Below are 60948 nucleotides of genomic sequence, written 5' to 3' on the forward strand. Positions count from 1 at the left end.
CCTGGCAGGAGATGTGCGGTGTTCCACGTGCGAATCGCTCCGATGGCTTTGGTGGCTGCCTCCCGAGAATAGTATTTCCTGTGTCCTGGAAGCACAGCATGTAGCCCTCCCGTTCATTCTGTAGCACATCGAAGAACAGGGAGCTTGCATATCCATTGAAGAAATGAATGGGTAATTTGAGTGCCTCTCTGTGTTTCTTTCTTGGACATTTTCCTAACTACTTTTGGACATTATTTTACTCAATTTAATTTTAATTGCTTTGTCAAGATCTTCTTCCAAGGGCTAATGGAGTATTTTTATGGGCATTGCAGTAAACTAATAGGATGACTTCAGGAGAATTGGACACCAAGAATATAATCATTTGCTCTGTACATCTTTCCTGGGCACTGGGAAGCCACATCAAGTCGTGGGTGTCTGCTATTTCTCTTGCTCTCTAGAAACGAGCCTCATCTTCATTGAAAAGACTGGGCTCTTAGGGTCTCAGCCGGGTGCCCTCCTGCTGGTATCAGCAGTTGGGAGCACTTGGCTTTGGAGCCCAGCGGATCCTGGCATGAATCCACTCCATATGGGTGTGACCTTGAGAAATTGCCTCGTCACTGTGAGTCCTGGTCTCTGATGTACCCGTGTGCTGCACAGCCTTCCTGACTGTGATCTTACAGGTAATGCTTTTCCGGGGCTGCCTGCTATGGTAGAATTAATGCAGCAATGTCTTGCATTAGGGTTACTTCTTGATATTACAGACATAAATACTTTATAACTGTAAGCAGTGCACTACCACCTGATTCTCCCCCTCTGTCTCCATTCCTTGGTGGCCAGGAGACTACAGAGCCTGCCATACATACACCTGTGCTGTGCGCCCACGCTGACAATGTCTAGGATTCTTGAAGGTGATGTTGACACTGGGGTGGAGATGTGAAGAGTTTTGTGCCTGAGATCGGATGGGGGCAGGTGAGAGCAGGCATGTTGGCAGACATGAATATGGGTAAAGAGGGGGTGCTCTAAGAAAGACAGCAGAGGACGGCAGCAATCTGCAAGAGACAGCGCCCCAGATGTGATCATGTTTGGAGAGGAAATCCCCCACCCCTCTGGACCCATTAACCCCACACTACTTTCTCTCCTATAATAAGGGAGATTCTGAGACTCCCCCACATTCCTAATTCCAGAAGGCCCTTGATCCTCAAGGCAGGGTAGCTGGCCTGGCCTCTCAGCAGATGCTGCCTGTGCCTCATTCAACCATGGTGCTGCAGATCCTTTGCAGGGTCCAGATTCGTAGGTCTCCCATGGGTCATAGCCCATTGATCAGTGATATCCCTGCCTCCTGTTCCCAGTGCAGGTGGTGACAGTGGAAACACCGCCTCAGTGCTGTGCCTGGCCTAGCCCCAGGGAGCCCTCCCCGAGGGAGCTGAGAAAAGCTGCAGGGTGTGTGGAAAGAGGCCAGACCCTGGCTCCCTGCCTTGCCCCTGCTCCCTGATGGCTTCTCCAGCAGCCGTAGCTTTTCTGTGATGACAGCGGCCTTCCTCAGGCCAGAAGGGCTGTGTGACCCTTCTGGAACAGTTCCAGATTCTAGTTCTACACACGTATCGTCTCATTTCCATCTCTCTTTATGAAGAAGTCTCACTGTGGGCTCCCCAAAGTGTCCCTGCAGGAAAGAGTGGACACACCCTAATGAGATGGTTTGAAGAGTACAGGAGAGGGCTATTCATAATAGGACCAGTGAGGGCGGTGGTGGCTCACACCTGTAATCCCAGCACTCCGGGAGGCAGAGGCAGGCAGATCTCTGAGTTCGAGGCCAGCCTGGTCTACAGAGTGAGTTCCAGGATAGCCAGGGCTACACAGAGAAACCCTGTCTCGAAAAAAACCAAAAAAAAAAAAAAGGACCAGTGAGCTTGTGGGGACCATGAAAGACAGTCCTTAGCCACTGCTGGCCATTGGTCCTCCAAGACTGACAGGGGAGGGGACAGAACAAATTCCAGATGGAGAGAGGTGGGTTGAGTATGCCTGGAAGCAGCTGCTCCTTTCTGAAGAGGGAGATTCAACTCCAGTAACCCTACTGTGTGAAAGGCAAGATGGCGCCCTCCCTTTACCCTGGCCTGGCAGAGCTCCCCATGACAGCGCACAATGGGAAGCTAGGAGACAAAGGGCTTAGTGTAGATGACTTTTGGGGGTGGAGAGAGTCCGGGGGTTATTGCTACCACAGGGAAGCCACACCCCAGGGTCCACAAGCACCTGTGCACATCGCCCTGAACCCATCTCTGTTAGAGGGACCTTGCACTAACTTTTCCAGTTGCCTCACAACCCTCTGAGGCAGATGACAACTTCAGTAGCATCCCTAATCCAACAGACACGTCATGTACCTGACGACCTCAGGTGCCATGCTGCTGCTACTTAGCATTCACCGCCATTGGCCTTTTTTTTTTTCATGACATGAGTATCTCTGTGTAGCCTGGTTGTCCTGGAACTCTCTCTGTAGACCAGGCTGGCCTTGAATTAGGAGATCCACCTGCCTCTGCCTCCCGAGTGCTGGGATTGAAGGAGCGTACCACCATGCATTGCTCACTGCTGATGACTATCTTAATTGGCTCTTCTATTGCCCTGATGAAAATTATGTCCAAAACCAAGGTGTGAAGGAAAGGGTTTTATTTCATCTTACTCTTCCATATCACCTGGGAAAGCGGCCAGGGACTCGAGACAGGAACCTGAAGGTAGGAATTGAAGCAGAGACCGTGGAGAGATGCTACTTACTGCCATGCTCCCCAGTGTTTACTTCCTTAGAGTGTGCAGACCACCTGCCTGGGGGGAGCACTGCCCATAGAGAGCTCCCCTCCTCACATCAGCCATTAGCTAAGAAAATGCACCGTAGACTTGCCTACTGAGTCTGATGGAGACAATGTCTCAGTCCAAGTTCCTTCTTCCTATACGATCCTGGTTTCTATCTAATTGACTAAAACTCTAACCAGAACAACTGTGTTAGTGGTCTGGACAGTTACTGCGCTATACTACATTATTGGTAAGAAGACACTTCTAGTCACTAGCTTGCTGCCAAGCATTATGGTGTGTTCCGCTTGCCCCGAGCTTACTATTTCTCTTGATGACATCTAGAGGCTACTTGGAGTGACTGACCACTGAGGCTTTGGGTGGTATAACACGGAACAGCATCATCATGTGTACCACAGGGCACATCTCCACCCTTAAGCAGCTCAGAGGTGCAATTGAAGTGTACTTGACCACACTGTAAAACACTGCTTTTGTATCGGCTAGAGATGTAAAAACCTCCAGGCCAGGGCTCCCAGCCAGGCTGGACGTTAGAATCCACTGGAGCTATTTCTGATTACACTTGAGCCTGGGGCTCTCTGGGGGTAGGGAACTCATTCATGTCTGGTGGGCATCAGGTTGGGGATTTCAGCCTCTGGGAGCTTAACTTTGGCTGGAGAAAGGAGAAACTGGAGCACTAGTCGGGTCTTTGAAGGTGAGTGCTAGCCGGGCTTGGTGGTGCCCAGCACTTGGGAGGCAGAGTCAGGTGGATTTCTGAGTTCAAGGCCAGCCTGGTCTACAGAGTGAGTTCCAGGACAGCCAGGGCTACACAGAGAAACCCTGTCTAGAAAAACCAAAATAAAATAAAATAAAATAAAATAAAATAAAATAAAATAAAATAAAATAAAATAAAATAAAATAAAATAAAAAAATTAAAAAAAATTAAAAAAAGAAAGAAAGAAAGAAAGAAAGAAGGAAAGAAAGAAAGAAAATGAAGGTGAGTGCTGAAACCTTTCTTGAGGGAAGGGGAGTGGCCTGCGAAAGGTCAGAGGAAAGGAAATCAGAAAGGAAATCCACAAACATTCCACAGACAGGAAGCCCAAGGCAGGAGCCTGTCTGACGGCTGCCTCAGATAGGGCCCGCCACATGGCAGGGCTTGGTAAATATTAGCTTAAGAGAGAGAGAATGGGCACGTGCCCTCTAAATGGCTGAACTTGTAACTCAGTATTTCTTTGTATTCTGTGTGTATCCTTTTCTTGTGTAACAAAATAGCATGAGTCCTGTGGTTTACAGGACAGACATCCACAGTTCCAGAGGCTGGAAGTCTGAGACAAAGAATGTGGAGATCAGCTCCTTCTGCCCTGTGCCCCACCCACCCACCCCAGGCTTTAGTTGGCCATGACATTCTTTGGCCCAGGGTTTGTTCCTGTATCTGGTCATGTTTTCGTGATCCCAGTATTCTCTGCTTATCAGGACTCTGGGGGGGCGGGGGTGTCAGTCTATCCCAGATGATATCACATTCATCATCTGCCAAGACTTTGATACTCTTTGTATACAGTTTGAACACATCTCTTTACAGGTCATATACTGGTAGCTTGGCCCTCCGTGTGCTGACGCTGAGAGGAGGTGAGGCCTACGTGGAAGGTCTCTACATGATTGTGGCATCACCCTCAGAAGTGATCAATGCTGGCTTTGTGGTGTGAGTGCTCATGAGCACCAGTCAGTATGTGTCGGATCTCTTCCACACACGGCTATCTCCTCCTCCCTATCTGCCGTGCTATAATGAATTGAGAGGAACCTTGGCAGGGGATGCCAGTACAATGGTCCTAGGATGCTGAGCCAAATAAATCTCTTTTCTTTACAAATTATCCAGGCTCTTGGATTTTGTTGATAGATACACAAAATTGACTAAGATAAGCCTTTTTACCAATAAGTCAAGTACTAGTGTTGACTTCACTGTCTTTTGGGTGATCCCCAATTCATATGACACAATTCATATGACCTTGCTAACTAAAGAGCTTAGAGATTTAATCCTTCCCTTTATAGCTCCTTTGAGTATGTGATGCATACTGTGTTCTAGATGTCGCAGGTCAGAATAGAAATGAGCAAAGGCATTGAATACTGGCGCCCTGCCGCCAAGGAGCTCACAGCCTCCAGAATAGAATGCCCATAAATAGGTAATAGAGAAGGCTACTGAAGAAAAGAGAAGGCTACTGAGAACAGTCTAGGCCAGAAGCTCTCAACCTTCCAAATGCTGTGACCCTTCAATACAGTTCCTCACGTTGTGGTGACCCCCCCCCAACCATAAAATTATTCTCATTGCTACTTCATAGCTGTAATTTTATGACCATTATCAACCTTAATGTAGACATCTGTGTTTTCTGGTGGTCCTAGGCAACCCCAGTCCACAGGTTGAGAACCATTGCTCTAGGCTATTTTGCTTCCTGCATGAAGAAACTTCAGCAAATCTATTTTCATTTATGTCCAAGTCCACTGGCTCCTGTTTCCTAGGCATCTGGAGAGCGGTTCCTTTCTTCAGTGTAGGAAAAATAATGGCTTCCAAATGCATGCCAAGTCTATCCTTCCGATTAAATCTCTTCAACAACTTTCTGAGAATCAGAACCTCAGGCACTGGTGCCTTTAAAAACTCTTGACCTGAACGCTGATTCTGACTCATGACTTGCCATCGGAAAAGCACTTCTACAGGCTGGTTCTACAGTGACCCCTGGGTCTAAACAGCCCAAACTTCTACCCGTTTGAGGAGTGCCTTAACCCAGGGAGTTGGAGATGCCAGGCCCCTGGGGATTTGTCCATGCTAAGATCTGGGTGGCGCTCTTAAGTTCTGTTTCCCAGCAGGGTCCCAGGAGCAGAGAGTTTTCTGTGGCTTTTGGACTGTGGCACAGCTGAGCTGGGCATGTCTCCACTCTCTTGCCTTCCTGAGCACAGGCCACTCCATTTTAGAACTGTTGGCAAGAGTGAAGGAAGTGCCTGGCACAAGGTTGATTTACTCCTGGGCCAGGGGCATGGCTGACCTTCAGGGTTGCTCTTCACGGATCCCTGAGATGCTGGCTTGCGGCCAGTCAGCAGCTTTGCCATACTTGCTCCTGTGACCTTCTTTCTCAGACCTGTCACTGACTTCTCCAAGCACTGGGAAAAGGATCTAGTCTTAGTTTTACTCTTGTGTTCCTGAAGAATTTCTGGTGCTCTGCTGATTTGATTCACCATTCATTAAAGGCAGTCCATGATAGCTTCTGTGTGTGTGTGTGTGTGTGTGTGTGAGAGAGAGAGAGAGAGAGAGAGAGAGAGAGAGAGAGAGAGAGAGATCCTGGCTGATTACCACCAGAGAAGACAAAAAACATAGGTATTATAATAAAACAAAATATTCCAATAAATGTAGTCAAGTAACAAAGAAAAGTGCTCAGGTATGTGTGACTGAAAATACTGAAAAGGGGAAAGGGGGAGAAGGAAATAAGGTAGATGTTTTCATCTTTTGGATGACCTGCATTGCTAGGCAACCACTGAAGAGATTACCTACAACGGTCACATGGGAAGATGCTCGAGGCCGCTCCTGTCGAGAGCTTCCATGCAAAGGTCGGGCATGCCCAGCATGAGGACGGAGGGTGATGCTGTTTGCTGCCACTGGGAGAATGCATTTGAGAGGGACCACAGGACGGGTCAGTAAAGGAGGATGGATTGGGGAACTCTCTTAAAACTTGTGGGCTCTACTTTGGAATCCTAAGGTGGGAATAAGAGAGCAGGCTCTGCAGTTGGGTGCTGTCAAAGAGCTGGCAAGTTCAGTGAAGGGTGTCCACGCCATCTCTAAAAAAAGCGGCTATGATTCACATCGCCAAAGGAAGTGGGGCTTGATAATTTATGTGTCCACAAAATGGCTTTGTCTCTGCCTCATTTGAAACACAGATGCAGTGATGTTGGGCTCCGTTCAGATGCTGCACGCGTCGAGCTGTCTTTAGACTCTGGTGGGCGCATCATGTCCTGCCTGCTGATGAGGCTGGCAGTCTCTTTTTTGCCGTTAGTAAGGAATAGAATTGTATTTCAAATTTTGGGAAAACTATATACGCAAGCACATATAAACACACATACATGTATGAGTGTGATAATATAAGATAGAAATTAAATAATCTAGTAAATACTATTTTCTTTTAATTGATAGGTTCTATGATATATATATATATTTTAAAGAACCTATTTATTCATTATATGTAAGTACACTGTTAGCTGTCTTCAGACACTCCAGAAGAGGTCATCAGATTTCATTATGGATGGTTGTGAGCCACCATGTAGTTGCTGGGATTTGAACTCGGGACCTCTGGAAGAGCAGTCAGTGCTCTTAACTGCTGAGCCATCTCTCCAGCCCTGTGCTTTCTCTTATAGAACTAGGCAGCTGGGCCATCTCTCTAGCCCCAGTATATTTTGAGCTCTGAAAATTTCACAAAATTTCACAAAATTTCTGATGTCTGCTGTAATACGTGGAAATACTTATCCATGTTGGCCTTTAATATATTTTTCCTGATATAAAATAATAATAATGAATAATAAATAATAGCAATACATTTAAAAAGCATAAATATAATAAGACTCTCTAGAAATTGGGGTTTTGCATCTCTCAATTCACAAGTTCTGGTGTTCAAACTTAGAGAATCTCATTAGGATGAAGTGGAACTGATCAGGAAGGATCTATTAGTAAGGAAAAGAGTCAGAGTTCGAGGAAGAGATGCATTCAGTAGCTACAAGTTCCGTGGAACCAACCACTCTGGTTTGCGGTACCTTCTCACAGAGCTGAGTATTGGAATGTGTTCCCTGATAGGCCAGCTGGGGCCCAATGAGGACTGCTGAGATCCCAGCGACAGGGTAGGGTGGGTTAGAGGTCTGACCAGATAGTGTGATACAGAAGCCAGCTGTCCCAGGGTTGTGCAAGACTGGTGTTCAACAGTGTCCCCGTGTGGCCATAACGGAAGCAGCCATAGTTCTGCGACTTCACAGGCCTGGGGCCTGGGAAGATTTGTGTGGCTAAGGAAACCTCTCATTTCTTTCTCTCCAGGTGCTTAGAATCAAGTGCTTCATACCCTTTCTGTTTGAGGAAAACCACAGGGTCTTTTGGCAACTCGGGGTAAGCTGGTATTCATGCCTAGAGGAAATCTGGAGGTGAGCTGGGTCTAAGGAGAAGGAGGATGACACAGGCATTGCAGTAGGAAAGAAGGAAGGGCGGCTTCAGTGGACTGCACAGCGCAGGCTCGGGCCTTGCAGCCTCTCTGACTTGGTCTCACAGCACTTGGCTGTGGAAAGCCGCGACTGTATCCGCCATTACAAGATGGCGCCGGCTTCCACTGTGCCAGCTTCGCTTTCTTAGTAAACAAGCTATCTGCGCATGTGCAAGAGTATTTTCGCGCCAAATCTCTGCCCGTCCCGGGGCACTCGAATGAGGTCATGAGTAAACAGCCAATCAGGTGTATACACGCCACGCCAAGGGGTATATAAACCACGTCCATGTTGGGCGCAGTGTCTCCCTCCACGAAAAGCGTCAATAAAGCTTGGCTGCAGAAGGATCCTGAGTGTGCCGCATCGTTCTTGCTGGCTAGACGAAAGCGCGGGACACTTGGCTTCTCTCTGCTGCAGGCATCCTCTGCTCATCCCCACCTCAGGCACTGCTGCTCCTTGGCCTGAAAGATCCCTGTAAGTGGCTGTGGTCTTCTTCATTGGAATTCAAACCCCAATTTTTTTTTTTGTCCTTCTTTGACCAATCACCAGGGGCACGGAACAATGCCTGCCAAACAATAGGAGCCCGGTAACTCTTGGGGAGTGCGTCCTTCAGCCCAGCCACTGAAGGCTGATTCACAGCAGCCTTCATCTTGGTTGGCTCTCACTTGGTGGGATTAAGGGATGTGCCAGGCAGACTGTGTGCACGTGCGCATGTGAGCGCCTGCCTTTGCAAGACACCCTTGCTTCTGAAGAAATGGATCAGTTAACCATACAAGATGCTGACTCACCCTTTGTACTAAGTTCCATACCAGCAGCTTTTAGAATCGAAGGGAAACAAACACACAACAAACCAAACCAAGCACGTTTCATTTAATTTCCATGAACAAGGAACCAAGAGGTTGTGCCTTGGCCCTGCCTTCCTGGAAGGGAGGCCAGTGAACACCTTACAGGAGGACTCCTTAAAGGAGCAGAGTTGGAAGGCACTGGTATGGAATATGGGTGAATTCCAGAGTGGACACAGGGACAAGAGGGTCCAGCAACAGGAACATGGGGGCTGAAGGTCTGGGTCAGAAACCCTGAGGGACTAGGGTGAGGCCAGGGATACTCACAAGCTTGAGCTGCCTTCTGCTGGTCCCAGATGCCAGAGTTTCTGTCTTCCCTGCTCAGCTTAACTCCTCGAGGCAGGATCAGCACCGACTCCTGCTTGTGTTGCTCAAACACTGGCTCTCCTCACCATCGGTACCCCTCATTATTGGCTAGTTCTCCTCATCATCAGTGCTCCCCATCATTGGCTAATTCTCCTTATCAGTGTTCCCCATCATTGTCTGGGTCTCCTCATCATCAGTGCTCCCATCGCTGCCTGGTTCTCCTCCTCAGTGCTCCTCATCATTGGTTGGCTCTCCTCACCATCAGTGTTCCCCATCATTGGCTAGTTCTCCTCACCATCAGTGTTTTCCGTCATTGGCTAGTTCTCCTCTTCAGTGCTTTCATCGTTAACTGGTTCTCATCAGTGCTCCCATCATTGGCTGTCTCTCCTCACCACAGTGCTCCCCATCATTGGCTGTCTCTCTTCATCATCAGTGCTCCCTATCATGGGCAGGGGTTCATTGTACACATTTGGCCTTTCAAGACTCTGGATTCATGGAATATTGCTATGTTGACCTCTCCAGTTAGTTTTCTAACAGAAAGACTCCTTCTCCGGTGCTCCCAATGACAGTGGAGCATGTGCTAGTGACAGCCACCAGCTGTGATTGGAACTGTTTATCTGTAAGCCCAGAAGGCAGGATTAGCAGAGAGTTGATATTTGGTAACAACGCGGCAACAAGGGACACAATTTCCCTCTGGGATCCTTGTGCCCTTGATGCACTGAGGTGCCGGTTACTGCTGTACCAGTAGTGCACACTGTAGCCCTATATGGAAAGGACTATCAGCTAGTATTTAAAAGAATTTATTTCCATCTGGGTGTGCTGACTATTGAGAGTCTGAGACAGGAGGATGGCTTTACTTCAGGACTCAGGGGTCAGCCTCTTTAACACAGTGAGAGCTCACCATCTTTCTCCTGGCCACCATCTGTGCCCCTCTGGCTCCTGTGGTCCCTGCAGCTTTGCCTCTGACCCAGTGTGTGCAGCAGCAAAGATCTGAGGCAGACCTACAGGCCACTCAAGGGCTAGGAACCCTGTGCTCTCGATACCCAGGGCTGTGGCAGGACCCAGTCCGGTGACAGCCACTAAGGCGATCTGCCTCACTCTGCTCTTGTGCTCTGGTGACTATGCTGTCAGGCCACTTAGCTGGCAGGGGAGGCGATGGGCACAGGTTGTTCTAACGAAGGGTATTACTTTCAGAAGCTCCTGGTCCTGAAGTGATGATCATGCCAAGACCCACGCTAACAGACAACAGGCCTCCTTGTGACATCCTCTGGCAGCAGGAGGGTGGCAGGTAAACAGAGGTACTCTGGTGTAGCTGCCCGCAGCCACATGTAAACCGGGTTACCTGTTGAGAGAATTTTGGGGTTATAGGGAAGAGGGGCGAAAAGAAAGTGCGGCCAAGTCAATGTTCACTGATCAAAGCCGTAAACTTTAATGGCGCCAGACCTTTTAACAGTTTGGGCAAACCCTTCCCCCCAGACTCCAGGCTGAGTTCCGGTGGAAGTTGTCTAGCTTCTCTTGGAGGTCCTCGTCTTGACTGCTCCGGCAGCTGGGTGGGTCACCTGCTTAATTCAGGAATTCCTAGACCTGGAGGAACAATGAACTTAACCTTTACTACGAGCGCTCCACCCTGGGTGGAGAAGGATCCTGGCTAACTGGGAGAAGTTAACCTTGACCAAAGTCAAACTCTGACCAAGTGCAAGACTGCCCCAATATGGCTCTGTACATGTCCTCCCTTTTTTTTTTATTAATTTGAACACGCTCCTGTACAGTCCCAGAACTAGTCTGCCCTTGAGCAAGTCCTCTCCATCACTTCCATGTGGCAAGCCTCCACCCCATTCCGTAGCCATAGCCATAGCCTGCGAATGCAGCTCTTGGGGACTTTTCTAAAAGGGTCCGCCTGGCTCCTCCCACTGCTGTTTCAAGGTCTTTTGGAACCTTTCCTAGAACTTGCCTCCATTTAGCAGGACAGAGACTTTTGGCATGGTGTGGGTAAAGAACTGAATATTCTTAACAATCAAACTGGCTGGGGGCTTTCTTCATGACTCTGGGGCTTGAGGTTCTAGGTCCTCTTGATTCTATGTCAGAAGGTACCTCACAGAGAGCAACAGAGCCTCTGAGTTGGCTGGTCTTTCCTGGCAGCTGAGAGGTACGGGCCAGTTAATCCCTGGCCTCTGGCTTCCACTTCCTCATCTGTCACATTAGCAGCCAAGTCACAGAATCATGGGAGGAGGGAAGGAGAGGATGAGACATTCCTGGTGCTGACTGGGAGCGCAAGCTCTAGGTCTGCATTGGTGCCTCCTTCCCACACAGCTTGTCTGAATTTCACGTCCACGCCACAAGGGCCACTGATGCTCTGAGCCTGGTTTCGTGTGCATCTGTAGTCAGAGATCTTGTTCAGTTTGCATTCCAACTGAGAGATAAGGAAAAGACATCAAAGTGAGGTGGCTTGCACGGTGCCAAGTGCTCTGAGAAACTTGTGGAAAGCTAGGGCACCCAAGGTGTGGGGGATGGGGTGCTAGGGTATGGGGCATGGGGTGTGGGGATGGGGTTTGCTGGAGCAGGATGCTTGATGGATGAGTGAAGAGTGGTTTGGAATGGGGGCTACAAGAGAGGTAATTAATCTTGAGGCATAGAGTCTCAAGAGCTGGGAGAACCCTCCATCAGGCCATCCACAGGCAGTCTGCTTGCATCTGCCTGCCTCCCTTTGAGTCCTGCCTTGCCCCTCAGTGGGCTTTGGGTGGTCCCCAGGAAGATTCTCCAGTTGCTTGCCAACTCACGGGTCTAGGGTGGGACCCTGTACCTGATTTGTACTCTGGCTTGCATGGCAAACCTCCTGCTGGGACAGGCTGTTATTTATGCACATGTTTGAGCTCAAGTGCTCCTGGGAGAGACAAGGATCAGGCTATTTTTTCCTTTCTGCCTTGGAACCTGGAGACAGCTTGGCACAGTCAAGTTCTCAAGGCCAGGAGAAGGACTTAATCAGCTCTCCAGAGAGAGGGGCGGGCATGGTGACTATGCAGGGCTACAGGCCAGGACCTCGAGCATCTCTGGTTCTCAAGAGAACACCTGATGACAGCTGATGGGAGCTGTGGGTAGCAGCAGCTTGTGGGGACACCCTCATGCAAACTTGTGGCAGACGATAAACACTGTCTCAGGAGATGAAGGCTGGTTGGTGTGACGGATCCCATAATATAGCTAGCCAATACCGAGTAACAAGTTGTTCCCAAACTTAAAGCACAGAAATCTTACAAGCTTGTACCATTTTTTGGGGACAGGTATTTCCAAAGCCTTGGGATGGTGATCTGACCTGCAGGCTTTAGCCAGAAGCAGTAAGCACTGGACAGAGACCAGACATCTCTAAACCGCAGGGGTGTGCCAGATGGCTTAGAAAGTGGCACCTTCAGGCAAAGGGAAGCTCTGAGACTGTGTCTGGAGAAGGACAACAGTCACTAGCCCTTCTAGTCCTATTTAGCTTCCTGTTAAAGGTGAAGAATGTCGTTGGGCAGTGGTGGCACACACCTTTAATCTCAGCACTCAGGAGGCAGAGTCAGGTAGACCTTTGAGTTTGAGGCCAGCCTGGTCTACAGAATGAGTTTCAGGACAGCCAGGACTACACAGAGAAACTCTATCTCAAAACAACAGCAACAAGCCCAAAAACCAAAACCAGACCAAAGCAACCCCCTAAACAAGCAAGCAAACACAAACCAAGAAACAAAGAAACAAAGAGCTAATTGCACACTCTACTTCTGGAATAGGCAAAGGAAACAGAGGTAGTGGGAACTATCAGACTCTGCAGCTTCTGGGGAAGGTTCAGACTCGGTGCTTTTGTGTTTCCCTTGCAGCATCCCGAGGCTGCAAAACCCCAGAGCTAGGGTTCAAGACCCAACTTCAGCAGTTTGGGGCTGTGTGTGTGTGACTCTGGGCAAACCGTTAGTTTCCAAAACCTCAACTAGAGATGCAGAATGAACTTCCAGTTCCCTGCCTCCTCCGGGACCGAGTGTGGGTCTTTGCCACCTAGCATCTCACGGCTGCTCTGCAGCCTGCCTGCCTGGCTGCCTGGCCCCAAGCAGGACCACTTTCATCTTCCACACAGTGGCTTAAATGCCCTTAACGCATCACAGCAAGCAAGTGAAAACACATCAACTTCGCTCCCAGACTCAAGTTTCCCATTAACATTTTAGAAAAAAAAATCAGCTGCCCCAGCTCCCCACACAGGTCCCCGTCTCCCAGTGACTGTATAGAACAAAGTGACAGATGTCCTTTCTTCCTTGGATCTGGGGCTTTGGTGTGCCTAGGTCTTCTTCAACTTCTGGCTGGGCTCTAAGGCCCTGAGCAAGTATACCATCTCCGTTCAATTCCATTTTCCTCGCTGTTAAAACAGAGATGGTAGCACCCACCTCTCAGAATTATGATGAGGGTGACATTAAATGAGATAATTACATGCAAAGTGGCAGATGCACAGCAGGCGCTCGAGAGCGGGGGCTATTTTTACCTCCATCAGTGCCTCTTCAGCCTGAGCTAGGGTTTCCTGACGCTCACCCACTGAGAACCTCTACTGGCTTTCTGGCTTCCATAAAGCCAGACGACCTGATAAGCTGGGCTTCATCGGCTCACTTCCTTTCCCCAACACCTCCTTTTCAACCCTTGATCTCACCTGGTGCATCGGGGAAACTGAGGTTTAAAAGAGGTAAATGGAGGAGGAGGGTCTCTGTCCCCCTCATCAGATGCCAAATTTTGGGGCAGCTTTTTGAAATATATGTATTTTTTACAAATTTTTCCTTTAGTGTGTGGTGTGTATGTAGGCATATGCAGAGGTGTGCATGCGTGTCACAATGCGAGGGTGGGGGTGGAGGGTGGCGATGGAGGGCCATAAGACATTCTCTTCTCCCATGCTGGGTTCACTCGGGGAAGCACTGTACTATTGAGCTACATCTGTGGCTTTTCCTTTCAAATAAATGGCTTCTCCTCTAGAGGAGAACACATAAGCATAATACTTCGAGACGTAGGTGCAGGCGAGGGCTTTCTGAAATGGACTCTGGGAGAACAGGAAATAATTCTAATGATTGACAAGTAGAATTTCAGGAAATGAACAAGCTGCTGTGTAACAAAAGAAACAACCAGAAGAGCCAAGAGACTGTCTGCAGAACAGAAGGAAATCTTTACCGGCCGTGAGCCCGGCAGGGTGTTAATATCTAGAATCTATAAGACTCCAGACACATCCCAACAGTGAACAGGCTCACGGGCTACACAGACAGCTCACAAAGGAAAAAAAATACAAATGGCCAATAACTACCTGAAATTGTTCAATACCTTTAGCTAACAAGGAAATAAAAGTTAAAATTACACAGAGATTTCATCTCCTCCAGTCAGAATAATTTTCATGAATAAAACAAGTATTCGCCTATAATCCTAGCACTGAAGATGCTAAAGGAGGGGCTGTTACCATGACTCTGAGGCTGGGCTAAAATATGTAGTGAGTTCTGGGCCAGCCTGGGCTAGTGTGATATACTGTGGAGAAAAACAGGTTGAGGACGGACCTCAGTTAGTAGCATATTTGCCTAGTGTGCACAGAGCCCTGGGTTCTAGTCTCAGCTCCGCATAAACTGGGCATGAGCTCATTCATCAGTCAAACGCTAACAGGGTAAAGGAGATCTTGAGTTCAGGGTTATCCTCAGCTAATAAAAGACAAGCTTAGGATACATGAGACCCTGCATCAAACTGAAAAAAGAGCCCACAAAAAGACAGACAGACTGACAAAATGGACAGACAGACAAAAAAGACTAACAACAAATACACACAGCTGAAGGGAATGTAGATTAGGCCATCCACTACATAAATCACGTGGCGGTTCCTTATGTGTAACCTTATGACTCAGTTACAGCACTCCTGGATATCTGAGTATGTGTGTGAAGAACTCTAAGACAACATATGACTGGGATGCTTGAGCACAAGTGTCTGTTGCTTCCCTGTGTATGATGGCCAAGATACATCACCAGCACAGATGTTCACCATCAGGCAATTGGAAAAAGAAAACATGATACATGCATGCAGTGGAATCTTATTCATCTGTAAAGAACGATGAAAAGTAACAGTGGAAAAGTGGATGGAACCGAAAAGAGCCTTGTGTTAATAAAAAAAAAAAAAAAAGACAAATATCACATATTTTTTTCTCATACGCAGAATCTAGAGTAAAATGTAAGGGTTAGGAAGATGGATCAGCAGAGAAGAGCTATCCCCTTACACAGAAGACCTGGGTTTGGTTCCCAGCACCCTTTTGGAGGTTCACAACTGTCTGTAACTACAGTTCTGTGGGATCTCATGTCCTCTTTTGAATTTCATGGGATTGTATTTATGCATGTGGTATACATACATGCACATGGGCACATACACATACAGATAAAGTAAAATAAATATTTAAAAATATGCATTGCATGAATTCATGTGTGTGTGTGTGAGAGAGAGAAAGAGAGAGAGAGAGAGACAGAGAGAGACAGAGAAAGACAGAGAAAGGTTAAATAGAAAGGGGGACTGAGAAGGAAGAACTCTAAAGGTAGGAGACAAGAGAGAATAAAGGCAGAAGGGTCTATTTGATAGGAGGTACGTGACCAGGCAGAGAGGAGGATGGGAGCTGGGGAGACCAGAAGGCAATTAAAAACAAAGTGTGATGCTATAGGCGTGAACATGTCACAATGAAAGTCGTCACTTGGTATGCTGTCCGAAGACAAAACATAAGCCACTTAAAAAAACTAGACACTTTTAACTGTTAACTGCTCAGCAGGCTGGCAGTTGGAGTGTGTCTTAAGAGTTCATTAACAGCAGTTGCTGCAAAGAGCGTTTTGACAGCCTTTTATCCAAGACACAGAAGCTATAATGAGCAGGTGGGCAGTGGTCACCTTTGAAAACCATTCTGTACTAACGGATGTGGAATCTGTATGGTCCACGGTCTGCTGCGACATGATGGCAAAGCCCCGTCTGAGATCAGGGCGTCCTGCTTGCCCTCCATTCAGAGTACTTACTGAGCATCCATTGTGTGGGCTGGGTTCTCTGATGGCACTTCAGAAACAGGATTTAAGCTAACAGAAGAACAACCTAACATTCCCAGAATGGCCCTTCTCTGTACCCTGCAATTTCTCTTGCCCCATTTCTCTGCTACGGCTTGAAGACAGCACCATCAGACCCCCACCCCCACCCCCGGAGTTGGCAGGAATGCTGCAAACATGAACATTCGAGGCAGATCCATGATTCCACTCCCACACTGGGAAAACTGTCTGTTAACTGTGCCAGGGAGACCAAGCCCCGAGCCTTGCTCACATGTAGAACTGACCTGGGAATTTCCCCTGTGTTCTCTTACACCTTCTCCCTGATGTCCTTGGCAGAGTTCAGCAGTAATGATCATTCTGAGCAGAGGGTTACAGTGCCCAGATTAGGCTATTCAGTTTCTTGACCCTTGATGCACTCATAGTCCCAGCACTGCCGAGCGACTCTAGGGACCTTTCCTGCCCTTTTGTTCTTTGTTCTGTTTCTGCCATCCCTGGCTTTTTCTCTCTACTTTTAGATGACTAGGTTGCTGGCTGGGAAAATGGTTAGGACTCTACCTTCAATTCTAAATTCCGGTCCTGTCTAGTTCCTATTCCAGGCCTTCTCACTACAGGACCCCAGCCTCCACCTGCCCCATGAAGCAGAGTAAACCCTTGCCGGGTGGACGGTCCAGAAGCACAAACATGTTCAGGGATAGAAGGTGAATTGCTGCTTTATTAGCCATACATACAGCTCTAGGCCTGGGAAGGGATGGAGCTGCCCGTGGCCGCAGAGCTTGGGTGTGATCTAAAACAGATTGCACCCAGTGGGGTTTAGTGGAACACATGCTTCCAATGCTGGCGAAGTAGAGTTTACATGCAGAAGGGCAGACACAGGGTGTGGAGGGATCCAGGTGAGGCTGGGAATAATGTGCATGTGTCTTCTTCCCTGAGCTGGCATCTCTAGAGTCTAGTGGATGCTCAAAACCCACTCTGGTAAGTGGAGTCAAAGGCAACCATCAGTAGGGCTTTCGTAACCTGCAACCAAGGAAGGCATTCTTTGCAGGAAGGTGGCCTACATGGGTGGAGTAAAGGCCATAGGAAGGAAACAGAACTATTATTAGTCAAATATTTTTATATCAGGGATCTTATTTACTCTCTACAACCTTTAGTCTTATTTCTCAGGCCCTGAAAATTCATTCAGTTTTACACACAACGGAAATCTACTAGGTCAGAGGCTAAAATTAAGAAAGATTTCCTGATGATGAGCCGGTTTGTTTCTATATTTGCTCACCGTCCTTTGAGTGTTTACCTCTGTGATGTTTTTGAAGTAAGGACACTTGAGAGTTGGGTGGTTAGTAGATGGGCAGTCTGGGCATCTACTGGCTACACCCAGGATCTTGCTTCTTTGTATGCGATGTCCCTTTACAGGCTTGCCCAGGGGATTCCCTGAGACACACAAAGGCACTCAAGAGAACTCCAGTCGGACTAGTTGGATCTGAACTGTCCTTTGTTCTGTAGAAGCACGACTCTTATTTGGACTTTTTTCAGCTCCTTGAGGGAGGCAGAAGTTCAGTTTGCTGCTTCTGGCGTTTGGGGAAGGGGGACAAGGACCCCTGAATCTGGTTGCAGCTGTATAGGTCCCATACAACCAGGCACAAAGAATCATGTATGTATCCCACCAGCTGGACATCAGAAGTGCAAGTACCAAATGCTTACGATGTTTTAGATGGTGTGCCCAGTGTTAGTAACTTAGGAGAAGGTTCATGGGAAGCGAGGCTGTAAGTGGAAGGGAGACACTGTCTACAGATGACTGGCCGGTACGCTGCCTCTCACTTCAGACCACAGCGCTCCTGCCTCCTGTGCAGATGAAATGTTTTTGGCTAGCTGTGCAGTGCCACAAACACAGCCAATGATATTTGTGGCTGGTAAGATCTGATTTCTAAAAACAGACTGAGAACCAAATTGTATTAAGTTAGTGGAGACATATGAAATGTACACATCTCAATGACACTGTCAAGGGTTTCAAAAGTATTTGAAGTGACTGGTTCAATACGATATATAACCAGAAACAAGGTTCTGGGAAACATTTGCTTCAGACTTGTCTGCTACTTTGCTGGCTGTGTACTGGGGGCGGGTGTGTGTGTGAGCTGGCAACACGACTTCTCTAGAATAACTGTTACTCTCTTCTTTTCCACCCCACACCCTACGTTTTCTTTCTAAGGGAACAGACGCCCAGGTCTTCAAGACAAAACGCGTGCTCCGCATGTCTGAAATTTCCAACCAGGACGTGGGTTTTCTGAGAGTTCCTCACGACACATCCTTGTTGCTTTTCCTCTTTTCTCCACTTGCCTTGGTGTGTCAGCTGGACTTTCCTTCTCCTTTGTCGCGTGTCTTTGCTAGGGTTTCATTGCTGTGAAGAGACAACACAGCTGCGGCAACTGTTATAAAGAACAACATTTCACTGAGGCTAGCTCACAGTTTCAGAGGTTTAGTCCACTATCATCATGGAGGGGAGCATGGCAGCATGTGGGCAGACGTAGTACAGGAGAAGGACCCGAGAGCTCTACATCTTGATCTGAAGGCAGCCAAGAGGAGACTGGATTCCATACTGGGCAGACTTTAAGCATAAGAAACCTCAAAGCCCTCCCCCACAATGACATACTTCCTTCAACAAGGCCACACTTCCTCAAACAAGACCACACCTCCTCCATCAAGGCCACACCTCCTAATAGTACCACTCCCCATGGGCCAAATATTCAAACACAGGAGCGTCTAGGGGCTACATCTATTCAAGACTCCCACATCACATAAGAATGAATTTGGTCTCAAACACTAGCTATCAGGAGTTTGAAGCTATTCTGCATAATGAGTTGTTACTAGTTCTACAGGGTAAGATGCTGTAAGCAAGCAGGCCCGTTCCTTCGTGTTCCCTGGCTTCCTCTGTGAGAGAGCTCTCCCTCAGAAGTCTTCCTACCTCTGTGGTACCATCCACTGGGTGCCCAGCTGCCCAGAGAGCCCTCACCACAGCCTACACCATAACCTTAGGATCATCAGTCTCTGTCACCATGAGCTAAATCAACCTCTTTTGTTGGTAAGTTGCCCAGTCTCACAATGTTCAGTTTAATAATGCAAAAATAGATAAACACAATTCAGGCGGATGTATTTCTTTCCATTAAAGTGCTCAGCCGCGACTATGTTAAAGAACATGGTTAAGCTGAGCTGACAGTTTGTATCCAAGTGTAAATGTTTGGATTAAAGAGGAACAAAGAAGACAGATGCTATGTATGAGACATAAGAGGTAGGAAAAACCAGGCGAGATGGCTCATGCCTGTAATTCTAATACTTAAGAAGGAAAGGCAGGAAGATGATCATCCTAGCTACATATCAGCCTCAGTGTGAGGCTACTCTGAACTGCATAAGACCCTGTCCAACACACACACACACACACACACACATACATATGCACACAGTGGACAGGGGGAGGGAAGGAGACAGAGGTGGGAGGGAAGGAGAGAGAAAGAAAGAAAAAGGAAGGAAGAGACAGAGACAGAAACAGAGAGAACAACCAGGCATAGTAGTTCGTGCCTGTAATCCCAGCTCCTGGGAAGGAGAACTGCAGAACTGCAGTAAAGCCAGTCCTCATCGATGTAGCAACTTGAAGCTATCTGAGACTATACAGTGAACTTGTTTCAAAAACCAAAGAAAGTAACTGAGGCAGGTGGTGGCACATGACTTTAATTCCAAAATGTAGAAGGCAGAGGCAGGCAGCTCTTTGTGTTCAAGGCCAGCCTGGTCTACAGAGTAAGTTCCAGGCTGGCCAGGGCTACACAGAGAAACCCTGTCTCAAAAAACTGAAACAAAGAAAAGGAAGGAAGGAGGGAAGGAAGGAAGGAAGGAAGGAAGGAAGGAAGGAAGGAAGGAAGGAAGGAAGGAAGGAAGGAAGGAAGGAAGGAAGGTAGCAGACAGGGAGGCAGGAGCTGCTTACTGGCTTGCTTCCCCTGGCTTGCTCAGCCTGCTCTCTTATAGAACCCAAGAGCACCAGTCCAGGGATGGCCCCACCCACAAGGGGCCCTTCCCCCTTGATCACTAATTGAGAAAATGCCCCACAGCTGGATCTCATGGAGGCATTTCCCCAACTGAAGCTCCTTTCTCTGTTGATAACTCCAGCCTGTGTCAAGTTGACACACAAAACCAGCCAGTACATATAATGAAAGAAAAACCTATTTTGGGTGTTGACTATTCACATCAGGTGGGGCCTGGATAGAGAGGAAGCTCGGTGGTTTCTCCACAGCCACTGGGAGCCTTTAGTTCCCAGGAGTTTTCTTGTCTTATTGCTTCACCTACTGTCAGCTTCATGCCACACCTATTTTCTGGAGAGAGAACTGTTAAAAAGAAAAAATCCATTTTCCAGTCCCTGCTCCTGGGATGACGACTTAGACTAATTATTCATTAATAAATGCATAGCCCACAAGCTTTGGCTCATTCCCTGACTAGCTTGCAACTTACTTAAGCCATTCAAACTACTCAAACCATTTGGGAAGTTACCTCTCCTCAGTCCTGGCCTGCCCCCTTCTTCCTGTCTTCCTCAGCATCTCCCTCAGGAGTTGCTCCAAAGAACTTTTCTAAACAGGTCCGTTTTCCCACATCCTTTCTTTTCCACGACCTCTGGTGGGCGTAGGGCTACAAGGGAGGTTAAAGCGCATAAAAACCATCATTAAAAATAAGGTTAAAAAAAAATCAAAGTTACAGCCCTTCCATGTGTCTGCTGTATCTAAGCATCCTTTCACCTGTGTCTGCTTTAGGAGAACATTCTTTCCCGGGTCTGCTTTGGCAAGATAACCTTTCACCTGAGTGTCCCAGCAAACCATCATTTACATAATTGACTTTCCAAAGAAACTAGAAGTTTCCACTTCAACCACGACAGTCCGTGTATGCTGGGGAGGATCAGAAAATAGCCCCCTTACGTTCTGAGGGCCAAGCGGCCTTAGAAACTACTTCATGAGCCGGGCAGTGGTGGTGCACGTCTTTAATCCCAGCACTTGGGAGGCAGAGGCAGGCGGATTTCTGAGTTCGAGGCCAGCCTGGTCTACAGAGTGAGGTCCAGGACAGCCAGGGCTATACAGAGAAACCCTGTCTCGAAAAATAAAACAAAAAACAAAAACAAAAAAACACAAACTACTTCATGGCCTAGGCTACTCTTGCCTTCCCTGTACTGTGTCTGCTTTTACCCTGTGGTACTGGAGTTACAGAGGGCTTTGGCTGCCCTGTGAGTGCTGACGACTGAACCTGGGGAAGATGTTTCAGTGCTTAAGAGGAACCAAGTTCAGTTCCCAACACCCACGTGGTGGCTCACAATTGCCTGTAACTCCAATTCCAGGGAATCTGATGGCTTCTGTTAGCAGTCTGTCTAAGCTCCACCCCAAGTTACCTGAAAACCGCCAGGTAGGCTGTTTAAAAGGGGCTTCCTGCCCCCTTCTCTCTCTCTTGCCTCTTGTTCCCTCTCTCCCTCTCTCTCCCCATTCCCTTCCCTCCTCTCTCCTAGTGGTCATAGCCAGCCTCTCCTCCCTCCCCTCCCCTCCCCTCTTCTCCCCTCCTCTCCTTCTCCCCTCCTCTCCCCTCCTCTCCTTCTCCTCTCCTCTCCCCTCCCTTCCCCCTCCCCCTCTCCTCTCCTTTCCTCTCCTCCCCTCCCCCCTCTCTTTCTTCCTTTCTCTGTCTACTACTCCTCAACTCCCCTCCCCATGGCCTGAATAAACTCTATCCTATACTATACCATTGTCATTGTGTGGCTGGTCCTTCAGGGAGAAGGGATGCCTCAGCATGGGCCCTCAGAGGCATTCCCTTCCCCCACACCTCACCACACCCCTACAGAGCATATTTTATACCTATCTTTTTATAATCACATCAGCTTCCTCTAGGCATACCACACAGGTAGCACACAGACATATAAGCAGGCAAAACATACACACACAGTTTTTAATGTTAAAAATAAACGCATGTACATGTGTAAATAAGCATTCAGGGAGGATAATTTTGGACTGTATTACAGGCTCTGTTGCCTTTTTTTCTTTCCCTACCCCCTTTTTTTGAAAAAGTATTTACCACATCAACTGTGGAATTTGGGACAGAAAAAAAGAGCTGGTTATGCAAGGCCTTTATCTCAGTCAGACCTAACCAAATGTTAACTAATTCCAGCGTTCTTGTTGAGCTCCCTGGGAAACTGATCTGTGTCTGGTTCTTTAATGTTAACTGGTGGAATGGTTTGGGTCTGCATTTTCAGATGTTAATTTGGAGAACTGGGGGTAGAGAGGGGAGGGGCACAGGAGGCCTCTGCTTGCAGAATTCACAGGAGACAGAACAGTTTGCAATAAGATCTGAAGGGAAGGAGCCACTCACACCTCAGAGGGGAGAAGAGATAGTTTATCGAGAAGTTGAATCTGCGTGACCGTGACCCTAGAACAGACTCAGGTTCTATGCTCCAGTGTGGTATCACTTGGAAGAAGTGTTTATATCGAACAATGAAACAATGAAAGTTATAAAGTGGGGTGAAAGTGGGGTGCTTTTCGAATGCACCGATGTGAACAGCAAGCAGGCAGGCGCAGTGGGGTGGGAATCCTCTGCTGGGTCCTTTGGTTGGTGGAAACAAGGACTTTGTTAAGGCATTCCAGAAAGATTTTGTTCTGTAGCTATAGGATGTAAGGGTCTGACGCTGAGCTGGGCTGACAATGGCTAGCTCAGGAAGGAAAGGCAGCTCGAGATCAATTGTAGTTAGGCTCTGGGCCTGGAACCTTCTGACCCAATCCAGGGTTCTCAGAGTGGGGTCCTGTTTATGCTTGGAATGTGAGTGTCTTGGTCAGGGGCTCTATTCCTGCACAAACATCATGACCAAGAAGCAAGTTGGGAGGAAAGGGATTATTCAGCTCACACTTCTACATTGCTGGTCATCACCAAAAGAAGTCAGGACTGGAACTCAAGCAGGTCAGGAAGCAGGAGCTGATGCAGAGGCCATGGAGAGATGTTTCTTACAGGCTTGCTTCCCCTGGCTTGCTCAGCTTGCTTTCTTATAGAACGCAGGACTACCAGCCCAGGGATGGCACCACCCACAAGGGGCCCTCTCCCACTTGATCACTAATTGAGAAAATGCCCCACAGCTGGATCTCATGGAGGCATTTTCTCAACTGAAGCTCCTTTCTCTGTGATAACTACAGCTTTTGTCAAGTTGACACATAAAACCAGCCAGTACAGTGAGACATCCTCTCTGGGCTCCTGTCTTTGAACCTGTGCTTTCCAGATGCTGATGGGGATTTGGGGTAGGGGGCCTTTTATGATATGGGGGTTTCACAGGAGGGAGTGGATCACTGAGTGTGGACCTTGCGGACACTGCCCTAGTTCTAGCTGAGTTTGTTTCCTGGTAACCTTTAAGATGAATAGGGGCAGGCTGCCTCCTGCTGTCACAGATAGGAACAGCTCTGCCACTTTAAATGCCACCGCACGCTCCCTGCTATGAAGCTGTGAGTCCCAGGACATTCTTCCTCCTCAGAGAACAGGAACTAATCTAGGCCTCCAAGCTGGACATAGTACCACCGCCCAAGAACGTGTGAGAAACACCAAATCCTGGTTGCATCCCAGACCCGTTGGCTCAGACAGGAAGAGGCAATGCCCAGAATTACTGTTTTGACAAAGTCCCCAGCTGGTCTTGCTGCTGGTTTGAGGCCCATAGCTGCTGCCTAGGACAAGCTCCAACATCACCAGCTGAACATTCAGGAGCCTGGGCATTGGAGGAGGGCTTCCCACCATGACCTGCTTCTGTTGGTGCCTTTACCTTCAGGTTTCTTTCTTTCTTTCCTTCTTTTTAATTTAATTTTATTTTTTTGATATATTCTTTATTTACATTTTCAAATGATTTCCCCTTTCCTGGATCCCCCTTCTCTGTTCCTTCAGGTTTCTTAAGACTTGAAATGAGATGGTCCTCAGGGTACCTGACACTGAACAAGTCAAATGGTGAGTGCCTATCATCATCATCATCATCATCACCACCATCATCATCATCACCATCATCATCATTACTATCACCATCATCATCACCACTATTGCTGCTGCTGCTGCTGCTACTCTGCGGCAGGCACTGCTGCAGGCCTTTGAGAAAAATCTGTTAACAAAGCAGTCAACCATCTTGGCCCTCGTGGAGCTCAGAGTGGAACCGAAGTGCAGCCGTTTCCCAGGCATGAAGGTTTCACTTAGGAGTTCTAGACAACCTCAGCACAGAAGCTATGCATGTTCTATAGGATCTAGAGATTGGATTTGGATCTTGGCTACTTATGGAAGGGCTGATCTTCCCTTGAGATGCTGGGTGATTAACCAGGATTGCTAGAGGATTACAGATGACCTTGCTCTGTCGTCCTAGGAAGGAATGTCTGCAGGGACAGCCTTGGGCAAACAGTTTGAGGAGAAAGCTGCAGGAGAGAAGTGTGGGCCCCAGGGGCGGGCCTTCCTGTCCTCCCCCACCTCCCTTTCTATATAGTGCAGCCATTTTGGCAGCACACACTCTTGGTTCTCCTTACCCTGGCTCCTGGCTGCCTCACTCTCGGGCTGTTGGTTCTTGGTTCCTCTTCTCTCTCTTTTCTTGTCCTCTCTCATTCTTCACCTCCCTCATAGTTTAGCTCAGGCCGAACCCTTCCAGATGTTTCTGGCTGAATTCTCCCTCATGTCTACAATAAAACCTTCTCAACCATGCCTAGGAGCATCTGGTGCTCGAAAATCTAGGAGTGGCATATATAAACTCTCTTCCAAGGGACTCAGCCTCTCTGAACCAAGCTGCTGATTGGACTGTCCTCAGACACACATGGTTTCCTGCTGGCTTGTGACACCCACCATATCTGACTCCTAATCCTAGAGTCTGCCTCTTCAGCTTCCTCCCTCCATCTGCTCTATATACTAAGACGTCAAAAGTTCAGAGTTTTAACAAGGAGGACCTCTGGAGCCTCACTGGTGAGCCAGCTGAATTGGTGAGCTCCAGGTTCAGCGTGTCATTATAAGTTCTTTTGAGAGATGCGAAGAAACATCCATTCACCCCAGATGTGGCTCCAATGGCAGAGTAAGGAAACGCCTGTGCTGTACCACCGTCTAACTTGGCAAACCAATGAGGTTTTGTTCTTGTTGTTGTTACCACAGAAGTATAGGGAAGGGGTTACAGGACTGGGGATAACAAAAGACCACTCCAGTCTAGTTTACAAGAGCTACAACCCTGAAGCTCTCTGCAGTACTGCAGTACCTGGGGACATCTCCACAGATCTCTCTCTCTCTCTCTCTCTCTCTCTTTCTCTCTCTCTCTCTCTCTCTAACAGTCCTTATTGCTTATATAACTTTGGAAAAGGTGGAGCCTTGTGAATTATGTAAGTTGTTTACTTTCTGGCTTCACAAGTCTCCCCCCAGGACAGAAATTCGGAGCGCATTGTTACTAACACTCACTCTGTCTCCAGTATCTGTTTCCTTCATTCTGCTCCTTCTGCGATGTCCTCTGAGCCTTACAGGGCAGATGACTGACAGAGATGCCTTTCACAGCTAAGCATTGAGCAGCTGTGGTACAGCATCAGTTACTCTCTTTCAGGACCCTTACCAGTGGTTGTGAGTCTCTCTGGCATACGCACCATCATTGAGACTGACAGTCACAGCCACAGCATACTATGGGTGTAAGCACAAATATCCAGAAGGCAGTTTGACAGAACACTAATGTCTTAGTCAGGGTTTTACTGCTGTGATCAGACACCATGACGAAGGCAACTCTTATAAGTTCAGTATTTAGTTGGGGCTGGTTTAGGGGTTCAGTCCATTATCATCAAGGCAGGAACATAGCTGCATCCAGGCAGGCATGGTGCAGGAGAAGCTAAGAGTTCTACGTCTTCATCTGAAGGCTGCTAGCAGAATGCTGACTTCCAGGCAGCTAGGATGAGGGTCTTATAGCCCACAACCACAGTGGCACACCTATTCCAACAGGGCCACACCTTCTAATAGTGCTACCTCCCTGGGCTGAGCATAGGAAAACCATAGCAACCAGTTTAACTACATTAAAGCAGTGCCTTCCTCAGTGGAGCCTGTGACCTCACCAGTCACAAGATTTAACCTTGGCTTAAGGTACTAATTGTGAGTTGCCTCCCGGTGGAACAAGCCTTGCATACAATTGGGAAGCAGTTGGTTACACCCACGACAGTCATGTCAATATTGGAAAAGTAGGTTTATGCTTCCATAGCTGACCAGGATTGTTGGTGACAATTCTCAGTAACATGTACAGCATCCTCTAGTGCTACAAAAGCCAGCCAACAAAGAGGGAGCTTCCTGCTTGGCCTCATCCTGATTTCTCCATGTGGGTCTTCAGCGATGGAGTCTGTCTCGGTTGGGGTTTCTATTGCTGTGAAGAGACACTATGACCATGGAAACTTATCAAGGACAACTTTTATTTGGGTCTTTCTTACAGTTCAAAAATTTAGTCCATGATCGTCATGTGGGAAGCATGGTGGCACACAGGCAGACATGATCCTGGAGAGGCAGCTGAGGGTCTACATCTGGATCTGCAGACAGCAGGAAGACACAGGGATACGCTAGGCCTGGACTGAGCCCACCTCCCAGTGACACACTTTATCCAACAGGGCCACGCCCACTCCAACAAGGCCATACTCCAATTATACCACTCCCTATGAGTCTCTAGGGGCTATTTTCATTCAGACAAACCACAGGGTCTTACTGTGTCGTTCTAACTAACACCAGTAGCAATATCCTTTATTCTTTATGAGGCTTTGGAGGTCTCTTTAGCTACAACTCATATGGCTATAACCCTCGCTTGCTAATGGGATTTTTACCTAACAATCTTATGACTCCTGAAAGCATCTCTTGCCGTTTATGGAGAATGTCTTTATTTAAAATTCTTAACTGTTAGCTCTATTGTTTGTATGGATATTTTTACAAGTATGTAAGGCACTCAGGCATATCCTGGTGTTCCAGTTTCATTTCTGTCGCTGAAATACCTTGGTGAAAAGCCACATAGGGAAGGAAAGGATTTATCTGGCCTACAATTTCAGTAACAGTCCTTTACTTTGGAGATGTCAAGGCACAAACTTAATGATCCTTTCCGGAGTCAAAAACAGAAAGAGGATATATAAGATTCCTGTTTGCTTGCGTTCTTCACTGGCAAAGCTCAGGGCCCCGGCAAGGCAGTAATGGGGAAGGGCAAGTGGCATAGGGACTAGGATAGATCTCTCTCTCTCTCTCTCTCTCTCTCTCTCTCTCTCTCTCTCTCTCTCACACACACACACACACACACACACACACACACACACACACACACACACACACACACACGTACACACACACGTGACAGACACAGAGCGAGACAGAGAGCGCCTCCTAGAGGGCACTGGAGAGACAGCAATCTGCGAACCTAATGCTCAGATTCCCAGGACCCAGGTAAAGCCAGAGAGTATCCTTTCACAAGATGACAAGAATCCCTGGAAGCTCCCAAGTAGCTAGGCTGTCCTACACAAGAGTGAAGAGGAGACCCTGTCTCAAACCTGAGGTTGTCCTCTGACCTCTACACACGTGCTCTGGCAACACACTCACATACATCGAGCCAGGGGTGGGTGTGAGGTGGGGAGCAGACAGTCACCCACTCCCTCCTGAGATGAGCCTGTCTCTCAGGACGAGGGTCCCATCTCCCAACACTGCGGCGCAGACCGGACTTTAGCTTTTCCTGAGGGAAGTGAGGAGACAGCTGAGAGCTGCTCTCGGCAGGCCTCGGTCCAGCTCCTCCCCTCACAGGCTGCTTTGCACTTCTGCAGGAAGTGGGAGGCGGGGTTCAGCGGTGTCGCCGTTAGCTCCTCCCCCTTCTGCCGCAGCTTCTTGTTTGTCTGCAGGGGTGCTCACCGCCGGGGTGGGCAGCAGGAGACCTCAGATGAGGCCTGGGTAACCGCAGGCCCAGGCTTGCAGTTAGAGCAGTGGTTGTCAACCTTCCTAATGGTGTGACCCTCCAATACAGCTCCTCCTGTTGTGGTGACTCCCCCTGCCCCCGCCCTAAAATTTTGTTGCTACTTCATAACTGTAATTTTGCTACTGTTACCAATTGTAATGTAAGTATCTGATATGCAGGATCTGTGAACCCATGCAGAGGTCATGTCTCACCAGATCAGAGCCGCTGAGTTAGAGGCTCACGATTCCTTGCTAAGCTGTGGGGTGCAGGTGGGTGGCCAGCTTGCCGTGGCACAGGGAAGCTCTGCTCCTGAAGGAAACCAGTGTGGGGCCACAGGCTGGAGAGAGGAGAGATCAAGGAAAAGTCTGGATGATGAGGACCAGCCTCAGAGCTTAATGTGGCCTGACCTTGTTTGTGCCGTGTGTGTGTGTGTGTGTGTGTGTGTGTGTGTATACAGAAGCTAAGTTGAGTTGGTTCTTTGTTACTGAAAGAGCCACACCACCACCAAATGGAAGCCTTTGCGATTTTTGTCTTCTCGCTCTTGGATTGGGAAACTGCTCTCCTCCCCTTATTACTGCCTGACCCTCACAGCAGCCAAGCACCGTTAGGTGCCTTGGCTTCTTCCTAAGTGGCCTGTGCTTTTTAATTGGCTGCCTGGAGAGCTTGTTAAGAAATCAGTAAGGAAGAATGCTGAGCTTGATTAGTTATGTCTGTTGTGGGGAACCATGCGGAAGGTGGGCAGATTCCTGGGCATCAGTAGGGAAGGACGCTGAGCTTGATTAGCTATGCTTATCTTAGGGACCATACATAAGTAGGGCAGATTGCTGTGCTACAACCTCCCGGTGGGTGTGAATCAATCTTTGCCTGATCTTATCTATGCCAGGGTTCTCAATAGTAGGAAGTCTTACCGATTTTCCAAAACTGATTTTCCCAAACTGATTTCCCCAAATTGGTGCCATTTATCAGCCCAATTGAGAAATTGGAGATGGAAAGATATTGTAGTCAGAGGCGACTGAGGACCCTGGAGTAGAGGGAGATTCCTAAGGGATGTGGACCAGAGCCCACATCTTGCCTCCAGCGCCTTCATGAGCAGTTATTCCCCTCCTATGACACCTGCATATGAGGCAGAGGCCAAGGTATCATCCCTCAGCAATGTAAGTTTACATTAATTCATCCTAAGGTGACAGTGTAGCTGGTCTTTGCTACTTTGTGGGCTCTTCTTTTTTTCCACCCTTTGTCCCCCCAGTTTCACCCCCTCTCACTAGATAGGAAAGGAGAGAGGAGGAGGAGGAGGAGGAGGGAGAGAGAGAGAGAGAGGAATCTAATTTTTTTTTCTTTTTTGAGCAGGGATAAATTGCAACCATCCTCCCTGAATGACCAACAATCACCCCTCCCCCACCCACCTGGGCTCCAGCATTATATACACCCTCTGAAAAGTTCCAAGAATTCCAAACATCACCCTCAGAAACTATCTGCAGCTGGCAAAACCATGCCCTTGCTAGAGCACGAGGCAAATCATAGTCAGCTGCTGCAGACAGTCCAAAGCAGCCCCACATCACCACCCCTGGGATTAAAACAAAAACATATTAATATTCCTGTGTTTTTCTTAAACCAAAATTCCAGAACGCTCCCTGCAAGATAGGGGCAATAATTATCCCTTCAGTAAGAGAATCCTTCCTGGAATTCCTGCCTGTAATAAAGTTGCTTATAGAATGCAGCTGTTTTCCCAAATTATTCAGAAAGTTCTAACTTTTCCTTCTCTTTAATCTCTTCTCTGCGCATTCTCTTCCTAACACTTTGGGTTTCGTCTTTTTTCTAAGCCCCCCTCCCCACCATGTGGTCACTTGCTCATCAGTGGTTGACCTCCATTCGAGCCTGACTCAAACAGAAAGGTCTTGTCTCCATCTTCCTCCTCTGGGAAGCTGCTCAGATGCACAGCTTCTATGCTCTGGGCTTTCCTTCTACATTCCAACAAAATTGCCCTTGAGGCTCCTTTTGGGTTTATTATTAAATCTGTTATCAAAGAAACTAAGAACTCCACGTGGGGATCCTGATTTCTCAGTAACATGTGGGAGCCACAAAGAGACTCTTCAAAAACTTCCAGTAATGCATCTCTCTGACAGGGCAGTTTAGAGCCTCCTTTTGGGATGAGCTATGCTGCCCTGGGTCTGTGGCTCCACTAGACTGCGCATCCTGTTCTGATTTAGCCTTGCTCGAGCACCTGACATGGGACTTGGTATAGCACAGGTGTTCAGACAATGTTTACTGAATGAGCAAGTTTGTGATTCCTCTAGAGAGACACAAGGCAGCTGAGGAACCCAGGAAGAGGACAGGGTACCTCTTTCCTACAGGACTCACTGACTGGCTGGTCCCTGCGAGGAGGCGGTCCTATCATCTCTAGACTAGCCTTCCCCTCTGAAGGCTTTACAGCCCCAAGGACAAGGACACTGAAGTCAATTCCAGGCAATGTTTACTCGCGAGAGCCTGTTTTTCTCCACGCTTCTTGCAGATTGGACTGGGTGTGCTAAATGCATAATGAATCTGCTAAACTCTTTAATGCACCCGCAATTCTTATTGATTTCCTTGATGATTACATATAATTTGCTGAACTGATTTCGCTGTGTGACTTGAAAGGCATTTGAGGGGAAAAAAAATCTCTGTAGTTTGTCACTCAGCTCACCCTGGACTTTAAAATGAATGCAAAGAGACAGATTAAGGAAACACACGCGGTTGTAACCTGTGTTATTCCTGGTGGATGGCCCATATTCAATGAAACATTTATTTTTTTTTTTTTTTACTGAGAGTTCCATTCTCATACCAGATCTCATGGGAGCACCGGGGGCTTCATAGTTGGAGTATGCTTCTGGTCTTGGGGTGTTCAGAATTGGGGAGGGTAGACAAAAACCCACAGGTGCTTATGGACACAGGGGGACAGTTAAACTCATCTGTCTCCCTGTGATGTCACCCTTAGCAATTACCCAGAGCCTGCTTAGGTGGCCCCGCCTCTTTAACTGTCAGACATGTTGAATCAGAGCCTTCACATCAACAGAGGCTATGCTGTGGCTGCTTCTTCAGAGGGTTGGTGTGGTTTGAATATGAAATGTCCCACAGGCTCATGTGTTTGAACAGTTGGTCCCCAGCTGGTGGCTATGCTTGGGAAAGTTATGGAATTTTAGGAGGTGGGGCCTCACTAGGGTGCAGTCTTTGAGACCCGCATAGCACGGGCCCATTTCCTGGTCACTCTTGTTTCCTAGATGTAGACGCCACGCACCTGGTCGTCTGCCTCTTTGCTTGTTTCCTGTAAAAAGAAAGAGAGAAGCCAGGGATGTGTTTGGTGGAGGCATGGTATGGAGGCGTGGTATGGAGGTGTGGTATGGTGCAGGGGAGGGGGGTGCCTCTGTGGGCCCATGGTGAGGTGTCCCTTCCTTTGAGGGACCAGCCACAGGACCTTATAGAGTTTATAGAGCATGGGGAGAGGAGTTGAGAGGGTAGGAGGGAGAGAGAAAGGCAGGGGAGAGAGGGGGGAGGGGAGGGAAGGGGAAGAGAAAGGGGGGAGGGGCAAAGGGAGGGGAAGGGAAGGGCAGTAGAGGCTGGCCATGAGCACGTGGAGAGGGGGAAGGGGCAAGAGCAAGAAAGAGAGGAGGGGGCAAGCAGGCCCTTTTATAGTGAGTCAGGCACACGTGGCTGTTGCCAGGTAACTGTGGGGCGGAGCCTAGATGAGGTGTTGATACTGCCCACACCATCATTCCTCCCCTGCTTACTGTCTTTCCCACCGTCGCCGACTGCATCCCTTTGGAACTGTAAGCCAAAGTAAACCCTTCTGTCCTTAAGTTGCTTTTGTCAGGGTATTTGCTTCCAGCGACAGAAAAAGAAGCTGGGACAGATGGTGACCTTGGAGCTGGTTCTGAGCGGGACTCTCCAGGAGAATCAGTCCCAGGAGCGGGAACCAGCTCCCGTTCTTGGACACCTCCCACCTCCCTTAGCCTTCCTTCCAGACCTCTCTGCCTTGTCTGGGTCCTTGCCCTAAAGGGTGCAGGTGGAGCCAGGTGTGCCTCTCCCCGACCCACAAGTATTCACCTCTACAAATCCCAGGGGTTTGTGGTGTCTTCTAAAGACGATGGGCAGCTGAGCTCAAGTGACCTCATCCTGTGCTTTCCTTCTGGACTCCCATCCCACAGTCCCTTCTAGGGTTGATGAACACAAACTCTTGAGAGCCTAGAAGCAGAAAAGGTTTACTGAGGTGTTACTGATGCCTATAAGAAAAGAACCGGGTACTGGGTCAAGTTTTGGCTAAGTCCAGTAGCAAGGCTAAAGAGAAGGGCTGGAGAGGGACCCACTGCCTCTAGAGCTATTGGAGGGAAGACCTGTTTCTCTGCATTGGCAGAAGGAAGTGGTGGAAGGCATGAGCATTCTGGGATGGGAGAGGGGTGGAGGGCACAGACATTCTTGGATGGGGAGAGGTGGAGTGCAGGGCATTCTGGGAGTTGGGGGCGAGCGGAGGGGTGCCTGCTGAGTCAGGGCTCTTCACAACAGTGTCTAACTCACTTTTGGTCAGGTGGCCTTTTGTACATTTTGCTCCTCCTAACTTTGTCTCTCCTCCCCTCCATCCCTATCACCCTCAGAAATGGGCCACTCAGTAGTTGACATTAGCCCATTGATCTTTGGCTTCCAGAAAGAGGTCAACTTGATCCAAAGCCTAAAGTCATCTTTGGGAAGTGAATTTCAACTGAGGAACTACCTCCACAAGAGCGACCTGTAAGCAAGCTTGCGTGACATTTTCTTGATTAAGGATTCCTGTGAGAGAGCCCAGCCTTTGGTGGTTTGAATAGGAATGGCCCCCAAAGGTTTATATATTTGATACTTAGTCACCAGGGAGTGGCACTGTTTGAAAGGATTAAAAGGATCAGGAGATGTGGCCTTGCCAGAGGAAGTGTGTCACTGGGGTTGGACTTTGTTTAAAAGCCTACGGCAGATTCAGCCTCTCTCTCTTTCCTTACCTGCAGATAAGGATATATCTCTCTGCTGATGCTCCAAACCAGTGCCACCCCCATGCTCTGTCATAAAGATACTGGATTAAACCTCTGAAACTGTAAGCCAGCTTATAATTAGAACTTTTCTTTTATACGAGTTGCCATGGTTGTGCTGTCTCTTTACAGTAATAGAACACTGACTAAGATACAGCCCACTGTGGATGGTACCACATCTGGGCATATGGTCCTGAGTTGTGTAAGAGAAGAAACTGAGGAAGCCACGAGGAACAAAACCACTAACTGGCATTCTTCCATGGCCTCTGCTCCTCGTTCCTGACTTCCTCAGCGATGGAGTGTGACCTGAGAATTGGAAGCTGAAGTAAACCCTGTCTTTCCCAAGTTGGTTTTGATCATGTGATAAACATATCACAGCAACAGAAACCTAGCAAAGACATCAGGCAACTTACACTCTAAATACACCAATTGGTTCTGGGATAAGGACCTAATCCTGGTCTGTAGTTACATAGACATGGGACTGTAAGGTCTCTGCACATCTAAGGGTCTTTGTCTTATCTTTAATGACCTAATGACAAAGGCACAATGCAGGGTCTCCACAAAGCTAAGAACTGAGAAGCTGCATTCCCAGAGCCCAGGAAGTGGCTACTCGCTAGGTAAGGTGCAGAATACTCAAGAGCTTCTCCACAGGAAGTGGGGCTTGGTGAAGGATCATGGGTGACAGAATGCTACTGGAGTGATGGCTTATGGGCAGGAGACAAGAGTGGGGACATCAGAGGGGTCTTGGCTACCAACTGGTAGTGTTTAGACAGGAACAGACGCTGGGGGAAATGATCCCTATTTCCATGTCTTGTTCTTTCCTTTTTTCCCTTTCTCTGCTTCCTCAGAGTTAGCTCCGTTCTCAAACCTGATGTCACAAGATGGCTGCACCGGCTCTAGCTTATTTACTTTATTTTTCTCCAGATGACAAGAGCCATAGTGTATTTCTTAAGTACTTAGCTTTCTCTCCTTGGCCCAGGTTCTCCACTCCAACCCACTCATGGTGACAAATATGATAACTGATTAGTCAGGCTTGGGTAAGTGACTCTGGAAGCAGAGATCCAACTTTTCCAGAAGCCAAAGTACTGGTAAGGGAGGTGGGGAGTTGCTCAGAAGGAGATTGGATGAGCCCATTTATAACTACTCATTCACAATCTGCAGATAAATGTTTTGCTCTGAGATGTGGGAGCCCCACCTTGCCTGTGTCTCGTCTCTGTGGTGAAGGTCGTAGTGTGAGGACAAGGGAGGGAGGGGGAATTCATGCAAGAGAACATCATGGGAGGGATGCTGTGGTGTGAGACCAGAGTGTCCACTCCTCAGAAGGTCAAATTTTGCATTGGAATTTGCTTCCTGGGTGACTTCTGACATGTACTTATCTCTCTGTCTCTTTTCTGTCAGAGAGCTGGAGAATTTGGGCAGTCCTTGGCCTAGCAAGACAGCTTCACACACTGCAATGACTCTTATAATTCCTTGCTTTCATAACAGACTCAATTGTAGGTGAATCATTGATTCAGAAAGCTTTCGGAGAGGGGAAGAAAGCAGTCATATCACTTGTAGGAAATTTGTACACGTGAACCACATCCCTTCAAACCATAGAAAGGAGTAGTGCAGAAGCAGTCAGCTGGAAGGTGCAGACCTGGGGTTCGGTACTGTTACTAGGTATGGGTGGGGCCTGTGATCCCGAGCAATCCACACCCAGTGCTGTTCTAGGCTCATCCTCTCTGTGCCTCTGTCCCTATTGACTCTCTAGTGTCTGGAGCTCAGAATCACATCCTTCCTCCTCCCCCCCCCATACACACAGAAACAAAGAAACAACCCCCCACTCATTTGCATTCAACGGAATCATCCTTGCCCCTAACTATAGCTCCTTTACCATTTTCCTTCCACCCCTGTTCCGTGTCAGGCTTCACCGCCGCTGGAATCAGCCTGTAATTTCCATTCTGTCCCCTCTTCCCCTTTGGGTGATTACCACTCTCTCCCCGTGTAATTACCAGCCTCCCTAAATAGAATTTTAATGACCGTAAGACATTTCATTGTGTGTCTGGGATTGTTGTATTTAATCATTTGCTATTTTTTGAACCTTCGGTAGTTTCCAAGTTGTCACTAGGGGTTGATCACTTATCAGTGACTCATTTTCCAGGAAAACTTATTTCCTATGTCTGACAACAACAGGAGAAAACAATCTTGGATGCAGGAATGCTGCAACGAAGGTTGGGACCTGTCTTGGGCTCTTCAGAAGTCTGTCAACACTCTAGTCTTGCAGATAATGTCAGACCTGTTGGGGATGCTGCGTGTACGTAGCTGTACTTACAGAAACATAAGCATGCCCATGTTCTACATCCACCATGTTCTACAGCCACAGCAATGTCTGAGCGCACGCATAGCATCTGCTGTGAGACTGGGAAGCTTTGCAACTAGGGACGCAACCGTTTAGAATCTGCCATCTGCAGATTGGGGTCAGAGGAATCTAAGGAGGTTTACATGGCTACCACTAGACACCAGACTAAAGCTTAACCTAAGCTTCCCTGTGAAATCAGGTGAAACTGTGAGCTGAAAGCATTCTCTTCCTTCCCAAAAGAGTGGCACCCCGACTCCTACCCCAGGCCACTCCTTCCCCTTAGCTGGCTTTCTTGGTCCTCAAACAACTCTCAGGGGTGCAAGAGAACTTTTTTTGGTTTGTTTGGTTGTTTTGTTTTTCGAGACAGGGTTTCTCTGTGTAGCCCTGGTTGTCCTGGAACTCACTCTGTCGACCAGGCTGGCCTCGAACTCAGAAATCCGCCTGCCTCTGCCTCCCAAGTGCTAGGATTAAAGGCATGCGCTGCCACCACCACCAGACTAGCAAGAGAACTTTCCTTCCTTCCTTTGTTTCTTTGTTTGTTTCTTTTCTTTTCTTTTTTCTATTGTTTTTTTTTCGAGACAAAGTTTCTCTGTGTATCCCTGGCTGTCTAAATACTACCAGCTGGTAGCCAGGACCCCTCTGATGTTCCCACTGTTGTCTCCTGCCCATAAGCCATCGCTCCAGTAGCATTCTGTCACCCATGATCCTTCATCAAGCCCCACTTCCTGTGGAGAAGCTCTTGAGTATTCTGCACCTTATCTAGCGAGTGGCCACTTCCTGGGCTCTGGGAATGCAGCTTCTCAGTTCTTAGCTTTGTGGAGACCCTGCATTGTGCCTTTGTCATTAGGTCATTAAAGATAAGACAAAGACCCTTAGATGTGCAGAGACCTTACAGTCCCATGTCTATGTAACTACAGATCAGGATTAGGTCCTTATCCCAGAACCAATTGGTGTATTTCGAGTGTAAGTTGCCTGATGTCTTTGCTAGGTTTCTGTTGCTGTGATATGTTTATCACATGATCAAAACCACCTTGAGAAGGAAAGGGTTTACTTCAGCTTCCAATTCTCAGGTCACACTCCACCACTGAGGAAGTCAAGAACTGAAACAGAGGCCGTGGAAGAATACTACTTACTGGCTTGTTCCTCATGGCTTGCTCATGAACTAGAGATCAGGCTGGCCTCAAACTCACAAAGATCCACCTTGCCTCTGCCTCCCGAGAGCTGGGATTAGAGGTGTGCATGCCACAGCCTGTCGAAGGTTTCCTATTTTTGTTCCAGTTTTCTTGGGTGAAGTTTAGTCCATACCCAGGAATGCACACACTGTACACGGCACAGCATGCAAGGCTTGGGAATTTTTATAAATCAACTCAAGGATATGCATTATCTTGTCTTTGGCCTTCCTCTGCTCTAAAATATGAACCCAATATTCACCTATTGTCCTGTAACATTTTCAATGTATGTTATACTATTTTTAAAAATTGAGCTTTATTAGAACACTGCCCATGGCGGCTTCTCTCCTCCTCCTCCTCCTCCTCCTCCTCCTCCTCCTCCTCCTCTTCTTCCTCCTCCTCTTCTGAGAAGTAGGTTGTTATTGCCCTGCTTCTTGAAATAAGCTGACTGAGTTTGTTGCTTCTAAGTAATTAGTCAGAGACCAAATCCCATGGCGTCATCCAACCACCCCCACCCTTCCTTGGCCTCAGCCTCGCCTAGGGCTGCAGGAGCTATAGGAGCATCAGTAGTGGCAGCAGCCTTGTGGGTAGCAGCCAAGACTGCAAATGGATCAGGCACGGAGGCCTTCACCTTTTCATCAAGTTGCAAAGTATCCTCACTCTCCACAGTCAAAGCCAGGACCTGCAGGCACCCATTGATGACAGACTGTGGCACTGAGGTAAGAGTTGGGTAACCAGCCTGCAGACAGATACTGGCAGCAGTTTGGACAGCCTCCAGGAATCCAGAGTATGGAGTTTGTTCTGTGATGTCATGCGCTTCTAGACTGTAGATGCTGCTACTGTCTAACACCTGCTGGGTAATCAGCCCAGAGGAGACGGTGGAGGTGTTCAGTGTGTTCCGTAGCATGGCTTCACTGGCTCTCACTTTGCCTCTGTCATCAGCTCACGTCGCTCAGAATTTCAGTGATGCCTCTGGAGATTTTGGTGGTGATACCTAAAGGCCTGGAACAAAGATGCCTTCTTCCATCCCAGTGTTCTGAGATGCTACAGTGACCTCCCATGGGGGGATGGCAGTCTGCACTTCACTGGCCGGCAGCATGTCCCTGATTTCAGCAGTTTCCCAAAGCTGGGAAGTTTACAGATGCCTCTGGATAGCTGTGCACATCCTGGGGTTCTTTCTCATCAGCACCATAGCCTTTCCTTGCAGGAACATGCCAGTCTTCTGGCCTGCTTAGAGCCCACATTGTCTGCGCCCACAGTGTAAGTGTAGCATTTTTGATAATCATCTAAAAGTTGAATGATCTTAAGGAAGTAGGTGGACTTCCAGGTTGCCTCGTCTTCCCTGGGCGACATGGCCATGTGTCAGGGATTGTCACACAGGGTTTAAAGATAATGTCACTATAATGGAGATACCTGGCAAGAGATCTTTCTTATTTTCTCTATGGTAGTTTTCCTTGCCTAATGGTGGAATGAATAATCGCAGTAGTGGTACAACACCGGAGCATACCTGTTCCTCTGTGCCTGAGAGTTCCACATCGGAGGACTTAACTGTAGATCAAGAAATTCAGGGAGGAAAACCATCTGTGCTGAACATAGAATCTCTTTCCTTACCATTATCTCCAGAACAATGCAGGATAAAAGGCTCACCCAGCATTTGAATTGCATTAGATATCCTAAATAATCCAGAGATGGCTCAAAGTCTACAGGCAGAAGTACACAGCTACATTCAGACAGTATTCCATTTTAGGTAAGGGACCTGCATCCTCCAATTCTCATGACATCTGCTGGGATCCTGGAGCCAGTCAGCATGTAAGAGACAGCTGTACCAGCTTTTGGCCCTTGTCAGAGTTTGCTGACCCATGCATTCCACAGTTAATGGGCAGTTAAGCTGCTTTCCAGTGTGAAGGTGTCCCCAAGAATTCCTCTAGGACCTGTCAATACCTTTGTCTGGTACAGTTGCTTGGGATTTTCCTGTGACGGAGAGATTTGCAATAGAGCCCATTCATATTCTCTTTGCCCACTGGCTCTTGATGCTCTACATCTTCCTAGCGCCTACGTGTGGCCAGACATCAACAGTTTTGCGAAACATTTGACTGAGAGATAGAATCTCCCTTTCATTTGCTCTCTTCTAAGTAACGGTGGTGACTGGTTTTTGTGTATTTGTGGGTTGTTTTTTGTTTGTTTGTTTTGGGGAGGGGCCCTTGCTGTTTCTCCTGTGAGTTTCCTGTTGCTTTTGCAGAGTCTTCATTTCCCTACTTGTCCTGGGAATGTTTGCCAGAATTTAAGCAGAGTCTTGTCTGTCAAACCCTAATAAAAAGACCCAAAGAAACAACTCAGGAGACTGGGATTCCACATACACACACTCAGTGATAAGAACGGTAACTAACCAGAGCCCCACAGAGACCACTACAGCCTGGCGGAGAAAATGCTTCTACAAGGACAGATGTCCAGCAGCTGCCTGCTTGAGGGGCCTGTCACCACCTGTAAGTGATGCACTCATCTGAAAATGGCTGCTCTATGTGACCCTTTGCTAGTTCCCTTTACAAGGCTATGCCCTCTTGAATTTCCAGCATGTGTACCTTCCTGGGTTGGTTCAGAGACTATCCATTTGCTGTTTAGGTCGACAGCCTTTCTCTACCTGATTTATAGGATTCTTTTACAATATCCTGTTCTCCAGAGTCTGTTAGGCCCTTCCCCCATCTTTGGCCACTCACTCCACTGTGTCATTGATCACACTCACTCAGCGGCTTTGGATTTTAATCAAATCAACTCATTCCCCTGTGGTTTGTGCCTTTTATGTTTTCTAAAAAATTGAAAATAGATATTTTTCTTTTTTTAAAAAAAAGTTTTTATAGATTCTTTGTGAATTTCAAATCCTGCACCCTAATCACACTCATCTGCCCCTCTTTCTGTAACCACCCTCCTCATTGCCAAAAAAACCCAAAAGACAAAGATCAAACAACAAACAAACAGCCAGAAATCTCTTGTGGAAGCTGCAGTGTGTCACAGTGTGTCACACTGCATAACCGTTTGCCCAAATAGATTAACTTGCAAATGTCCATTACAGTCCATCCTGAGTCTGGTTCCAAGCCCCTGGCTTCTGCTACTCTGTCAATACTGGGACCTCACTGGGGCTCCTCCTCTTGGACAGCATGTTGTTGCCATGTCATGGAGATCCTGCAGCTTTGGATCTGCAGGACCTGCCCCTTCGCACTCTCCAGTGGTTCACAGATGGGGTAAGTGATTGGGTGGGCCACCTCAGAGCCCTGGATCTGGGCCTGCGTGGTAGCTGATGCAGCTGAGTCGGTCTGCCTGCCAGTGATCCCATGCTCACGCCATCAGAGCCAGCTCTGCAGCACTGCCCAGGTGGGCCAGCTCTGGGCAGCCCTTGGACATCGCCCAGGCCAGGGATATCAGTGTGATTGTTCATGCTCGGGACAGGGAGTCACACTATTAGGAGGCCTTGTTGGAGCAGGTGTGTCACTGTGGGTGTGGACTATAAGACCCTCACTCTAGCTGCCTGGAAGCCAGTCTTCTCCTAGCAGCCTTCAGATGAAGATGTAGAACTCTCAGCTCCATCTTCACCATGCCTGCCTGGATGCTGCCATCTCCCACCTTGATGATAATGGGCTGAACCTCTGAACCTGTAAGCTGGCCCCAGTTAAATGTTGTCCTTGTAAGAGCTGCCTTGGTCATGGTGTCTGTTCACAGCAGTAAAACCCTAACTAAGACAATCAGCATGGCCTTTGCTGATACCATGGACCCCGGGCATCTATACAGACCCCTGCTGCTGAGGGCCACGGACCTAGACATGGTCCTTGGCTGCAGCACTAGTGAGGACCTCACAGTGGCCTCAGGTGGCAGGGCAGGCTGCTCGTGTCAGGCTGTTTCTCAGTACCCTCTCTTCACGTGCACACATTACTCAGCTTCTCCTTTTTTCCCATCTCTCTGTCACTTAGTTGCTTATCTTAGTGGCACCCAGGCCTCTGAGTGTCCTCCATCCCACCTGCACAGCATGGCAAGTTCAAAATTAGATATTTTTTTTATACACTACATTTTGATTATGGCTTTCCCTCCTCCAATTCCTCCTACTTTTTCATTCTTAAAAAACCTTTCCATTTAAAAATATAAAATGCTTCATGAATTTGCACACCTTCCTTGCACAGGGTCCATGCTTGTGAATTTGCATGTCATTGTTGCAGAGGGTCCATGCTTGTGAATTTGCACTTCTTTCTTGCATAGGGTTCATGCTCATGAATTTTTGTGTCTTCCTTGCACAGGGTCCATGGTCATGAGTTTGCATGCTTTCCTTGCACAGGGTTCATGCTTGTGAATTTGCACAGCTTCTTTGCATAGGGTCCATGGTCATGAGTTTGCATGTCTTTCTTGCACAGGGTTCATGCTTGTGAATTTGCACAGCTTCCTTGCACAGGGTCATGCTCGTGAGTTTGCACGTCATCTTTGCACAGGGCCATGCTCATTCTCTGTGTCATTCTGGGTTTACTGCCAGAAGCCTGCTCTGGCCTTTTGGGGTTTGGAGCTGAAGTGGAACACAGAGTTGGACAAAAGACAAAAGTCTCATGATCTCTGGCCTTGTAATTCTCTCTAACTGTGCTAGGGGCTAGAATCTGATGGCCTCTGGAAGCTTAAGATTCTTGATTATTCTGTGGCTGAAAATTACTAGCTTCTTTTCTCTTTAACCCTCTGTGCTTTATTAAGTGCTTAGAACTTAACTCTTTACTACTGTTCTGTACTTAAATAAGCACTGAAAAGTTAACTCTTTGTGCTTAAATAAGACCTGGGGAAACAATTCTTTGTGATTAAATAAATAATCTCATATTTTATAATTCTCTTATTATTTGTACGTAAATAAGTGCTGATTTCTGGCACTCAACCTATGCAGTGGGGTATTAGACAACGGATTTATTGCTAGTGCTCCTTTCCATTCAGCCAGGAGCCTCTCACAGGCAAGGCAAGGCAAGAATCTTGCAGCTCATTAATTCTTTTTGAACCAGGGAGAAGAGAAAGGAAAGAACACAGATAGCACACACACCAAGTGAAGCCGAAAATGGCCACATCATCTTTCTTTATTGCTTTCAGCTTTTTATAGCGTTTAGACAAAAAGTTCTCCATGTAAGAATTACCTCACAGATAAAATGTTACAAAAAAGGGGAGTTACAGAAAGGTATGAATAACAAGTTCAAAGTCGTGTTTCACTCTGTAAGCTCATTATAAGTTCAAAGCCACAGTTTTCACGTGGCCTTGCCTTATCACGGTGCACACCTGTGGCTTCATCCTTGGACCTGAATGTTTTTCCTTGAATAAAAATTTGTCCCATGCCTACCTATCTCTTTTTTTAGCATAATTATGAAAACTCATTGTTTTTCTTATTATGCAACCTTTACTTACTAGTATGAGGAATGGGCACATTCTATTCTTGATTCTACCTTTATTACATCTTCTTAGCAAAACAACTAAAACACACATATGCACACATCTCTTAAAACTTTCTTCCTAAAATTATTTTGAATCAAATCAGAAATTTTATGAAATCCTTAATTCATCTAAGCAGCATTAATTCATGAAAGTTCATCTTTGTGTTGATCTGCAGGAAGTTTGCTCAATAGGCAGGTTGCTGCCTAGAAATCCTTAGAATATGTAATAGTGTTGCCGCCTGCGACCACCCACGTCCGAACCAGATTACCTGGAAGAGAATTCTGAGGTTAACGGGAAGGGGGCGAAAGAGAAATGAGTCAAGAGGACAGTTGCCCATAGAGACCGACTTTACTATCATTAAGCCAATATTTATAATCTTTGGAAAAACCACCCTGCCCCCCAAATGGCCGAGAGTTCATAGGATCTTCTTCTCGGCGGGTTGTCTGCTTTCAGTCAAGCAGTTTTCTGCTGGTCTCCGGGTGGAGCTGCGCTGAGGCCTTGGTAGTTAAGGTGAAATCGGCTGTATTGTTCTCAACGGAACTAGGGCCGGAGATAACGCCTGGGGAAGGGTGGGGGTTGCCAGCCAGGAGGGTCACAGCTAAATGCTATGGGGGGAAGGGACATAATAGTGATAGGAAAGGCATGTCAATAGCAAGAAACTATCCTGGGATGAAGTCTCTTGGGGCCTTGCATCTCAGAGCTCACCTAGCTTAGACTAGGCAAAAAATGGTGGGACATCTCCAGGAAAGTTGTCTCTAGCCTTAGCCTTTCCTCGATGGCTCCTGGCAGTTTACTGTCTGTGCTGCTGGAGCAAACACTTTCTCTTTCCGTATCTAATCTAAAAAGTACTTCTTATCTGGCCATTAAGAAGGGTTTTCTTCAAACGTGTTCTAAAACATTCTTGGCTGGATTCTGGTGACGGCGCATTCCTTCCTTGGGTAGTTTTGCCAAGGCAGCTTCGTGTTCTCTGGGACTGGGAAGCTGAGAGAGGCAGTGAGTTCCCCAAGGTTCATGGCTGAGAATTACAAAATGGAGCGAGATCTGTGTCTATAGTAACTCAAAACTTGCTCCTGAATCCCATAGCCACAGATGTACTTCCTTCTTGACAGATTGGGCAGGGATGCTCAGTTCACGTCCATTTGCCAGCGGAAGAAAGCTCATCTCCTCTAAGGAAGTGGATTCTGGTCACTCACAGCTTACTTCCTGCGCCTTCACTGAGCATGAGGTTAGGCTGGGCACCGCTCTGGGTTCCTGGCATCTCATCACCATGGTAACAGGCCATGTCAGATTCCTTCCCATGTGGCTTTGCGCTTACCAGGGTACCAGGGTAACTTCCTTCCCATATGGCTTTGGGTCCTGACAGGTACAGCCTTACCCTAGAGCAGGTGATAGACTCCCTGTTTGTTCATAGCTGAGTGTGAAAGTGGCCCTGCTAAAGTGGTCTCTTTTGTTTTATTTTATTTTTCTTAGAAGTTTGAGTTCTGCCTTTTAGCCCGGTGTTGAACAAACTTCTGAAGGTGATTTGCAGAGAAGCTCTACTTTTGAGAGATCAAGGGGTTCGGGCCTTTGAGTCATGATCTAGGCTGGTTCTCCATAGCTCTGGCAGGACACAGAAGTAATCATGTAGGTGTACAGATATGGCTTACTTTGATAATAAAGGGCTTATGACTTGCACTGAACATTACATCCTCAGCATGCTACTTGGTTATCTTTGGTCACAGGACCAAAATCTAACACTTCCTCTGGTAGGATCATATCCAAGCCTTTCCCCAAAATCTGAACCTCCTCCTGTGCTCACTTGGATACTTCATGACATAAAGAAAGTCTTCATTTGGTCTTATAGGTCTCATCTTACCAGATCTTCACAAATGGTCCTTGAACTGTCATGACAGGTGAAGATATCCTAAGGAGACACTCACTCACACACACACTCACTTACACACTTACAACTCACTCATACACACACATACACACACTCACTCATACACACATACACACACTCACACCCTCTCACACACACATATGCACACTCACTCACTACACTCACACACTATACTCATACACATTCACTCTCTCACACACACATATGCTCACGCAGACATTCACTCTCATGTACACACACACACACATGCTCACATACTCACACACACACAGACACTCACACACACACATGCTCACATACTCACACACACTCAGACACTCACACACACACATACACACACACACACACACACACACACCAGCTAACAACAAAACTGAAAGACTCAGACAACAAAACTGAAAGAACTGAAATTTCCCAAGCATCTCCTGATGGGGAAGGAAAAGGCTTGGCCATGATGTCAGGCAGGTAGGGAGCTTGTCTCCCTAAAAGAGTCCACACAGTTCTCATACCTCATGAGAGCAGTTTACAGGAGAGGCAGGAACTATAGAAGAAGTGGGTCAGTCAGTCATCAGTGGGGCCACACCTTGACCAGGACTGCTTAGCTACGCATGCCTCTGACCTCTGCTTAAACCCAAACCCCATGTCAGGACCCTGGAAGACAAACTTGGGGGGGTCAGTGAACCTCTTCTACTTCCTAATGTGGTCACTTGGCTACATTTACTATCTCTGCTTTTGAGTATTCGGTCTTTTTAACTGACCTATTGTGGGAAGGTGGCTAAACGTAACCCATTAGGGGTACCATGGCCCATGCTCTGGTCACAGGCATCCCACAGATCATGACACATTTGGGGAGTCACCCATTCACAGTTGACCTCCAGTAGGAAGAAAAGGTTGGATGACTGGAACAGCAGCCATCTTATTGAAGACTTTTCTTCCCCCTGTAGTCACAATCAGCTGCCTTTCGTCTTTGTCTAGTGAACAGAAATAAGTGTTTGAACTCCAAAATCACAGTTGGTGCACCTTGGAGTTCTAAGCCATGAGGTGCTGTTGGGTAGTTTGAGTTACTATGCCATTTGTATGACAGGTCTTGTCAACTGGGAGGAAATTTAGAATTTAGATTTCTGCTAAGTATCAGGGCATCTGCCATCTGACTGGGAAGGCTGAAGTGTGTTTCTCTTTGGGGCTTTTCTGAGGCCCTGTGCTCTGCTGAACCACTAGGGACACAGAAACAAGGTGCTCAAGAGAACTTGGCTGTGATTTGTATAGTCATGGAGAACAGTAAATGAGCATTATTGTGGTGTCTCTAGGGAAACTTCTAAGTGGCCAGTGTTTTGTAAACTCATGATGATTTATCCAAAAGTTCACATTGCATTAATGTAATTACTTTTTGTGTCATTTTTGTGTTTAAAGCAGCACGGGGACAAAGTTAATCTGTTTTTTCAGGAAGAAAAAATCTTTTCTTATAGGATTTTCTGGATCAGAATTTTCTTGAGCATGAATATTCTTGATTTGCAAGTGATAAATGTGGGATGGGTGACATGTGCTGTGTCACATGAGATGATGGCTGTATGTACAGTCAAGCATCTTTATGCTTTATTTTCTTTACATGCTGGGAAGTCAAAAGATTCAAACCTTACCATCCTTCAGGACCAGGGCAAGCTGTATTTGTGTGTGATAGGAATAAGGCCATGTTGTTACATGGTACCTCAAAGATGAATAACTAATGTCTTTCACTTAAAGAGTGATTACATTGTTAAAATACCCAGGAAATATCTAAACTGATTTTTGTTAGATTTAAAATATTTCTTTCTATATAAACTGGGGTGTTTTTTTTTTGCATAGTTTCTGGGCTCTGCCCCATATAAAACATGCATACATTTTGTTAATGTTAGGAGGGAATAAACTTATTATTGGATAGTAAAGCTGTACTAAGATTAATTCTAATGCTAAGATAGTGTATCACTAAGGGACAGTACATTTTGTTAGAAATATGCTACAAGACTAGATAGTTTAATATTTGAGTTGATATATATGTATATTGTACAGTTATCCAGTGTATATTTTATTAGTCTGTTTATGTTCTTGATTGTTTTTTGCTATGACTTAGCAAAATCAGGGATCACTTCCATACCTGCTTATGTTAAGGCCTTTCAAATGGCCACTTTATAATCAACTGGTTTAAGATTTTTCTGTAGGGGTGTGTGTGTGTGTGTGTATATGTGTGTGTGTGTGAGTGTGTGTGTGTGACTGCATATATATGACCAGCATATTTGCACAGCTGTATATCTAAACTTTACATACATGTAAAAGTTTTTAAAGTTAAGGACTAGAGAGATGGCTCAGTGGTTAAGAGCTCTGGCTGCTCTTCCAAAGGACCCAGGTTCAGTTCCCAGCACCTACATAGTTCCTCACAACCATCTGTATTCCAGGGCATCAGGTGCCCTCTTCTGACCTTGGCAGGCATTGCACCACTGTACACATGTGGCATATATAATACAAGTAAGCAAAACACACTTTTTCTTTTTTTTTCGAGACAGGGTTTCTCTGTGTAGCCCTGGCTGTCCTGGAACTCACTTTGTAGACCACACTGGCCTGGAACTCAGAAATCTGCCTGCCTCTGCCTCCCAAGTGCTGGGATTACAGGCGTGTGCCACCACCTCCCAGCACACATACACATTTTTAAAGTTTACTTAAATGCATATTCTTAATACATGTAAAGTGGCCAATAAGCACTCCTGTTTAAACAGGATACATTGTATCTGAATTTTGAATGTGTAAAATGTCTGATGAAATTCTTCTGCCATTTCTAGTAAATGTCATTCAGGGGGAAAAAAATAGATAGTTCTGTTAGTTAAGACCTGACTGAAAGTACTCAGATGTGGGACTCAAGGGGAAACCGAGGCAGATTATTGAGAGTAAGAAATATATTAGAAGGGTTGGCCTGGGCCAGTAGACAAATAACAGCAGAGCAAAGACTCAGAAAAATTCTGTCGAGTCAGAAATGGACAGTATGGTGGGGTCCTCAGGAGAACCAGGAGCATGGGAAAGGCGGCAGGAATCCTCATAGATCCAGGAGGAGGAGGGGGCATTTCACAGTGGGTGCCTGCAGCCATGGTCTAATCCTCAGGCAGAAGGCAGGCACATCGATGGTCACCAAACCCTACCACCTGAAGTCTGTCAGCTGGAGATCCACACACAGTGTCTCTGGAGGAGGCTTGTGGGTATCTGGGAGGGGCGTGGCTGCTGTAGGTACTGTGGCCTGGATGCTCACATCACACCTGGGCACTGTCCACTTGCCCTGACTAAATTAGTGCTTTGCTACTGTATGTGTATACCCTACCCTTGGACATCAGAGAATGAGACCGCCATTAGCACTGTTCTCCCAAATTGAAAAGTGTCTAAAGATTTGATCTGTACCTGTCTTGTAATCCTAGTATCCTACCTGGTTCAAGACTCTAACCTTGGTTCAAATGTAAAACCCGAACATTATGGTATAAAGATCGCCTGTGAGGTTCTGCGGTGATGTAAGTCATTGCCAGCTCTTTCTGCATAAATACAGTCGTGCTCGTGGTAGAGAACATAAGCCTTCTGAAGTTTGGGAGAGGGCTTTACCAAGCTGATTTCCTCTAAGATAAAACCGTTAGTATGCAAAGCCTCCCCAAGTTATGTTCATATCTTTTTAATCCTACTGTGACGACTCTCTCTCTTTAACCAGCTAGACTCCCCACTCCCAACACTGTGCACCGTAGCTGTGTCTCCTAGTAGTTAAAAAGTACTGGACATTTCTCCCTACTGAGGAATACGTCCGTAGCAAGTACTTAGCTTTCAAACTCGTTCTCTTTAAATATTTGCTCTAGTTGGTTGTGTTTCTGAAAAACTTCGGATCTGCTGTCAGTTAACATTCTACAGAAGCCCAAGTTCTAAGAAAAGATTCTAGGGCATCACCCACAGGGCTGGAATCATTAAATTGATGAAAGGAATCCAGGTGGGCTTGGCCTAAAAGCCAGTCATTCCAGTACTTCTTGTTGCTCAATTTTGGCCATAAAGGGTTTTATTGGCAATTAAGTCCTTGACATCTCTTGCTTTGCAACCCTCCCTCCCAACCTCGGAACAGATTGGATCAACTGGGGCACATCAAATCTCAGCAATGAAGAGCAACCTGAATTAAGCCACAAGATGGCCACTTAGTGGAGTGTGGTGGTTTGAGGAGAAATGGTCCCATAGACGCATAGACTCGCTCACCAAGGAGTGGCTTTTCAGGAGTGTATTGCTGAAGGGTGGGCTTTGGAGTTTCAGAAGCCCAAGCCAGGCTCAGTGGCACTCTCCCTTCCTGCTGCCTGCTGATTGGGATAGAGCATTCTCAGCTGTGTCTCTAGTACCAAGTCTGCCTGCGTGCCACCGTGCTTTCTGCTGTGATGATAATGGACTAAACCTCTGAACTGTAAGCCAGTCCCAGTTAAATGTTTTCCTTTGTAAGAGTTGCCTTAGCCATGGTGTCTCTTCACAGTGACAGAACACTAAGGCATCTTCAGAGACTATTGTTCAGGGACAGAGGCAGTGGGTTTGGCAGAAGGTCAACAAGTCACTTGGAGAGGTATGACAACTTGACAACAGAGGACATCTGTGCAGGTGTGCACTGGTCCATTTCTTCATTGGACATGCATTACTGAGACCCTACTGGGTGCTAATCGCCCTATTGTGTGCCAATCCTCATGCCAGAGTTTTGTTTTCAGGAGTTTCCTCTGAAGGAAGCAGAGAGAAGGAAATACAGTGGGAACACACAGGCAAACATGACCTCATCAGGGCTGTGAGGACAGCTGTCCTTTCTGCTAGCAGTCAGGGACAGACTGCAGAGGAGCCACCCATGGTACCCAGGGAAACAGCCATCAAAAGACCCCAATATGGGAGCCAGCTCAGAAGCTTAAACACTGAAAAGAAACCCGGTGTGTCCTTGCAAGAGATGAGAGGAAGTGGGTATGGGGAGCTCAAGTCAGGACCGCGTGAGCCACAGAATGGTGGAGGACCCTGCTGCTGAAGGCTGCAGCCCACCATACCCAGACATCTCTCCAGGTTCAGCGCAAAATGGAGAACTCCCTTCTCTGAGTGGGGGCTTTCTATTCTCTACCTGACCTTATATGGAAGATGGCCTTTGACACAGTTGCATGCAAATGCTCTCCCCCTGGAGCCCATATGATAATTAGATGCTGTGCTCCCGCTCAGATGATAAGATCATGCTGCCTAATGCAAATGAAGTGTACAGTGAACACCAATCAGAAAGGACCATGCTGCCTAATGCAAATGAAGTGTACAGTGAACACCAATCAGAAATAACCTAGCTACTCCCCTCTTCCTATAGATTCCCCTCACCCCTGGACTAAAATTGAGCTGCCTCTCCGAAGCTGATCCCAGAAGTCTGTTATTCATTCATACTTATGGTCTGCCTAAACGGTGTTCTTCAACTTTGCTCTCCTTGCCCTCGTGGGCCGGTGGCCTTGTGGGTTCCCAAGGAAAGGGGAGACCCGCAGCGGAAGATCAAACTAAATTCTGAGTGCAGTGGAGCAAGGGAAGGAAGAAATTCATATAGAGCTGAGACAGCATGTAGCCGATACTTATGGGAGTAGTGCTGGCAACGGTGGGAGGCAAAGGCTGTCTACTGGACAGTGGGGTGGAGACAGTGAGTGTGTGGGCAGGACCAGCTGGCAGCTCCCGGGGTGCTTTGTTCTGGAAACATCGTCCTGTGTGTGAGAGAGAAACAGAGACAGAGACAGAGACAGACAGACGGACTGAGGTTGCTAACAGGTTTTTATGCCTTTACAGAAAGCATTCCTACTCCAGCAGTCTGGCCCTGAATCTCGAGGGTGAGCTCGGGAATCTCGAGGTTCTCCTGCCTCTTTTCAATGACTTGAACAGACACACATGGGTAGTCATAGGAAAGGAGAGAATTTACTAAGGGAGAGATGCAGAGGAGCCTGAAGGTTTGCCACACCTGTGCGCAGGAGCCAAGAAGGCAGAGGGAAGAGCCTGCAGCGACCTTTTATGGGTGATTTACACCCATACACATTTGGAAATGGACCCCATTTTCCAAAACTCTGTACTGTTGGTTTTCTGAGCATCTCCTTTTGGTTGAATGAAGCACAGGTAAGCCACAGTTGCTGGTCTTTTGTCTGATGCTGCTTTCCATATGTTAATCTCTAGAATGTCTTCCTTCCCTGTTTTCTAGTTTCCTGCCTAATTACCCTTTGTTCTTTGTTGTCAGATGTCAAAAAAAAAATCTAGGATGCCTAAGATTCATCCCCATTTTGAAAATAATGTTATAGATTTAACACTAGAGAATGCCTATTAATGGAGACCAGTTCTTCTGGGCAGGAAGATGAGATCTCTGACCTGGGAGGAAACCTCACTTTCCAAGCTGCCTGTAGCATTGTAGAGTTAGTTGGGCTGTTATGAAGCCCCTAGTCATAGGGCTATGCCTCAGAAGAGTGTGGAACCACCACCAGGAAGGGGGATCACATTAACCGTTGCTAAAGAGATGGGACGAATGATTTATTCCTTGAATGAGATTCTGCACTTTGACTTCCCAGAGTTTCCACCCCTCTAGTGCAGTCCCTATGAGATACTGTGATGCTCAGCTGGGTTTCCCATGGAAACTGTACTGAATAATGAGAAAGTCATCTTCACAAGGGCAGTGAAAATTTGTACGTTTTAAAGCCTTTAAAGCCTTGGAAGACTTGGTTCAAGCACTGTAGCTCTGGGTAAGCAGTCATGACAACAATGTGGCTTCTACCGTGTGTGAGAATGTCAAACTTACAGATCAAGGGACCCCCGAACTGCACAAAATCTCCAGGGCCTAGAACTGGAGACAAGTTTCTGCTGTGTATGAGTCGTTCAGTTTCAGTGTCTTGTTCTATCTGAGAGGAGCCCCGCCCACTGCTCCAGTGGAGACTGTGGACCTGTGAAGTCAGCCCCACCCATCACTCCAGTCAGGCTAGTGTGTCTGTGTGACTCAAGCCTCTCACTGAGGACTGTGTGCCCAGGGTGCTCCAGCCCTGCGCTCCACCCAGAAGACTTCCTGTTCGCAAGGCTTCATTCACCTCTGCCTGTCACTCTGGAAAGGTGAGCGTGTCTGTCAAGCCTCTAGCCCCTGCGTAGTGCCCCATGAGGTCAGCATAACGTAACCCAGGTAAAGGAAGTGTGCTAGCCCACACTGAGGCCAGATGAGGTAGGTGCCTCCCACTGCTGTCTATAACGGTAGATACTCCCCTCCACCTCCCACCCCCGTAACCTATGCCACTGCAGACACTCTGCGTCTTGTGAATTTGAATGTCTTGACCAGTGAATGGCACATTGGAGGGGCATAGGGAGTTTCTGTAAGAGAGTGTAGGTGCTGAGGATAAAACTTGGGGAGACCTGGATTAGAGTCGGGTGCCCCAACCACCATTATAACACAGGGCAACAATGCCGTAACACTACAACCACATCATTCCTCTTGAATAAGGCGAACACTTGCTTTGAAAGAAAAAAAAGAAGAGTTAAAATAAACAAATATTGAACAAATAAATGAATTCAGCCAATAACCTCTGTATGCATGTGCAAGTCCTGGTGCAAAACCACAAATAATGTGAAAAACCAAGGCAACTAAAAATTCACCTAAAATTCAATAATCTTACAGTAATGACCTCTGGAGAGAGTGAATTAGATAAAAACATCTAAGAAATTAAAGGAAAGAATCCCCCCCCCAAAGAATAACTATAAATTTGTTCTGTTGATTCCACTGAACAAGAGTAAAGACCACAAACCCATTTTGTGGTGACTCGAGCAAGTTTTACTTAACTACTGGGTTGTCTCCCTAAAGCAGAATTTGAGAGAACAGTGAAAGGGAAACTTTTTAGGTCTCTTATAGGGAAAAGGAAAGGGCAGGCTGGGGATTTCCAGAGGAATTTGGTAAAGTAAGGATTTGGCAAGCGAATTACAGAAGCAGACAACAGATCAGATTATTTGATAGAACATCTTGGCGGAGCAAGTCAAGATTCCTTGGCAGAACATCTTATCTCATCAGGGCAGAGTTCAGGGTATGGTCAAGTTCTACAGGGTAGGGACTCTTGTTATGTCTTCCATGCGGGCTTTTTACAGTAGTCTTTTCCCTTTAATTCATATCCTAACCTGAGGTGTACAAATCTGAGCTTTCCCTTTGGAGACCCGGATAGCCTAATCGAGCCAGTGCCCTTAAAAGTTCTTGAGTAACCTCTAAACAATCCTCCTTATCCTTGGCAGCCAATAATAAATCATTCACAAAACAGAGTAAGATAACGTCTGAGTACTCACCGTGGAGACAGCTTAAATCCTGGTTAAGGGCCTGACCTCAGATGGTAGAGGAATCGTTCAGCTTTGGGAGTAACTGGGTCAAGGTCAGTTGTCCAGATCCTCTCAGTTCAGGGTTGAGCCACTCTACCTCGAGTTCACCTCCTTTAAGTCCGGTACTGGGCTCGAGTCTTGGGCTCTGGGCTTTTGGACAGTAATAAAGGAGTGTTGCAGGCTGGCTGGCTTGGGGTGAGCATGCCTGCCTCGGGAGGTGTCTAATGTGGATCCTGATCCCAGCTCTGAGCTCTGAGCTAATAGGGTGGGTACTGTTTAGCTTGGATGGGCATGTCCCCTGAGCTCACACTGTGAATGTGGGAAAGGTGCTTGACTAGGCCAGGGGATTACCTTCTGCCCAGACAGCGGGCATGTCTTTTATCAAATGTTTTTTTCTAGTTCTTGTACACTGGGTCTTGGGTGGGCCTAGGAGGAGGAGATGTTCCTCACTTAAGGGGCAGGTGACAGTCAGGGCTGTGGCTAGGTTACCTATTTGCAGCTTGGGCATCTCTCCAAAGAATGAGATAGTTGCTTGGCACGTATTCAGGAGGTCTCTCCCTAGCAAGGGAAAGGGACATTCGGGAACCACAATGAACAGATGAGTAGCAGTTCCTTTTCCTATGTTAACCCACTGTTTTGTAGCCCACTTTTATCCTTTCTTTAGCTTCTCCTGTTGACACCTGCTCTTTTTTTTTTTTTAAAGGAAGTCTCAGAGGTTTCTATAGCACCAAAAATGAAGCTCCCATGTCTACCAAGAAGTTTGCAGGTCAGCCCCCAGTTTAGAAGGTTAGAAGGTTACCATAGGATCCTGGGAGGCTAATTTGAAAGAGCCATGCCTCCTATTATTTCAGAGTCAGAACTGGTTTTGCTCGAGGAATGCCCACCTGTGACCAGGGAGGGACAGTCTGTCTTCAATGGGGGCATTCATTTTTCCAGTGTCCCAATTTCTTGCAGTTACGCATATTGAAGGCTCTCTTTCTCTTCCTTCCTCCCTCCCTCCCTCCCTCTCCCTCCCTTCCCCTCCCCTCCCCCTCTCCTCTCCTTTCCTCTCCCTCCCTCCTCTTCCCTCCCCTCCCCTCCCTCCTCTCTGTTTGTGGCCTGCTCAGAGCTGGAAGTGCCAGACCTATGCAGGACAGTCACCCTGGCTCCATATACTTTCATTATTAGCAGATCGTCTTTGCTGTCTCTATTGCTAAACACACTTGTTGTCGACAATAATTCTGACCCAGTCTTCCCTGCAAACCTATTTCTCTTTTGGATTTTCTTAGGTCTATCTGGGGCCAACTGGCCTATAAAGGCCAGGTTCATCACCTTAAGTTACTAGGTCTTCATATATGAGTACATAGATGGTGTGCTTCCGGGAGGCGCTGGAGAAACACTGAAGGTGACTTGTCTGAATTTTGTTTCAGATACTTTTCAACTACTTTAGTAAAATTAGTAGACTTGTGGGATGTCCATATAAGACTTTCCAGTAGAGCCTGGTGGCACTCACTGGGTGACTTAATACCCTCTTCCATTCCATAGTCCCATCCTTTTGGTTAGAACTTGGTCAGTTGCCACCATTCTCTGGTTATTATCAACATTGCTTAGCCCTGGCAGTGCCTTAGCTGCTTCTGCTAGGATCCACTCTTTCTCAGGTAGTAAAGAATGTGTAGAGAGTCTGTTGGCAGTCATCCCAAATAGGGAGGTGGTTAAAGAAAACAACCAATCAGGGTAATTTGAGAACTGGGGTCTGTGTGGAGAAGGGAATTCTGATTTTTCTAATGAAGAAAACAGAGTATATTGACATTCAGGAATCTATCAAAGAGGAAGGACAGGGACCAAAGTCGCTTCTTCAGGGATAGAAATGGGAACAGAATATGACATTTGTCTTGGGGAACAAAACTGAGTCTGGCTGCCCATCAGGATGCTCTGCCGGGAATGGAGAGGGAAAAAGACAGTAAGTGACTTCACTGTGGCAGAAGGAGTAGTCAAGTGGGCTGACAGAGAGAGAGAGAGGAGGGGGGAAAGAGGAGGAAGAGAGGTGATGGGCTCAGAAGAGTGGGGGCAAAGCAGGATAAAGAGGTGTACATGGGGAGGGAGGGTCCTCGGGAGAGGCCTGCAAAACAGGACTTTTGGAGGACTTCTGGTACACATCTGGGGGTCCCTGTGGGGTCCTCTTTGCCATGACCAGAGCATGGCTACCCTGCCCATTTCAGATCATACAAACCTTCACACACAGGAGTAGACTGGATGTTGCCTCTGACCACAGTGGCATTGGCTATGGCCCATACCAGCTGGGGGTTGAAAGTGCCTTCCAGGAGACATTCAATCCAAAATGTAGGCCATTTGAGCCCACAAAAGGATTGGAGGCTATCCTTGGTGCCAGGGTAATCATGTCCTGCTTAATTATAGAAGAGTAAAGTTTGTCGAAGTTACTTAAGACACAGCTTCAACGAGTGTAGTGCTTACTAGTTAAATTACCCATTCTATGCACCCATTCAGTTACCCCAGCATCAGACCATGAAAGGCTTACAATGAGGTAACAGAAGAGACCAAAAAGCATAAAAAAAGATACAGGAAACGGAGAACCAGTCACCAAAAGCCAGGCAGGCAGTGGGATGTCTTGCTAGTGCTCTGGACAGGAGTTTGTGTGCCTTATAAGGCACTTCACTTCCCCAGACTAGTTCTGGTTCTCACCAGAACCAGTATCAGACATCACAGGAGATACCTTACCATGACTTACTAATAGAGGCCTCTTCTGACAGATGCTTGCTGGTTTTTTTTTTGTCTTGGACTTTATTTCTGCATAGGGCTGTCTTCCTAAATCAGGATCTGAGAGAACAGTCATGGGGAAACTTTTTAGGCTTCTTTTATAGGGGGAAAATTTGGGATTTCCAGAGGTAAGGTAAGGATCTTATCTTATCAGAGTAGAGTTCTGGGTATTGTCAGATTCCTAGGGAGCATGTCAAACTTCAGTTTTAAATGTCAAATTTAAGTTTTATAATAAATAGAAATGAACTTATTTTGACCTTGTCTTTTATCTTTTTTTTAAAGGATTATTTATTCATTTTATGTGTGTATGAGTACAGTGTAGCTATATTCAAACACACCAGAAGAGGGCCTCGGATCCCATTACAGATGGTTGTGAGCCACCATGTGGTTGCTGGGAATTGAACTCAGGACCTCTGGAAGAATAGTCAGTGCTCTTAAATACTAAGCCATCTCTCTAGCCCTAATTTTGACCTTGTAACAAAATAATGGAGTCAGATGGTTCCATCAGTTCATCAGTTCAAAGGAAAAAAAATACTGAATGAGTCACAAAAGGATACAAACAGCTAATGAGATAAGGACGTCAATACAAGATACGAAAGAGGAACTCAATAAGGAGATAGAAATACAAAAGAAAAATCAGACTGACATACTGAAAAATGTGCTGGGTTGGAGGAGAAGATGGACTGTCTGAGCTTGAAGACAAGGTTGAAGAATCAGAACATTCCTACAAGGATAAACATAAATTAATTAGAAAATAGTACTGAGAACATTTCAGATTAGAGCACTTTTAAAAGACTACCTTTAAGAATTATGAGATAAAAAGAGTGAAGAATTTCATTATAAAGGCACAGAAATAATTTCAACAAAATTACAGAAGAAAATTTTTCCCTAAATGAGGGAAAAGGATGCCAATCCAGACACAGGAGTCATTTACAACACCAAACAGACAAGACCAGAAAAGAGCTTCCCTAGGCCACATTGTAACTAAGTCACTAAATACACAGTGCAAAGAAAGAGTATTGCAAACAACAAGAGAGAAACACAAAATCACATGTGAAGGCAACCCCTCAGATTATCAACAAAATTCTCAACAGAAACATCAAAAGCTACGAGAGCTGGGAATGATACTTTTCAAAATTTAAAAGACAGCAACTGCCAACCCAGATTAATATAGTCAACAAAACTATCTGTCATAATTGAAGGAGAAAGCAAAACCTGCTATGAGAAAAGATAGCTTTAAGATCTTGTGCCTAGTAAGGCAGCTCTCCAGAGAATGCTGGGAGGAATTTCTTGGGCTGAAGAGAAAGACAAACACATTCGTGAGGCACAGAGAGGAACCAACCACTCTTGAATAATAGATAAGCAACAGAGGACTAGGAAGGATATCAAACACTGCAAATCAACAAAATGACAGGACATAATATATACCTTTCGATAATTGCTTAGTAAGGGTGACGTTCCCCATCAAAGAACACACATTAGCTAACTGAATTAAAAGACAAGGCTTACCTATCTTAACTGCAAGAAATGAATCTTACCATAAAAGACAATCAACCACCTTATCGCACTGGGAAAATCCAATGGGTTGTCTTAGCCAGGAGATGGGCAGCCCAAACTGATAAACTCTGGGTAGCTTTAAGGGCAGAAGGAAATAGCTTTTCTTTAATGAGCCCCAACAGAGATCTAGTCAAAGCTACTGCAACAGGACAAGTAGAGTCTAACAACTCAGAGATAATGAGATGCTTTAGATTCTATCTGATAGCCAGCTTGGAGCGACTGAATTAGTGGAAGCTAGGGATCAGGGAAGTTAGCACATCTTAAAGGTTTAAGTGATGGTTGGAAGAATACTAGGTTAGACAGAGTTGGGCGATGAATGGCTGCTAAGGGGACTGAAGATAGACCAGTATAACTTGGTCCTGGATTTGTAACTCTACAACTCTCCACACTGACAAAGTTCTAAACAGTCAACCAGTCCTGTAGAATCCTTAACAGATAGATATGGTTCCCTCCCACCCCTGCAACTTCAGTTCACAGTAACGAGAACTTGAGAAGATTATAGTCTTTGGGAGGTTCTTACCCAGAGATCTGCATCTGTAAACTGGTCGTAACATTGAAACTGAAATCAGTGTAAGGCATTTTTCTTGGAATTCCTGAATAAATGCAAGTTTATTCAATACATGCTAAATTTACCTCTAGTTTTGTTTGTTAAAATGTATATGTTTAGCTGGGCGGTGGTGGCACACGCCTGTAATTCCAGCACTCTGGGAGGCAGAGGCAGGCGGATTTCTGAGTTCAAGGCCAGCCTGGTCTACAGAGTGAGCTCCAGGACAGCCAGGGCTACACAGAGAAACCCTGTCTCGAAAAAAAAAAAAAAAACCAAATTCAAAAAAAAAAAAAAGTATATGTTTTCAGAATGTTTTAGACCAACAGACAGACAGACAGACAGACCATACCTAGGAATTGAGCCACTTTCTTCTTTAGCTATTTATTACCCTTCACAGGGAAAGTAAAAGAAAGACTTCCTGGCCATAAGTCGATTACCCCCTTTGGTTACCATGGCACCTCCTCTCCCTGAATTGATATCTTCTTCTGCTACATTTCTTACCCTTTTAGAAAAAAGTGCCCCCACCCCCCAAAAAAAACCCGTTTAGAAAGCAGACAAAGAGCCTGGGCCCAGGCATCCCGAGAAAGGTAAAGGCATCACAGCACTGAATTCAATCACTCCTTTTATTATGCAAATAGATTCCCATTGAGTCTACCTTCCATGCATAATTAAATGAAAAACTCTGGATAAATGGAGCTCTGAGACAGAAGAAAAGGCTCAGCGTTTCTCAAGTCCTCTCTCCTCAGAAGCCAACTAGCAGTCTTCCCCATCCTCTCGTTGTTTTCTTTAAAACCTGGTCCATGTTCCCTGGGGAAATACTTTTTTCGATTATTGTTCCTGCCCAAGCTGCAAGCAAAACCAACCAACCTTTCATTAACACCAACTTTATCATTCAGGGCCAGACGGAGCTTTGTTTGAGAAGAGAAGGCATGGCTCACAGGCGTACCCATCACTTCCTGTGTGCCAGGCACTGTGCCAGGCTGTCTTCATGCAATGCATCATCTTCTCCCCACAGCTGTGCAAGGTGGGCTCTTGCTCTGACTATTTTGTTTTACAGGGGAACAGCATGACACTTGCCCCATAGTCGCTCAGCTGATGCCCAAACCGGAACTGAGATCGGAGGTAGGTTCAAAATGCTGATTCATAGTTCAGCAATGTATAGAGAGTCCTGTAAGTATCGGTCCAAAGCTCAAGTCAGCTAAAACAAAACAAAACAAAAAAAACCCCCCAACCCCCCAAAACAAACAAACAAACAAACAAACAAAAAACAGTTTAGTTGAGGCATGAGCCCTGAGTCTAATCTCCATTTCTGCAAAAGTACAGTGCAAAATGCACACGCAAAGATTGAATACATTCAAGGTATATGATGTGATAATGTGGTATATATGACTGTGTCATTGTGTGCCTGTGCTTTTCTGGACCCTGAGCTTCTAGGAGCAGAACCATACACAGGATAACTCAAACAAACGAATGACTAGACACCACTTCAAGAGTAGGGTACAGAGTTGTAAAAGCGTTTGTGCTTTGGAATCTAGTCTTCTCTAGGCCTTGACTTTTGAGTGGAGTGTTGGACCATCAGAGATCTTTTTTTTTTTTTTTTTGATTTTTTTTTTTTTTTCAAGACAGGGTTTCTCTGTAGAGCCCTGGCTGTCCTGGAGCTCACTCTGTAGACCAGGCTGGCCTTGAACTCAGAAATCCACCTGCCTCTGTCTCCCAGAGTGCTGGGATTACAGGCGTGCGCCACCACCGCCCGGCGCCATCAGAGATCTTGCCCATCCTCCAAACAAAACTTTTATTATATAATGCTATCCCTTGAATGTTTTATAGACTTAGAACAGCATCTAGATATCTAGTAGAAATAGTGATTGAAGAGCTGGAAGGAAAGAACCACATGTGAGTGGGGGTGGGGTGAGAGCAGACATGCCCAGGAGCCATAGGACTGTTGGGTAAAAGTTTCAGCACCAGGGATGGGCTTCCTCCTTAGAATTTGTTGGCCAGGGAGATCCCCTCTCCTCACACAGGCCAATGGTGTTGGGTGCCTCTCAGAAGTAGATGTTAAGCCCCTACTGATGAGGTCACTACATTTTAGTATAGTGCTACAAGGTACTCTTAAGTCTGCTGGGGAAGAGTTGGCATTGAGCATCCTTTCGATTATGAACCCTGTCTGCTGCATTACCAACACGCAAGGCAAGATGTGCCTGACTGATGCAGTAGTGGCACAGCTGTTAGGGCTGTAACCAACTGCTCTCCTGTTTAATGTAAGATCCACTCTATAGAAAGAAACTCAGGATTAGTGCTATAAGATAAAACCTTGTGGTTGGGAAGGCCATAGGCCCCATCGCTTTGTTAAGTGGGTGTGATGTACCATGGAGGTGAGGTGGTGGTGAGCCAGAGAGAGTTTCTGGACAATAGTGATCCACAAGTCAGGAAACCAGGAGGTGCAGAAGAAACTGGGGTTCTGAACAGTAAGAGAAACTATAGGAGCTTCTGAGGGGGTTCCTGGAACAGGCCATTAGCGCATGCCAATGGCATTTCTAAACGTGACTGAGGCTCCTGGGTGACATAGTGAGAGCCTGTCTCAAAAAAGGCGAGCTCCCAGACTCCTCTCTCTATCTTTCTGGGTTCAGCTGCAAGAGTGGTTTCCTTTGGACATAGACAATCAGAAGCGTGCTGAGTGCTTGGAAAGATGAGGTCTAGCCTTATGGATGGTGAGAAGCTACAAGGGGGAGCACTGAGGTGCCCTAACCAACACCCTAGCCTGATTACCAGGCATGCGCATGACTGAAGCCATGTTTGGCTTCCCAAGAACCACATGCAGCTCCTCGAGTGAGTCCGGGTGAGACCAGGAGAGGCAAAGCCCGGCCAGCTATAGGATCAGTAGAAGCTTCTTGAAGGCAGTGATTGTAATGGTTTGTTGTACAGCAATAGACAGGGAATTGCAGGGAATGTCAATGTACCAGAATAATCACCTTACACGGAGAAAAGATACTTTTCTGAAACCTTACACTGAAGTCCACCGAAAACCAAAGAGCAGGTACACAGCCAGAATAGAACCCACTGTGGGGCTCCGGACAGCACCTGATATTTTAAGCAGCCGACCCCGTTCATCTGAAATCCTCTCCAAAGCATATCTGTGCAGCTGATGATGAGCTGTGGCCTTAGGGACATCTGCCTGCCTCAGGCAGCTTTGGGACATCTTGATTGTTAACATGGGGAAGAGACTGGCCCTGTCCATCTGGACACTGGCAGAAGGTAGGCTGAGGGCTGGGCCTGAAAGAGGTGACTGTGGCAGGCACCAGGATGTTGGGCAGGGTGCCCTGCTCAGAGCTCTCTCTGTGTCATGGTGGCTGGTGAGTCTTTCACATGTTGTGATCCCCTACTTGTGGGGTGGTGATTTCTACAGTCATTCACGGGACTCGTGAGGGATGAAATGAAGTGTTCTCTAGGGAGGAATAAGCTGACTTTCTGCAAAATGGGGCTCATTGATGGGTGAGACTCTTGTGAGAGAGAGAGAACACAAGTCAGTGAGCTCTGCACAGTGCTGGACAGAGTACAACTGTGTGGGCCTTAATCTGCTTCCCAGCATTGCCAGAATCACTGAACGATTTCTGGTGCGCTCCTGTTACTAGAAGTTCTCAGCCAGAGATGCATCTTAAAATAGGCTCCCAGCGCTTAAAATTCCAGTCCCCAGCCCAAGCACTCACTGAGAGAGGACAAGGCCCCTTTACTTCCCTCTCAAATGAACTTGGGATGAAATTTGGGATAAAAACGTGGGCTGCCTATATACTCAAACACTGAGAG

General features: G+C 46.9%; 1 pseudogene; it reads right to left on the reverse strand.

Moving 5' to 3' along the window:
- Window positions 1–37094: 37094 nt before the first annotated feature.
- LOC127665213 (60S acidic ribosomal protein P0-like) lies at window positions 37095–37972 on the reverse strand (annotated as a pseudogene).
- Between the last annotated feature and the right edge of the window lie 22976 nt (window positions 37973–60948).

The sequence above is a fragment of the Apodemus sylvaticus genome, chromosome 14 (genome assembly GCF_947179515.1).
Source record: "Apodemus sylvaticus chromosome 14, mApoSyl1.1, whole genome shotgun sequence".
NCBI lineage: Eukaryota > Metazoa > Chordata > Mammalia > Rodentia > Muridae > Apodemus > Apodemus sylvaticus.